Here is a 72089-nt window from a genome sequence, read left to right on the forward strand (position 1 = left end):
CAGGGAATGCGCAACTCATTTTTAAAACAGTTCCGAACCTTGACATCATTTGTTTCTTGTAGCCCCCAAATCCAGGCATATATTTCCACCTTTTCCAAACATTCCTTGTTCTATTTTCCTTGACAGGTCTATGCCCAACTTCAGTGTGGAACTTCCAGAATAAATATTCTTTCTTAAATCATTTTCACACATAACACAACCATGCTAATTAACTTTCTTGAGTATGAAATCAGCTCTTCACATAACCTGAACTTGTCCAGTTTCGACAAGGTTCAGAAATACCAATCATGCGCGCCTCTTTCTTCCATCCTTATCCACAATTCCTTGGACACAAAATATTCTTCATGCTGGCGACTCCTAGAAGAGTAAGTTTTAGGGCGCCCAGGCAGACACTTGTTTTCACGAAGTGAAGAGGGGGCGTTTTGTGAGACTTGGCTTTCCCACTTTATTTCTATTTTTGGATGAAGGAGGAATTGAGTGGAAGAAAAGATTATTAACAAACAAGCAAATCTCACCCCCTCTGTGAGCAACCGCGGGGGACCGATCTGCTCGCGCCCGCGCCCGCGCCCGCGCCCGCGCCCGCGCCCGCGCCCGCCCCCGCGCCCGCCCCCGCCCCCGCCCCCGCCCCCGCCCCGCGCGCCCCCGGCCGGAAGGGGGCGTGGGACGCCGGCGAGGGAGGGGCGCGCAGACGCGCAGCGGCCGGCCAGGCCGGGGGCGCGTCAGGCGGGGCCGGGAGAAGGCAGGCGGCGGCCGGGGGCGGGGAGCGGGGGCCGGACTGGCAGTCCAGTGCAGCCGCGCTCGCTCAGGCCACTGCGCTCCCGCGCCGCGCCCGGCCGGCTTCATGTGAAGCGCCGGGTCTCCTCCCCCTCCCTCCCCTTCCTTCCCTCCCTCCCTCCCTGTCCCCTCCTTCTCCTCCTCCTGCTCCCGCTCCCCGGGGCCCCCAGCCCGGCTGGGCGCTGACAGCAGGGGCGGGGGTCCCCGCTGCCGCCGCCGCCGCCTTGTCTCGCGCAGGCTTCGGCTGGAGCCGCGGAGCCCCAGGCGCAGCCATGGACCGGCCCCTGGCGGCGTCGACGGAGGCGGAGGAGGAACTGGAGTGGCAAGTGGCGAGTCGGAGGAGGAAGGCCTGGGCCAAGTGCCGCGGCTCCTGGCAGGCGTCGGAGACGGAGGATCTGTCCACAGAAGCGACGACGCAGGACGAGGAGGACGACGACGAGGAGGACCTCCCCGGCGCGAAGCTGCCGGCGGCTGCGGGGAGAGGTCGGTGCGCCCGGCCGGCCTGCGGCTGCGGGGCAGGCGGGAAAGTACGGGCTGGCGGGCAGGGGGAGCCGTGGTGAGCCGTGGGGCGACTGCTCTGAGTCCTGGAAGGGCCTCTGTGATTGAAAGCCGGGGGAGAAGGGGACACTTCCGACATTTAGACGCGCGCTGTTGATAAGGCGTCTCCAGCGTCAACTCGGACACCCTAGGTGTCACCTGATTTCCCTTCAGATGGAGACTAGGACATGGTGCTTAGGCTGCATTTTCCCCCTTTAGAGTGTCCAGGTTGGCCCCGCAGTCAGAGTTACTCTGGGGTCGGTAACGAGCTGTCCCCTGCTCTGCCCAGCAGGAAACGTGCCCAACGAGAAGATCGCGATATGGCTCAAGGACTGCCGGTGAGTCCTCGCTCGCAGCCCGCTCCCCGGAGGGAGACCCGCGCAGATGGGACACCCGAACTGGGCGGCTCGGGCCGCGCTCCTTGTGGGTCCCATGGCCGTTGTAAGCTAGTAACCGGAAAGTGAGCCGGCGGATAGCTTCCTCCTTTAAGCGGTTAGAAATGGGAGTACTGTGACCGCTGATTCTTTGGACTGTGTTGCTTTACAGTTGTTAGGACTTCAGCTGCCCGTGCGTGATGTTAACATCAGAGATCAGAAACCTCTAGCAGTTAATATAATGCCATGTTGTTATGTGTGCCCTATTTCTATCTGAAAGAACTGTTACATTTCACAGGATATTTTATTTTGCTCTTCTTTTGGCATTTGTACTTAACGGTATCCAATCGTTTGCCTTTCATATGTGTTGCAGATAAGCTTGGTTTATGTAACTACACTAACTGGGCTTTAATTTTTTTTCTGTGCTTTAATTCTGTTTGGGGAACTGTTATAACTAGCAGACATTGTTCTTGTGGTTTACTTTTTGACCATGAATTTATCAGGTGGCAGTAGAATTCACAGAAGGGAAATAGAGCTTTGAAGGCATTCAGACTGTATAAATCTGTTTAATTACATGCTTTGGCAGCTGTTACAAAAATGTTTGATACAGTACAGAGGAGATGAATCATTGCAAGTAAATATGACTACAGTAAAGTGTGCTTATTTCATATTTTAATTGTTTTCTCCAATTTACTTGCTAGTTGTAAAATCCTGTATAGATTGTTGCTTTTTAACTTTTGTTGGTGTTTGCTTCTGAGTGTATTTTGCCTTCTCCATTTAGGCTCTTAATGTCTTGTTCAAGTAGCAGAATTAGGGAGTCTTTTTTTTTTTTTAAGGGGATTTTCATATAAGCCAGTTTTTTTCTCCCCTAAAGACGGGTTAAATATTGGCCACTACTATATTGATATCCTGTTTTGATGAATTTACAAGAGCCTTAGTGAATGTCCTTCACTACGAACTCTTTGTCACGGGTGCTCCTGAGATGTAATGAAGTACAGGGACCTTCCCTGGTGGCACAGTGGTTAAAGCTCTGGGCTGCTAACCAAAAGGTTGGGTGCATCTTGGGAGAAAGATGTGGCAATCTGTTTCCGTAAAGATTTACAGCCTTGAAACCTCACGGGACAGTTTTATTCTGTCCTGTAGGGTCGCCATGAGTAGGAATCCACTCGACGGCAATGGGTTGGTTTTTTCTGATTCTCTCTAAAATGCAGAGACTACACACACTGCTCGAAGTCCTCGAACCCCAGGTTAACAATCAAGTGCTAATCAAGTCCTCTCCTTTTTTAAATTAGGGAAATATGGCCTAGTAGTTCCACTCAGAACATGGGTCAAGAAATTCTAATAGTGTTCCAGTGCTTTATTTGTTAAATATCAAAGCGAATGGAAAATTTAAAAGGTTGACACTTTAAATAATCATATTCAGGACCCTTTAGGAGAGATTCTGTGAAACCAGTCTCTTTTAAGTTTCCTCCTAGAAGTGTGTCTGAAAAAAATGTTTTGTTACTTTCACTTAGGTCTTTCAAAACCTTCAATCTTAGTCTTGATTGAAATACAGTACTAAGCACAGTATCAGCTTACTCTTGGTAGCTTAAAATAGGTTTAGAATTCAAAATAAGTTTGTTGTATTTTATTGTTGAAATTCAAGTATGCATTCAGAAGAATTAAAAAAAAATGAAGAGCAAGAGAAGAATCACATTCTGTATAGGAATTAAGATTTTGTAAGAGATCATGGTAGATAGACATGAAGTAAGTCAATTTTTAAAGTGTATCTTTTAAGATAAATACAACACGTAAATGTTGGCCATCACCAGCACTCAATTTTTCTTGAAAATTTTTGTTGTTAATCTTGATTTACATAGACAGATTTTGGAGTCTGCTGCCACTTCCTCAAAGTGTCCTTCTCGTTGCCTACCGTTGTACCTATTCTACACAAAGGTGGCATTCATTTGTACTCAGGACAGCTAGAACAAGTAGTCTTTTAAAGTTGGCTGTATTACCACAGATTTGACTACTGGTATGTACGCTGCATCCTTTTTTTTTTTTTTTTTAAGGTAGCAATTGAGGTTTTCTCCAAGAGTTGCACATCCCTGTATTTTGTACATTATGAGCCAAATGGCCTGAAGAGACTATTGTTCCACCTTGATAAATTCTCAGCTATTCTTCGTTTTCTTGTTTTTCATATCCTGAATAAAGATACCAAGTGTTTTCTTTCCTTAAAGGGAGTCTTTATTTTCATAAACTTTTTTTTGACTGAGTGGAAACAAATGGCTTGAATTAGCCTCTAAGAGCTAATAGAATTTTTGATACAATTTGGGAGGGAGTAACTATGTGAGTGAGAGACTTGTTGTTGAAGTAGAATGCCAGTCATATTCTGTTTATTTGCCATTTTCTGTTAGCGCTCAGACCAGCACAAGGCATCCGGAAAAGGAGAATGCAGTGTTTTGTCTTAAGAAAGTAGCCATCAGGGAGGAAGAGCAGCTTTTTAAAGGCATGAATTAGGGTTATATAAAATACATGTAAAAACTTATGTCAGAGGTTTTATTAATATCTTTATGGTAATTGTGATTCTTTCTACATTTTAAAGACATTGATCTTCAAAGAAAGACCATTGCTTGTATATGCTGCTAGCACAAATATTTAACATTTAATTGGCATTTCAATAATATTCCTTTGAAACTCATATTTTTATGATTAAGCTCATGTCTAATATGAATTTGTAATAGGTACAAATTTTTACTGAAGAAAAGTTTGTATACCAAAATAGAACTATCAACATAAAACAATGTGTTTCTTACTCTTAGTTTTGAAAAAAATGAAAATATTTTTATCCTTAAAAAAGGAGAAATTTCTAAATGATCTGTGTTTGAACTATAAGAATGTGAAAGAATTTTAGCAGCGGCTAATTGTTCTTAATGTTGATTCTCAAGCTGACTTTTTAGAGTTAAATGAAGACTATACGCATTTTTAGTTTAAATGCATCAAGTGAATCTCAAGCTTCTGCATTTATATCAAGAAGGTACTGCTCTAAAATGCCTGTGATAAACAGATGAGGTTTGAGGAAAGTGATTTCTAACTAGGCGCTGACTTTTCCATTTGATTAAGGTTAGGTTACCTACTACTGAAGATTGTCTTGTTTTAGTTCTGTTTCCTGTTTCTTGGGAAGGGATTGAGGGGAGCCTGTTGTCTTAATTTTTCCTAATGCCTGCTGTCGTTCTCTTTTTCTCTTTTTTAAATAAAATGTTAATCCCTCTCATTTATAATTGCCATTTTTGCTCTTAATTGCTGGCAGATCAGACATGTGATTAAATCATTCCTTGGTGAACTGAATTAGCAATAGGCATTTGCTTAGTTCGTAGGATATCGCTTACGTAATCCACTTGCATTCCTTGTGTGTTTTGGCAGGAGAGTTAAACAGTGATTAGAAGCCTGCTTAGCTATAACCCTCTAAGTAAGGCTGTACAATGACAAATCTCCAGATAGTTTTTCAAGACTAATGCATATATGTTTATGTGGTTTCAGTACACCTTTGGGAGCCTCACTGGATGAGCAAAGCAGTAGTACACTCAAGGGTAAGAGAAAGTTGCCTTTCTAAATATGTCCTTTATGAGGACCCTACTTCCATTTTTCCTTTGGGCAAAAGTATGTATATGAATTACTAAAGCGATGTTTATGTTTACTAAAAAAAAAAATAGTTTTTGGAGCTAGAAGCCGAAAGAGGGAAACTTTGTCATGACCATAAAACAGTGATGAGTTCAAAAAAATTACCAAACCTTTCTACAAGGTGAACCTTTAAGTACTTCTTGTCTAGTTAGATATCATAAAGATTACCTAAGTATAGAAATTGGTAAATATAATGGAAATACATATTGAGTCCATTAGGTCAGCTTTAGTGAAACATTACTTATGTTAGCTCAGACTGCCACACCTGAAATTTTACCACCTGGGCAAGACAGAATTCTAAAGTTCAAAGTACAACAAGAATGTGCAGGTAGTGGCAAGGCATGTAAAAAACATTTACAGAATCAGGAAAATCTAGCTTGCGCTCCCTTGACTTAATAGGAAGGGGGTAAAAGGAATGATCGCTCCGGGGTCTGGTTTCCCATGAAACTCTTAGGTAAGATATGTTATCTAATTGAACATCTTCAAAGGAATAAGAAGGGTAAACTAGCCTGTTGACCAGCTTCCGAGAACTTTACCTGGCTGGGAATCAATGGCTTCTTGAAATTGTATAATCAGAATAATTTCTGAGAACGTTAAGGCACTGTATCTTATAAAATGTTTTGCTTGGTCAATTTGTTTTAACTAAAACAAAGATTTTATATGGGGATGGGAAAGAATAGAATGCCAAGATAAATTTTCTGAGTTTTCAAATGTTCCTTTCAGGTGCGCTTGTGAGAAATGGAGGAAGTTTTGAAGATGATTTGTCCTTGGGAGCTGAAGGTTTGTTTCCTTGGAAGAATTGTATTTTCATGTAGTTCAATTAAAATGTAAAAAAAATGAGAAAGTGAAGTGCTTTCAGGTTTAGTATCTTCAGAGGTAAATTTAAATGTTTTGAAAATGCCTCAGGCACATTTTATAGTACCCACCTTTTATATGTTGACAATCTAGCCTGTAGGATACCTGTAGGGATGACTCTGAAAACCAGTGTAAAGTGTCCATATGTCTTCCTTGGACTTAAATACTTAAAGGAGCTGTTTGGGGCAAACAGTGGTGATATAACTAAGGGAAGAACTGTGCCGCAGAAGGAAGGAAGTATAAATATTTATACATGAGAAAACCAAATTGAAGCTTGTTTTTAGTGTGAGGTAGTCTTATGTCATACTTAAAGCTGCAGCTGGTCTTTTTCTTTGCATGTAAGTGTCTCCAGTCTTTTCCCCCTGATTGTGGAGGATTGAAGGACAAAGACAAAATAGCAGAGTTAGTAGAATTTAATTAGGTATCGTAATGCTGGTGTCTATCCCAGACTCCATTAGCATTTTAAAAGTGTATTATTGTGTTTAAATTTTCACAGATTATATAATCTTTCCCTGCAGATTTATAATAAAGCTTTCCAGCAATATAAATTAAGATTTTTTTTTTAGTATTACTTGTTTTACTGGTATTTTAAAAGCTATTTTTGAAGCTCTTTGAACATGTTTTCTTTCATTAGGTTGAGTAGATTATTGGCAGCTGGGTTATTTCTGTGTGCTTTTAAAAAAAAATCAAGGATTTTATTAAACCTTTTTAAATAGTAAGTTGTTAAATAGTGAATTTATCACTGAATTTGCTAAATAGTGACTTTGTCATTGAATTTAACATCCCTGCTTTTTTGCTATTTTAAATTAACCTGTAAGATACATTATTTGTTTAGAACCTTCCTAACATTGAAAACTCATACCGACCCTATAGGACTGAGTAGAACTGCCCCGTAGGGTTTACAAGGCTGTAATCTGTCCTATAGAGTCTCTATGAGTTGGAATCGACTCGACGGTAGTGGGTTTGTTTGTTTGTTTGTTTGTTTAAATCTTAAAAGAAGCAGACTGCTACATCTTTCTCCAGGTGAGTGCAGCTGGTGGGTTCCAATGCTGACCTTTCAGTTAGTAGCCAAGCGTTTAACTGCTGCACCACCAGGGCTCTGAGTCAGAATCCAATTGATGGCAGTGCATTTGGTTTGTTTCAGTTTAACATTGAAAACTCTAGGCTTTCTGAATATATTAGTTTTTATTATTTTTGTTAAGACTTTTAAAGGACTAAAACTCTGTAAAGACTTTAAACTTACTGTTTCCCAATCAGAACAGTTGAAAATGTTGTCAGCCCCTTGTTAAAATGCATTTCAGTATTGCTCTAAATGGAGTTGTTGATACTTGGCTTGGTAGTTTCATAGTATTGATTGATTTCATTGTAAACTAGGACCTAAGAGGGAGTGAGTCCCATGCTGTTTAATAAAAATTGTTTCAAGGCTGTTTTCATTCATTAAGTATGTATTGAGTGTTATGTGTTAGACACCTTTCTGGGTGCTGGATATACAAAGAAACATAAGGAATTGCCATGACTTTACAGGTCAGAATTGAAAAAAACACATATGAAGTACAATGAAATAGATACATTTGTAATTCATTCTTTATATTTGTCTATAAAGGTTAAATACAGTAAATATAACTTATTCTAAAATTAACATTAATAACATTGATTAGTTTAGAAGTCGTTAATCTAGGATAAAATTAGAAGATAATTTTTAAAAGGAAACATTGTAATAAGTAGAACTTTTTAAATTGCGTATAAGAAGACTTGGTTATGACTGGAGTGACTTTTCAGCCTTAAAAAAAAAAATTATAAATTGATGTATATTATTGCTACTTTAATGCTAAATTATGTTTTGCTCTCAAGGTATTATTAGAAGCTTTTAAATTTAATAATTAGTAGCACATATGCTCTCTGTATCCTGCATATCTTATTACTTATTTCTAAACTGTTAAACCCAGAAATTTAATTGGGCATCTAAAACCAAAACCAGAAACCAGTTGCTGTCAAGTCAATTCTGACTCATAGCGACCCTATAGGACAGAGTAGAACTGCTTCTTAGGGTTTTGAAGGAGTGGCTGGTGAATTTGAACTACTGACCTTTTGGTTAGCAGCTGAGTTCTTAACCATTACACTATCAGGGTCCCAATTGGGTATCTATGAACCAGAAACCAAACCCATTGCCGTCAAGTTGATTCCAACTCATAGTGACCCTATAGGACAGAGTAGAACCGCCCCATAGGGTTTCCAAGGAGCGCCTGGTGGATTTGAACTGCCAACCTGTTGGTTAACAGGCAAACTCTTAACCACTAAGCCACCAGGATTTCTTGAGTATCTATAGTTCTTTTTTATTTTAAGTATTCAAGCAGAAGTAGTTTTAGAATGATGCAAAACAAAAACACTCTCCAGAAATTACCTTATCAAGCTGTGTGTTTCTGTTAATGGTACAGATTTAATGAGCCAAGACAAGAACTGGGCATATTAAACATTTTGCCATAATATTGGGGCTTGCATTCTTGATGATTGTATCGTAGTAGTTACCGTCCTACTGCCAATTGTTATATGCTTTTATTCTTTTTAATTATAGCCAACCACCTCCATGAAAGTGATGCTCAGATTGAAAACTGGTAAGTAGCTATGTGTGTTCTCTTTCTTTGTAAAAATGGAGAGCATTTGTGAAAATAAAGTTTTGTATAATCTGATTGTGTTTGTAGCAATAATATCTTGGCCAAAGAAAGAAGACTACAGTTTCATCAAAAAGGGAGAAGTATGAATTCCACCGGATCTGGGAAAAGTAGTGGGACAGTCTCAAGGTAATTTACAGAATTACGGTAGAATAACATTGCGTTACAGATTATCTCCTCTTAGCATTTTGAAATCAAAAGGAATCTAAAGTGTTTCCTGCACCAGCATAACTGACAGGAGCAACTTTTTTAAAAAAATGAGATTAAGTAAAAAGCAACAAGCAATCTCTGATGCTGCTGGAACCCAGTAATGAGTATTTTGAGCCCTAACAATAGTCTGAAAGAGGGACTACATAGTGGAGTAAATTTACTTGTAGGTTGCCAAAGTTTTCCATGTCTTAGGATTTGAGTCAACTCTAACTTAAAAATCAGAATAAAAATTTCTAAATTAAAGCTTGATATTTAAGCACTTATTTTCAGCATATTAAGCCAAAAAAAAGCCAAAGCTCCTTAAAATATATGTTAAAATGAGGCAATAAATATGCCTGTGGAAACAGTTTTAATTGTTATCAAGATTATTGTATTGGAATATGAGCATTTTCCCTGAAATAAATTGAAATTTCTTTATTTTATTTATTTACTGTGCTTTACGTGAAAGTTTACAAATCAAGTCAGTCTCTCGTACAAAAAGTTATGCACACCTTGCTGTGTACTCCTGGCTGCTCTCCTCTTCATGAGATAGCACACTCCTCTTCTCCACCCTGTATTCCCCGTGTCCATTCAACCTAAATTAAAATTTCTTCCTGTTACAGTTCCATGTCTGACTTTCCAGTTTTCCTCAGTGACTCTCAGAAAGCTTGGATTAGCATTGATAGGAGAGGAAGGAATAACAGTTATATAATTCCCCATAGAATTGGGGCAAGCAGCTACCTTTGCGTATCCACTACTTGCTTTACCTTACTCCTTCTACTTCCTCAGTGGAAGTGGTAAGAGGAAAATTCAAAATAAGCTCCTCCCTCACTTTCCTGAGATCAGGTTGTTCCCTGTGTTTCTCTTCTAGAATAGCCGAAGATAGCACAAGAGCCTCAAGTACTGTAGAATGTGCCTTTCCACCAAAGTTCTACCTATATCCTAGAGTATTTTCTCATTTAATCTGTTCTTTGATCTGTTTATTCCTTGTTCTTCCTCTGTCCTCTAATTGTATTAGCTGCTTAACTGGGAATCTACTAAAATGACAAAAAAAAATAAGGTGAAGATACGTGTACATTTCTCTTTGTTTAGTGTGTCCTTAGCGATTACTTCTCTTTCTCATCACAAACAGCTTGAGAGGATGGACTCTTTTTAAGGGTTATACATTCCATTTAGTATACAATGTATAAAGATGATGAAATAAATAATTGTTTACAGAGCTGAAGCTGTAGAAAAAGATTTTACCAGAGAAAAGCAAGAATATATATTCATTTATAATGTGATATGGACTATAAAGTTATTTTCTATTTTTATGTTTCTTTTTATGTGTTTTGTAGTGTTTCAGAACTGTTGGAACTTTATGAGGAAGATCCTGAAGAAATTCTTTATAACCTTGGATTTGGACGAGATGAGCCGGATATTGCTTCTAAAATTCCATCAAGATTTTTTAATTCATCGTCATTTGCCAGAGGGATAGATATTAAAGTATTTTTGAGTGCTCAAATGCAACGGATGGAAGTAGAAAACCCAAATTATGCTTTAACAAGTAAGGTTTTTAAGTGTGAACAGATTATCTTTTCAATTATAGCTCCACAGGAAGATAGTTTAAGGTCTTAATGATTTTCAGAAATAGCACTGGAAAGTTAGCTAAAGCAATCTAAAATAATCACATAAAAGGATGTGAATAACTGTTTCACTTAAAAAATTGTTTTTTCAACTCACAGTGTTTGACTTAATCTGACTTTTTATTATCCCCTTTACAGGTTAAGTACCTGTTTTTCCCCACCCCCGTCAATTCATCTCATTTAAGTGTTACCATAACTTACTTGCAGAACCTAATCCGTATACATATACTTATTTCCAGATGGTTTTTCCTCAAGAAAGAAAAAAGAAGGGCCTTATGAACATTAAATGAAGTCAGCTTATCTCATGTGCTTTTCTGTAAATATAACTTAGCATGGCTAATTGATTATTTTTACTCATATCTTTGCCTATTTTTTTCCTTGTGGACCAGAGTTTCCAAAAATGAGATCCCTGGGGACCAATGGATTAACTTTTAAGAGATCTATGACTCCCCTCCCCCGCAAATTAGTTATCAAATAGGAATTTATGTGCATTTTCTTGGGACAGCATTTAGAAGAGTTTTAATGGAGGTGAGAACTAAATAAAAAAAACAGAATCACAGCCGTAGATCGACAGCTAGTCCTTTTTTTTTTTTTTTTTCCAGTGTTGCCCTCATGCTTTGTGCTTATTTCTGATATTTTAAAATGTAAATTTTAAGCTTAGAGAAAAATGCCTCTGTCTTCCCACTCAGTAAATGTAGAGAGGGTGTGAGTGATCTAAGTTCACATATTGGAATTTTAAACTATAGTAAAAATTATATATTTTTTTCTTTTTTTAGGCCGTTTTCGCCAAATTGAGGTGCTTACCACAGTGGCCAATGCGTTTTCCTCCTTATATTCCCAAGTCTCTGGGACTCCCCTGCAGAGAATTGGAAGTATGTCCTCGGTGACCTCAAACAAGGAGACAGACTCACCGCCGCCTTTAACTCGAAGTAACACTGCAAATCGTTTAATGAAAACACTATCAAAACTAAATTTATGTGTTGATAAAACAGAGAAAGGAGAAGGTAGCAGTCTTTCCCCAGCCATTGAAAAAGGGAAGGTTCTAAGTGTTGCAGCAATTGAAGAAAGTGTTAATAAAAATGATCAAAAATCTCAAAAAATTATAAAGAAGAAAGACTCATCTTTCTTGCTGGCTACAGTTAAAGAGGAGGCATCAGGTAGTTCAGCAGCTGTTTTGGAGAATGTTGACATTGATAAACTTTCGGATGAAGCAAGTAGTAGCTTGAACCGAGAAACTGAAGGGGAACAAAGTGAAGCATCTCAAAGTCGTGAGAATAGACTGGGTGAGGAATCTGGTATTACAGAATCTGAGTTAAGCAGTGATTTCAACATGTCCAGCCACAGTGAGCTAGAAGATAGCAGTGAGCTCAAAAATATCCATATGTTCATACCTGAAAAAGAGCCAAGTGCACCCCTGACGAACCCATCCATAAGAAATATAATGGCACAGCAGAAGGACTCCTTTGAAATGGAAGAGGTTGGTAAAAAATTACTGGGACTTTCAAGTAGTGAATTAACAAACAACATGTTTATAAAGTGACAAAAAATGTTTATAAAATAAGAAGTGACTACTAAATTTATACTCGAAAAAATTCATCCTTCTAATTTTGACTTTGCAAGTTTTTCGTTTTGTGTTTCATAACCAAGGATTAGGACTGTGTGATGTCAGGGTACTGGGATAGTTCATCAGTTTCCCTAGAACTTCAGTTATCCACTAGCTGATATTTCAACTTTAACCCCCGTTTTCTCTCTCAGTTTAAGATTTTGATACCAAGAAAACCCTGAAAGAGTGTATTCAAACTCAAATCAATATTATGTAATAGTTAAAAACAGACTTTGAGATCAAACGGGAAACCCTGGTGGCGTAGTGGTTAAGAGCTATGGCTGCTAACCAGAAGTTTGGCGGTTGGAAGCCATCAGGCACTCCTTGGAAACCCTATGGGTTAGTTCTGCTCTGTCCTTTAGGGCTGCTATGAGTCAGAATCAACGGCAATGGTTTTTTTTGGTTTTGAGATCAAATAGGGGTTTGAGCTCTGTCTCTGCCACTGAGTTGCTATGTGATTTGGGGCAAGTTTTTCTTAACATATCTCAGTGGTAAGGTTAAATGTGAAGAAGGCTTTGAGGGGATAGATTTCGGTAAAGGACTGCAGACAATATGAAGATACGTACCTACCGGGGAGGATAGGAAACCTTGAAGGTTTGAAGAGCCACTAAATAGGATTTCTGAAAGCCCAGAAGACCAATTTTTGTTTCTTTACATTTTTACTCCTGCTAGTTTACATCAGTTTTGAATGGGACAAGAGAAAAATACTCATCCTGGTAAGGCTCAGCCAAAAACTGTTTTTGAACAATAGGAACTGATACTTAGCAAATTATAACTATAAAGATTGAGGCAGGAAACTGAAGTTTACCATGCATCTACCTTGTAGCAGGCACTGCACTAGGCCCATGAAGTACTTTATCTCTCCGGTCTATGAGGCCAGCAGGCATGGTCTTCGTTTTTGCACGAGGAAAGTGATATATATGTGTACTGGTGAAGTTTGGCTATAAGTTACATAATGTGTGGTTTTTCTTTATTAACTTTATTATAGAAAGATGAGTTTTAATACTACTTTGCATGAAGTACTTTATCTCTCCGGTCTATGAGGCCAGCGGGCATGGTCTTAGTTTTTGCATGAGGAAAGTGGTGTATATGTGTACTGGTGAAGTTTGGCTATAAGTTACATAATGTATGGTTTTTCTTTATTAACTTTATTATAGAAAGATGAGTTTTAATACTACTTTACAGTAGTATTAAAATCACACATCATAGTTTTAGGGAATTGGAAAATGGGATAATTGATTTTGCCCATAAGCATCCTCTTAGGTGAGTATGTGTCTGTTCCATTAGTGAAGATTTTTCATTTATTGGAAATTTTCATTCGCTGATACAGTTATTTACCTTTTTCCATACTCTGAATGTGTCTTAATAATTTCATTGTAACTAAAAAGGGAACATGAGTAGCTCTTTAGAATATTTGTATCGTTTCTTATAAGCTTTTTTCACTTTTTTCTTTATATATTTTTATATTTCTTTAATTCCTAACATAATTTATTTTTCATTATAATATTGAGTACAAGAGAAGTCATCATTAAAACCTCTCTTTTTTTCCATTTTGCTGTTTGATCCCGTTTTGACTTTGTTTTTGTCTAAACTTATCCTAGCACTCATAGTAAAAGGGCAGGTTCCTGCCTTTCAGCACAGATCTGCTTCTATGATAATCAGTTTCCTTGTTTTACTACAATAGCAGAATATAAAAATCTAAGCAGATCGTGTTATGTACTTGAGCAAATCTGATATTGTTGACTCATGCGTATTTTCAAATAAGTCAAAGAGATTTGTAGAATTCCTAAATTCTAGGCTGTTGTTTTTAAATTATTAAGATACAGTACACAAAAGTTCTTTTAAACGTTTATAAAATGCTAGCTGTACTTGGGTGGCAAATTAACATTTGGTCGTGATAAACTGCTTTTTTTGCTCCCTCTGCTGGCAAGAGTAATTAATAAAGAAAGCAACGTGACATTGAAGTGAATGTTTTTTGAAGTGCAAAATGACGTGCTTTGGTGGTTGAAGAACACTGAAATGTTTTTTGTTTTTAGAAAAGAATATATGGTCACCATGGCTACATTGTAAATATGCAGAATTTTGAGAGTAGTGAATCCTGTTCTTTAGATATACTTCAAATATGGATAAAAACCTTCTAGAATTGTTTCTGTCCCTTTGGGAACTTTAAAGAGTTTATAGAACAATGCATAAAGAAGGGAAATAGTGTGTTATTTTAATGTCCTTCTCCAAGCGTGATTTGAATCATACTGACAAATGAAGAGAACAATCTTATTGAAGCAAACTTTTAGATCCCATTCAAAGTGGGTTGTTAACTTTTTTTTTTTTAAACCCCTTTCCGTTGAGGTTTCATTCCTATTGGGAATTTCTTCCTGTAAAAACAACAGTAAATATAAGTGTGAGCTGTCTGTCTCTCAGTCTCAGTAAACCAGTTCTTAACAGATTAACGACAGTCAGATCCTTTGGGGTAGCTAGGTAGGAGAAAGTGTTGCAGACCTGGCTTTGTGCGTGGAGCTGCGTAGTCCCTATGAGGCAGGAGGTAAGAATTGTTAGTAGCAAAAAGTTGCCAGGCTCATTTGCCAACCACCAGGAGTCAAGGGGGGAAATATTTAAATGTAAAGAGCTAGATAGTTGACAAGACTGATCCAGGCCTATGAAAATGAAAGTGGTTATTTCTTGCGTTTATTAAAAAAAAAAAAAAGCCAGAGACTTTCTCAATTAAATGTCAGTTTGCTTTATTGTTTTATAAAAAAAAAATATGTAGACTATTTAATGCATCTCAGTATGTCTAAAACGTGTAGCTTTCTTGAGTTTTGTGATTCTTAGTAACTTGCCTGGGTAGTTCTCGTGTTCTTCCTGAATGGCTTGTTTTGAATACATCGTGGTAACTTTGGAGCCATAGATGAGTAGTGTGAAGATTCACAGTTAAACCAAAATGATCCTACTCAGTGAGCAGTTGTTCTTTTAGGTATGAAGGAAAATTTTCTTACACTTAAGTATACCAGGAAAGAGAACTTTTATCTGTGTTTATCAGCACACAGTTTGTTCTGTGCCTTCTCTCTCTAAATTTATATTTGAATACAGCTATTATTGCCTATATATAGTTTTTTAAAAGTATTGAAATCTTAGTAACTGTGCCTAGTCGTGTCTTCACACTGATTGTTGATTTAACTCATGCACCTCATTACTTATTTTAAGCTGTTAAGATTCAGCATTCTTTTCTGTTATATTTACTGGTCTGAGTTAAAATAATTCCATGTCAATCAGATATTTGATTGATAGTTAAATTTTCCCTTTGGCCTTCCAAATTGAGCTGTATGTTTTTTGAAGGGAGGAATCATGTCTGCAATGTGAGCAATAGAATATGACCTCTAACTCATGACATATATACGAACCTCAGGTACCTCAAAGCCCAGTTAACCACTAAGTTTTGTTATTTGATCTTTACCTAAAAGACCGAAGTTAATTAAGAAAAAAAAAAAAAAGTATTCAAGTGATAGCCTGACAGTAAAAATAAGCCATGTGTGTATCTATGGGTATGTATAAAATGAGTTTTTTTTTTTTTTTTTTAAGATAAAAATTTGCAAGAAATTACAGAATGATAAACTTGGTACATTGAATTCAATTTAGTTTTCTCACTTTACGGATGAGGAAGCATTTCTGCTTTGTTTTCTAATATTTGGTATTATTTGACAGTGGCAGTTCTTCACATCAGTCCCTCACTGGGAGGGGGTGCATAGGGAGTCCAGCAGGATAGCAGGAGAGGCATCTTCTAGTGTAAATCCTTATTGCTTCACTATATACAGAGTACTGTTACTTACAGTTTCATTTGATCATTGTAGGGACCTATGAGGTAGGCGTTTTAATCTTTATTTTACAGTTGAGAAAACTGAGATGGTTATCTTAGATAATTAGCTATTTAGTTAATAAATGGCATGAACAAGACTTTAATTCAGGTCTTTCTTAAATCCTGTTACTTTTGACTATATCATATAACTTGCTAAAGGTCAGTTTGGTTGTTAGGGTCAGACATTGGACAAGCACTCACGTCATCTTGGCCATAGACACAGCCTCATACTACTTCTTTAGATAAATAATGTTTTCTTTTGAACTTTTTTGAGATGCCATCAGACAGAAGTGTAATTTCTAAAGCTCTAGTTCTGATTTTAAAAAGAAGCTTCTATGCAGTGTCTTTTAGAACTTTTGATTAAGGGCCAGCTGAAATAAAAGCCACATATTAACTTTTTATAGACTACAATGCAGTAATACTGTGCCTAGAAGATTCATCTTAGTCAAGATAAATATGATGACAGATGCTAACAAAACAAAGGTACACGCTAGGTTAACAGGGCATTGAATCAGAAAGGTACATCCTTTGTTTTATGAAAGCATGTTTAAAATGAAGTAACCCAAATGTGTGGGTTACTTTAAAGCTGTTTTTATACCGCTTTAATCCGAAAACAATGAGACCAAGTGATTTTGTAATTTTTAGTGTTTTTGTTTTTCATCTTTATTATGACAAATTTTAAACCTACTCAGATGTTAGAGAAAATAGTATAATAAACACCATTACCAATACTCAGTTCAGCAGTTCTGTAGGGTCGCTGTGAGTTGGAACTGACTACTGCAACAGGTTTGGTTTTTGGTGTTTGCTAATTTAATGAAAGGCAACCTGTAGCAAATGTCCAGACTTCTGCTGAGGATTTGAAACTATTGAATAGGAGAAAATTGGCCATATAAGCCTAAATTCTATATTTGATTCATAATTCTCTGTGGTATATCCCATCTCGAATTTGACTGCTTGCTTTGCACAACTGTGACCAATAATAAAACATAGTAAGCAAAGAAATTCAGCCATATCCTTAGCATGTCTGTTTTTCTCTTCAACAAGTGCTAGTATGATTTTGCCTAATAGGAGAGAAGAATGATTCTGACTTTAGTAGTTTTGTCAGTAAAATATAACACTTTCAGCTTTTTGTTTTTATTCAATTAAGTGTGGAGTTTGTGGTGAAAAGAGAGAGTAGATTTTTTTCCACTATAGAGTAGCATCTCAGAGGGTAATATATTGGGACATACTTTGATTAAAGTCACATTATTTTTTCATGACTAATTTTATAAGTCTAAAGAAATAGAAAATGTGATAATTCTACATTTAAAAGGGAGAGATTATAATTTGGTTGTGTCATAACGCTGTGCCTAAACAGATTTCTGGTATATAATTGAAGAGGCATTTGGGTTTCTGTTATACTGTTTTTGGTCTGCTTGATATTTCCTTTACAGAAAACTCTCTGAAGTAGGCTAGGCCTGAATGGAGACTAATAATAGACCTTTTGTTGAATATAAAAAGAAAATGCATTTTGTTCCCTGTACAAAAAACAATGGTTTTCCTGTTGAACTTCTGTCTACTGCTTTGAAGAATGTAATTTTTTAAATAACTAGAAAAATAAAATCTATTTTATATATCTGATTTAGCGATGGAGGCCTGGTGGTACAGTGGTTAAGAGCTATGGCTGCTAACCAAAAGGCTGGTAGTTTGAATCCATCAGCTGCTGCTGGGAAACCCTATGGCATAGTTCAATTCTGTCTTATAGGGTCACTATGAGTCAGAATCAACTTGACGGCAATAGGTTTTTTTTTTTTTTCTTTTTAAATTTAGATGTGATGGTTTAAATGTGCTTTTGGTTTTCAAAGAGTCATGAACTTGGATTCATCTAACTGTGTGAAACAAAGAGATCACAAACCAGAGTAATTTTTAATTGGGAAATATTTTTAACCTTTGTACTTGTTTTATGTTGGTCCTTTTGCCATTATTCTTATGGAATGTTTCTTGAATAGATTCATAGTACCACCAGAGTTCTACCTAAAACCTGTTTGCTCAAAAATTTGTATGTTTGACTGGTTTGGCCACATTAAAACGAAAAAAAAAAAACCTGTTGCCGTTGAGTCAGTTCCGACTCATAGCGATCCTATAGGACAGAGTAGAACTGCCCTATAGGGTTTTCTAGGCTATAATCTTTACAGAAGCCGCCTGCCATATTTGTCTTGCATGGCAGCTGATGGGTTTGAATTACGAATGGTTAGCAGCCAAGTGCTTAACCACCATGCCACCAAGGCTCCTTTTGCCCACATTAGTAAGATATTTACTATCTTAAGTACTAATCATTACAGGCTAAAGTGATGAGAATTAGTACATTTCATCCCCAAATGTTTAATTTTACTATACAGTTAGCTATATTAGACCAAACAGTATTTGGAGGGTGAAGGTGGAGAAGAAAGAATCTGAAAATTCCTAAATTATGTAGTTACGCAGATAGGACAAAAAGAAAAAAACATTGCACAAATGAACAACTTGTGTGGGTTTGATACATTCTTTGAGCATAGCTTCATGGAGAATATGGTTAAGGTCTTTTGACATTTTAGTTCTGGAAGGAAACCTGCTTTTCTGCTTATAACGCCCAGTTTATGTAGGGACCAAGCAGTCTTACGCACGAGTAGTTAGCGAGACCTGAAAATTCGTAAAATTTTAGAAAATTTTGCAATGGGAGCATGATAGTCCATTACAGAGACGCAAGACTTCTGATTTTCTCAGATGTGTGTCTGTCAGTCATGCTGCCTTGCCATGAGTGTATCTGCGTTTCTTCTGGGATTGACCCCACACCTTGAGAGTTTAAAGAACTTTTGCATGTGGATCTATTTCTCATCTGATAGCAACCTTTTTTTTTTTTTTTCAGTGAAGTAGTTTATACGTTCAGTCGTTTTTCTTTGCTGGTTACACTGGCAGTGCTGCTGTTCACTAGAAAATAGATCAGAAAATTGAGTTGTGGAACATTCTAACAATTTCGAGTATATCTTGCGTTCATTTAAATATAGAATGCTTTGGTGCTCTGTGTTCGTTAGGCTGATTTGTTTAATAAATTGGTATCATGAGTTTACTGTCCTTTGACATAGATTCTTTTAGGTTTGACTAAAAAAAAAAAATTTTTTTTTTACCTGAATCTCTTCCCTAGGTTCAAAGTACAGAGGGAGAGGCTCCTCATGTGCCAGCCACGTACCAGCTAGGTCTGACCAAATCCAAAAGAGGTAAGGAGAATGATGACCCACTAGTTCCCGGGAGAAATACCAAAGCGTTGCCAGTTGATTTGGGAAAGGGACTTTATCTATCAGTATTTGAAGTACCTTTAAATGTAAGAAGAGTAAGAACTCAAGCATGCATGTTTCATTGTTCTGTTACAGAACTTTTCTGTATTTTCTTGACTTTTGTGCTCATAAACTAATATTAGTTTGCTTATCCTAGATGACCTCTTCACACAATTCTGTGTACTCTGAGTATTTTTCAGCTCTGCATAAGGGCTAGCTGAGAAGAGAGAGGAAAACAACAGATTCAGGCCACTTTTTACATTGTTACAATTGAAAATACCCGTGTGTTATCAGTCTTTGGGTTTTCATTATTTAAATATGGCTCCTAGGTATATAAAAAAAAAAAAAGTATAGGCCATGAATTTTCCTCTGGCAAAAACACCAATCTCTCAGCAACAGTTAAAAACTAGTTAAATTAAATGCAAACTGTGGAGATCGAAGGTAGATACCGGTCTTCTTGTGAATTATTAATTATTGACCAAAGAACCTTTGAATCCATTCCTTTCACTTTTAAAACTTGCATGAAGAAAAAAATTGTCTGATCGTCTTTAAATTCACAAAGCTTTAGAGATTTTAGAGAAAGGGAGAGAGGAAGTGAAGAAGTTAAAATGACCACCAAAGGTAGGACTGTTTATTTTTTTTTTTAATTACACATGCTGAACCACCTTGTTTTGTTTTTAAAACAAAGGTTCATATGTATGTTCCTGGAATAGGAAATTACATGTTTGTTCTCTCCTGATTGCTGAAATTACGTCATAAAAGATAATTTGCATACAATATTGCTTTTACTGCAGTACGACACTAACAAACAAGAGCTACACTCTCACTGTGTCACTACAGTTCTGGCCAGACACAAAACGAACTTTCCTATTTAATTTTCTTCCCCCTTTAAGTCCATAAAACTGCATGTATGTATATGTTTCTGGACTTCCTTCATCAAAACTTCTGAAATAAAATCTCTGCAATGTTCAGAGCTGTAAGTTACAAGGCAAGGCTCATGGCTGGCAAGGAGTCTATGCTTTAGGTGGATAGACAGGGAAAAGCAGCTTGCCATGTGTCGAAAGGCAGATAAACAACAGTAAAATCTAGGATCTTTTTAAGACAAAGCTCAGTGAGCTTGGAAAGAGGCAATGTGTTTTGTATTTACATCATGGCTTCTTCCTCGTTTAAATACTGGATCTCTTATTTCTGGGGGCACATAGTTTGTTATAAATTAAAAGTGAAATTGTTTTGTGTGTGCAAGCATGAGAGAGAGGGAGAGAATACAATATAGTATTTTGTAATTTTGGAAAGTAGCCTATCAAACTTTAATAACGCAGTAAGTATTTTAGATTAATCTTAATCATAGCATTAGAATCACTAGTTATCTATTCATTTCACAAGTTTGGTAAAAATGCACATAGTGGATGCCCAAGGACTTTTGAAGTTAACTGACTTTAATTTCAGATCCAGTCCTGAGATGTATGTACTGAGGCCCAGAGAGGTTTGGTGACTCAACTCATGTCACAAGCTAACATTCAGTGGCTATGTTGAGAGTAGGCCCATGTTTTTCTTATTAAAGAAGACATGCAGTTATTTTCTTTAATTTATCAAATTATATGCATATATTCTATTTTGTTTCTTTATGACCCTAGACAAAATTTCCAGATTTTGTTTTGTTCTCCTTTTAATGTTTCTTCTAACTTCCTAGTTTTTGATTAGAAATACTGTCTTATATCTTTAGTTAGGAGAGAGGTGTAATCCTTTTTAATTGCACCTTTTACTGTAGAGAATTTGTGTGTGTGTGTGTGTGTGTAAGAAACTGAAATATCTGACTAAAGGACCTAGATTGTGATTTACAGTTTAGCTTTAACTTACATTCTACTTAGTTCTCTCAGTAGCCATGTGGGATAGATAGAAGACTTATTTAGCACATTTCGTACAGGAGAAACGTTATTGCTATGGTGATCAAGCAAACCGGGAACTTTGCGCCCAGGCCCCCTTGTTCTTTCTGCTACCCTATACCTGCTCTGAAGCCTAGGCAGTCTACTTACACTAAACTGTGTGAACTCAGGCTAGCTGGGAAATAACTGTGAGGTGAACTTGACATAGATTGTGCTCTGCTGCAGTTAAAACAAATCTTAGAACGTGAGGCCAACCTGGCACTCTGGGCTCTGTGGCAACTGTCCTTCCCCAACCAGATAAGCAGTTTCAGTTCTAAATACTTTAAGCCACTGCCTACTTCTGTCGTTGCTTTAAAGAAATAGTTATTGATTCATTCATCAAACATTTTTTTCACAATGTAGTATAAAAAGAAAAAAAGACATGCAAACACATAATTATAGGGATGAGATGTTAATCATTTTTGCAATTAATAAAATGTCTAATTAGTACCTATAAAAGTGTAACAGCTTATTGCAATTCAGTTTCACAACTACTTCATTTTACCTAGGATATGTCAAAGACATGGATTAATTCCTTATATGTCATTATACATTTTGTTAATTTCAAAATAATATTACAGAATTATTCTAAGTTTTTAACGAGAAAAACATTTTTTTCCATTTCTCATTGCTTCAGGTTGAACCTGAAGCTACAGTGGGATTTTTTTTCCCCAAAGTCAGGGTAACTTTAATTGATTTTGGATTTTATTCAAACATATTCTCTGTTTCTACCTGTATATAATTCAGATTTTAAATGAATACAGATTTGGTAAACATGCTTTATGTAGCCTGCTGCTTTTGAAGTTCTGAGGGACTTGCCTATGCTCTGAAGTGTCTCCCTCATTAAATGTAATGATTGTGAAGTCTTTCCTACTGTGGTAGTATAGATGCCAGTGTGATCATGCTTGCTATGCTTAGGTGGTCTTCTTATTTATTGTTTTAATTTCTTTAGGTTATAATAACCAGAAATTTAGAGTTTTGAGGCATGGAAAATAAACAGAGCTTTTATGTTCTCTGCAATTAACAATACTGTGTTACAGTTGAATTTTTTAACTGCTTAACATACCTGTTATGAAAGAATTATTTCATAATTTACAAATGCGTTTGGATTATTTGAAACATAAGAGACATTTAAGCATGCTTGAATACAAATTATTTAATGAATTGGCCTTAATTGTATTCTTATCTCTAATTAAGAAAATAATAGAACTTTTGCACACTATACATTTAAACTTTTAATATCTTTACATAATGGAAATGGTTTACTTTGGGACTTCTGTTTTTATTGGAGCCATTTTTTATTTCAGCCGATTGTCCTCCAAGAATAAGACACATTAATTGCATTTGCCAAAATGTATTGTAATCATAGCTCAATTAGCAACTGAACACTGAGAATTTCTGATAGAAGATCTGATTCAGTTTTGAATGTGGGTGACCTCCTCTGCTTTGATGCCACAGTGTTACTTAAGCAACACATACTTTCCTAAGGAGAAGGCATCTATGTTGTGTGTGATGTGTCATTGAGAATCATATATCTATAACAGTATTGCTCTCACTGAAGTCTTGTATAATTACTTTTTTTTTTTCATAGATCATCTATTTCGTACTGCAAGTCAGCATTCTGATAGCAGTGGTTTTGCTGAAGATTCAACAGATTGTCTGTCCCTTAATCATCTTCAGGTAAACTTCTTATTTGTAATAGGCACTATGATTATCTTCATTTTAAGGTGATTTTTCAATAGCTATATCTTTCAAGACTGATTGCTCTAATCTTTATTTTTCAAATGACAGTAAGAAAAAAATCTTCTGGGATGCAGATGTTGTCTGAGCATTTTACTACAAATGTTAGGCTTCATTAATTCTTCATTTCTTTCTGACAGAATATTTTTTTTAAAAGTAGGGGAGAAAAAGCTCCCCCCCTTTTTTCTGTATCATCATTAAACAGATTATTTCAATCATTAACCTGTTCAGTCTGGGCTTTTTTCTTTATTTTTTTTTCCTTTAATCATCATTGAGTTTTAGTATTTAACTTGCTTAATAACTAACGTTATGTGTAGATCCAGAGTTTGCTCAGTATTACATGGACCTTTATGCTAAAAAAAAAAAGTGTGTTAAATAACCCTGAAAACAGGCACGTCTTTAGCCTCAAGCAGTTTATGGTTTAGGTGAGGAGTATGTAGAATACACATGAAAAGTATTTAAAACACATAATTTTTAGAGAAAATTGGAGCAAGAGAGTAAGAGAATCCAGAAAAAGAGTCATTAAGTACATAGCACTGCAGGGGTAGACAGATAAGAGACGTGTTTAAGGAGACTCAGAAAGGCAGGTGGGCAGAAAGATATAGAGGTGGAGGAGAGACTTTCAAAGGAAACCCATGGCTGTCAGAGTGAAAAAATGAGAACTTGGCTGCCAGGAGATTGAATTTAGAAAAAGTAGTTCCGATGAAGTAGATGGTGCAAAAGTGTGATTGCGCTGGTTTAGAAAGTAAATTGATAAGGAAGAAGAGAAGCTATGAACTTAAACTTTTTTCAAAGAGGGATGAAATAGCAGGGTGATATGTCTTTTTGCCTTGTTCATTAGGGAAGTTGTTCAGCTAAGAGAAGAGACTACAAGAGAAGGAGAATTTGATCCTGAAAAGTTTGGGGCTAAATTGTAGAGAAATACTCTAGGCTTGAAGAGGACCTGATCAAAGGGATAGGTTGGAGGAATTAGCTTTGAAAAGAAAGGATGCAGTTCACAGTTTCCTTTCAGAAGGAAATGATGGAGAGGGTACAGGAAAGTTTGTAGATGCTGGGGAAGAACATTAAGAAATTTTGTCCGCTTGTTTCCATTTTCTCTGTGAGTCACTGTCATTTGTTCAAAGAAGAGCTGATGGGTATTGGAAAAGGGATTTAAGGAAAGTAGTGAAGATTTGGAATAATCTTAGTGAGAAGGAGCTTCTCCTTTTTTTTTTTTATGGCCAGTAGACATATTTTGATAATTAACCTATTTGATCTAGTTTTGTTTGTTTTCTTCTATTATTTATTTTTGCCATCATTGTGTTTCAGTATTTAACTTATTTGATAACTGGCATTATGTACCAATCTACAGCTTGCAGAAGCAGTTTTGAGCAGCACCAGGGCCATGGCCAGGATGGAGACCGTAAGCGTATAGAGAAGCATCACATCAGTGTGCAGTTTTGTTAGCGATATTTCTTACTTGTATTCTTCCTTCTTCCACCTGTTTTCCATTCACAGGTTCAGGAGTCCTTGCAAGCCATGGGGAGTAGTGCTGACAGCTGTGACAGTGAAACAACGGTCACATCATTTGGCGACGGCTTTGTCACACCAAAAGCACAAGACCAGCCTTACTTTAATGAATCTGAGGAGGAGTCTCTTATCCCTTTTCAGGAGGGAAGAGAGAAGGCAGCAACAGGTACTGACAAAGGGAAGTCAGATAGCCAGAATCTCTCCAGATATGAGACTGTTGAGGATGATGGAAATGAACAGTCCATCGATCATCAAGAGGATTGCATGACTGAAATCACTGAAACTCAAGAGGATTCGTCTCCAGCCCAGAGAGTTGAGCTAACAAGGGAAGAAAGTGCTGAAAGTGATATGGATAAAAGCAGTGAATGTGAATTTGCACAGTATACCACACACCATATTCTTAAGTCATTGGCTTCTATTGAAGCTCAGTGCAATGATAAGGGCTCCGAAGATACAGTTGTGCCTCCTCCCTCTTCTGTGGACAGAGTTAATACAGCTTTGCAAAGAGCTCAAATGAAGGTTTGTAGTCAGAGAGTAGGGCGTAGCCTGATAAAATCGAAAGATCTATTAAAACAGAGGTACTTATTTGCAAAAGCTGGCTATCCCTTAAGACGGTCTCAATCTTTACCAACCACGTTATTGAGCCCAGTAAGGGTTGTGTCTGCTGTCAACGTTCGCTTGTCTCCAGGAAAAGAGACCAGATGCAGTCCGCCTTCCTTCACCTACAAGTACACACCTGAAGAGAAGCAGGAATTGGAAAAAGAGGCAACTGAGCATGATGGCCAGTCTCTGGTTAAATCCACTATTTTCATCTCTCCATCATCTGTGAAGAAAGAAGAAGCCTCCCAGAGTGAAGTGAATCAGGCGGAGGAAGGCCATCATCGAAGGACTCCCACCTGCTCATTCTATTCTCCAGCACCTATATCACAGTCCACCTGCTCCCTTCACTCTGTCCATTCTGAGTGGCAGGAGAGGCCCCTGTGTGAGCACATGAGAACTCTGAGCACTCACAGTGTTCCCAACATATCTGGCGCCACCTGCAGTGCCTTCTCTTCTCCTTTTGGGTGTCCTTACACACACAGACATGCTGCCTACCCTTACCGCGCATGCTCCGTGAACCCTCCTTCTGCCATCGAAATGCAGCTGAGGAGAGTGTTGCATGATATTAGAAACTCTCTGCAGAATCTTTCACAGGTATGAGAAGAAGTGTATCTATAATAACTTTTCACTTTTATTGATATGACCACTTCTTAACTCACTGAGAAGCTAACAGCCATCAGGCATGAGCTGCCTCAACTTCATTTTCTTACATGCCTAAACTTGTCTGTACCTGCCCTCTTCCTGTATGCTTCCCTCCTGTTTAAAGGGAAAAGCTGTAACTAGTCATAATTTTCTCCTCCTAATTCCCTACCTTTCTAGAGAGATTTTACTCATTAAATATCCTCCCTTCTTCAGCCTCTCCTCTGTTGTCTTCCTTTTAGTCTAGAAATTTTATCAGGTATTCTATTATTAAAAAATCTGTCCTCTCAGAGTGCTTTCTCTCTTTCCCCTGCCATTTGACAGTGTTTACCACTTCTCTCTTTTTTAAGTGTTCTTCCCCTTGGCTTCTGTGGCAACATACTCTCCTGGTTCTACTCGCACTTCTCTGACTAAGCTTTTTCCTTCACCTACTGACTCCTGATGCTGGTTCCCTGGTGTGGAAATTAGTCCAGTTCCACTGATTCATAGACTGGAATTATCCCAGAAGAGAAGAAAATCAGGTAAAGTGTGAATATGAATAAAAATGGTCTGTGTATCTTGTCATTTTTAAAGTTACCACTCTTAGTAGACTGGAAATAATTTTCAAAAAAGCCTTGAAAATTAATAAGTTGTCTTCCATTTGGCTTTAACATTTCAAATTTTCTTTCTGGAAATCTAGAAAGATTCTAATTTATATTTAGACAATTGAGGAAATGAAGAAAACGACAGTGTGTGTAATGGTTAGTGTTCACCTAGGCATCAGGGGGCCTAGAATGTATAAATGACTATTTTACGTTGATAAAATGGTTGCTGGAAAGCCACTTTGAAAGTAAATACTAAAGTTGTAACTTTTCAAGTTGTAGTAAAATACACCTTCTTAAAATATTGCTTTTATTCTTATGACAGTTGTTTCCCAATGGTTTGCTATAACCAGAACAGGGGTTTCTCTTTTTTTCTCCTTGCAAAATGTAGTTCTTTCTGAGTGAGGTGTTTCACCTTTCAGCTGTACTTGTGTGAAGCTGGGGATTCCCAGGGCCCTGTGCACTCGTATCTTTCTGGTGTACCTTTCTTTCCAGGCCAGCTTGTTGTGCTCTAGATGCGGTCTCCTGTTGGATAGACCATTAATACCTCCGCTGATATTTTTTTTTTGTACCCAACCCCCCTTGGGCAAATAGGCAGGTGCTCTGCGTGACCTGGCCTCTACCTGTCTCCCCAGTCTCATTCATTACCTGTGCTCCAGCCACATTGGACTGCATGCTGATTTCTAAATAGTTGTGTGTTCTTATGGATCTGTGTGGTTTTTTTTTTGCACATGTCATTTTCTTTGTCTGGAATGCCCCAGTCTTGCCTTCCTTTGCCTGACCAAATCCTATTTACTGTTAAGGCTCAGCTCAAGTGTCACCACTGTTGGAAACGCCTCTCTGACTCACCTGATCTAGACTTTGTTCATTTCCATTTTAGCACACCTCCTCGCATTATTATAATTGTTTATTTCTCTTTCTCCTTTCTTAGATTGTGAGAGCCCCTCTTAGGCAAGGAATGACTTTTTTTGTCTTCACTGCCTAAAGTAGTAGCACCTAGTAGATACTCAAAACTTCCAAGAATGAGCATGATGACCACTTGCTGCTCGCCACAGCCAGTAGTCACTGTAATCTCCGAATGACATTTCCTGTTACTTCCACATTTTTGAGTTTTTGTTTGTTGTTTTTCTACTTTCTCAAAGCAAAAAGGAAGCCCTGTAAGACATCTATATGAACTATACCCATTTCTTTGCCCCTTCCTACTCACAAATAGGTTTGCTTCCAGCTGGAACAGCTAGGAGTAGTAGGTAGCATTGAGAACTGATTTCTCTGGTTCCTGCTTGCCACAGGAAGTTTTTTGGCCCCGAAAGGAAAATGGTAGGCCCAAAGTACTGCCTTTTTAACATGTTAGAGAATTTGGAAGTAGAGAGTGTAACATCGATTTTTAATTCTGTTTTCCCTCTTTTTGAAGTACCCCATGATGAGAGGACCTGATCTTGCTGCTGCTCCATACAATACTCAGAAATCATCTGTTCTACCTCTTTATGAAGTAAGTTCTTACTTAAGTATTTGTGTTACAAAACAATGTGCATGATTTAGAAGCATAATTTTGTTTTATTGCATTTTAGAATACTTTTCAGGAGCTCCAAGTAATGAGGCGCAACCTGAATTTGTTTAGAACACAAATGATGGATTTAGAACTGGCAATGCTACGTCAGCAAACCATGGTTTACCATCATATGACTGAAGAGGAGAGGTAGAAGTTTATTTCGTCTTAATGTAACTCAAAGTATTTTGCATTCTAAGAAGCATTGTCAACTTTATCTTTTAGCTAGGCTTTATTTCTTCTGCTGTGTACCCTATATCTGTTTTGTGAACCAGTATAAATAAAATTCAGCATAGTTTTTTACTCAGTAAACTTCTCTGCCCTCCATGTGTTGAGGAAGATAGTGGTTGTAATCTGTTTTTTAGTGCTGGGGACCTTTGTGAGAGAGGGTAGTGGAAGAAAGGTTGATTGCCCTGGTGGTTGTATCTACTACAGTTGCTAATGTGCTAATTTATAGAACTTGGAATTGCAGTACACTCAGTTAGCCTGTATTAGTTGACTAGAGAGTTATGAATAGGAATTCCCAAACTGCTCCTTTCAAGCTTTGTGCCTTTCACCTTACTGGTAGATATGAAGTTGATCAGCTCCAGAGTTTGAGAAATTCAGTCCGGATGGAGCTTCAGGACCTGGAGCTGCAGCTGGAGGAGCGCCTGCTGGGCCTGGAGGAGCAGCTTCGCGCTGTGCGGATGCCCTCTCCCTTCCGCTCCTCAGCACTGGTGGTAGGTACTCTGGGGGTTGTCAGCCGTTTTCACTAGGCAGATGCCTTAATTTAAAAACTTATTTTAATGGCAAGAGAAGCATGCAGAATGTTTACATTTTCCCACAAATCAGTTGAATATACAAGTTTTCAACTTTCTGTTTTTTTAAATAGTATATTTGGAGGTATGTTGCATAAATTTTATCATAATCTCTAATAATAGAGAAGAAAGGTCAGCACCAGACTTTAGGGTTTTTAAAGGAAAAATGTTATTGAATCAGTGTACGACTAACTTAGATTTTAATCATTGCATGTAACTACAAGGAAGTAAAGTATATATTTTATGCACTTTTTTTTTTCCTTGCTTTTGAATAATTAACTATTCCCTTTTAAATTTTTCTTTATTTTGGTTTATTTTCCGTTCATTATGTATTTTTAAGGAATCAGATCCTTAAGTCAAAAATATGTACAAGAATCTGCAACCAAGAGAATAAAAAGAAACACTGTTTCTCTTAGTTTTGTATGATTTTGCATACATCTAATGATCCTTTCCATGAAATTTGAACTCGACAGTTGTATTTTTGCAAATAGCCCTCGAAGTAGTAGAATACATTGTTTTGAGGCACTGAAATAATGAATTTTTCTCTTTGTTACTTGAACATCAAATTTAATTTTGCTAAAAATAAATGGAGGAATAAACACACATAAATAGGATAGAATAAATAGAATAAAAAATGTGTGTTGTAATAGTAGTAGAATAAGAATATTCTCTATCACTTATGAATATATTTTTCCATAAAATGGTTTTGACCCACCATTCTGAGAAGCGTGTTGGTGAACACCAGAGAATCAGAACATTTACGCTTTCAGTATCAGCCGTTCAGTCACAATAACAAATTTTATAGAATTCCATCACAGTTGAGTGTGACTTACATGACATAAAGGTATCCTACAGGGCAATGTTTAGGCAATTAATTTTATTTTAAAACACTTGGACTTGAAAAAAAATATATGTGTATATTGTTCTTACTTTTTCAGGGAATGTGTGGCAGTAGAAGCGCTGATAACTTGTCATGCCCTTCTCCATTGAATGTAATGGAACCAGTAAGACGCTTTCCTTTTAAATCACTGGGGAAGGGAATGATATAAGATAACATTTCATAAACACCTAAGTTTCCTAGTGTAGATGAAATGTATTTTTTTAACAGAGAATTTTGATAAATTATTGATTAGAGGTGAGTTTGGCACTTCTGAAAGTTCATTGCCACTAGAAAGCCAGCTTTATTGTAATAGTGATTTATCTTCATGGCCTTAAGGAGATAATATACCATAAAAAGCTTTCCATTTATACTCCAGGGGAAATTACACTTTCACGATCTGACCCCAGCCAAGTCCTTTAGGTATAGTGAGATCTGTAAAACTACTACTTGTTGAACAAAAGTCTGACTTTTATTGAGTAGCTTTTAAGCAAATTGGATTCATTTGGGGACAAAAGCATTATGAGCAGCTATTTTGGTTACTACTAGAAAACCAACTTCATTGCAGGTAATTTGGATGTGTGTGATAACACGTGAAGGAGCCCAAGTGGCATAGTCGTTAAATACTCGGCTGCCAACCAAAAGCTCGGTGGTTCAAACCCACCAGCTACTCTGGTGATCTGCTTCTTAAAGATTACAGCCTTGGAAACCCTGTGGGCATAGTTCTACTCTGTCCAATAGGGTCGCCGGGAGTGGAAATTGACTCCATGGCAACAGGTTTATATACTCTAGTTGCACATGTTGATGCTTGGTCTCACTGTGAATTTGAATTTTACTTGATGTTTTTGCAAATGAATAGTAACTGAGTTAGTGAATTAGAATTAACGTCTTTACAAGCTATGTGTTTTTTGGCAGTAATCTCAGTAAGATTTTAATCTTCCTTTCAACTACCCGTCATAACTTCAAGACAAAAGAATAATGACTTTTCTGATCTCCAGGTCACTGAACTCATGCGGGAACAGTCATATCTGAAGTCTGAACTGGGCCTGACGCTTGGGGAAATGGGGTTTGAAATTCCTCCTGGAGAAAGCTCAGAATCTGTTTTCTCCCAGGCAACATCAGAGTCATCTTCTGTGTGTTCTGGTCCCTCTCGTGCTAATAAAAGAACTGGAGTACCTTCTAGTGATTCTGTGGGCAAACCCAAAACCCAGTTAGTGTCAAGCAGGAAGGTCTTCCGTGCGTCGGTAGCCCTCACGCCGACAGCTCCTTCTAGAGCAGGTTCTGTGCAAACACCTCCAGATCTGGAAAGTTCTGAGGAAGTTGGAGCAGCTGAAGAAGGCGCAGAGCCAGTAGGACCTAGACCTGAAGTGGAAGAAGGGCCTGGAAATATCCCATTAAGGCCAGCTGCTGAGGAAATACATAAAAATGTGGAGCAAGATGAGCTGCAGCAGGTCATACGGGAGGTGAGTAATATCTATGCTTAATTTATTTGGCGCTATGTATTAGAGGAGTTTTTATTTCAACATTAATCATTTACAAGGTATTTCTTTGATTCACTTTGTATTTATTAATTTTTAGAAAGCTTTTAAATTAATTTTCTTATTGATGCAGTTGGTATCTATTAAGGTACGTTTGTCTTGGAATACATTTCTGCAGATTTCATATTCCACTGTAAAATAATTGCAGTTCTCTGCTCATTCTGTTGAAGAAGGTATCTGTAGGGTTTGAAATAGATAAATGTATTACAAACTCTTTGGACCTCAGATTCCAATCTGTAAAATGAAGGATTATAATTTAAATCTCTTCCAAGATGAGAACCTGTCATTGAATAGATTGAATTGACATTAAAAATAGTGTGTTTTTTTTTTTTTTTGGTGTTGTGATTTTAATAAGTACAAAGAATTTGGTTTGGTTGGTAGGTGGAGAACTGTGAAAGTTACATGAGATGCTCAAAGATAGAAAAACAGAATGAAAAGTAGAGTTTACCCTGGATGATAGCAGTGTGAGAATCTGAAGCATTCACTATAGTTCTTGGTTACCAAGGGGACTGCAAAAAATTAGCAAGATGAGTAGTCAACAGTGGAAGATTAATTGATAAAATTAGTAAAATAACTGTTTTGGGCATCAAAATCAGGTAATAAGCAGGAATAGTATAGGTCATTTAAAAAGGGAAGCCTCTTTTCCTTTTCTTAAATCACACTGTCTTTTTGGGTGCAAAATCCAGGAGAGCAGTGCACAGGATAAAAATTATACATGTTAAATATATATATATATATATATTTTTTCCCCATTCTATTCCCATGTCTTAAGACAGACTCTAAGGAAAGAACCATATTTATTCATCGTTCTTTCCAGTTGAGATACGTAAACTCATGATGATGAGGGAGCTTTCCTCCTTCCCATTAGTTAGAATAAGAATATCCTGTGCATTAAAAAAAAAAAAAATCGCTCTTTATAAGTGTCTAATAAGTATTTTTTTTTTTTGCTTTGTGAATAATTAAAGAAAAATACATATAAGACATGAAAACCTTTAAGCTTAAAGTCTAGTAGGAAGGTGAACAAGACTAATTCTGGAAACAAATGAAAAATTGCACAGAAAAGCATTTATTATAAAGCATTCCAGAACTAAGAATTTAGAAATGGGAAGGGTCAAAATTCATCAGTGTGAACCTGGTGTATTTTTAGAATTAATTTGTGAGCAGCCATCGAACACATCTCTAGTGGTTATAGGTCCGTAATGGTGGCAACAGACCAGACTCTTTCCTCAGACAGGCCATTGACCCTCTGGGTCCAGAGATTAGCTCATGTGCTTCCCCCCTGCCCCCCCCAAAAGAAAAACCCCAAAACCTGCCATCAAGTTGATTGCAACTCATCGTGACCCTATAGGGCTTTTAGGGAAAATGGGGTTGGGAACATAAACTCAAAACTTTATCAGTGACATATTAAAAAAAAAAAAAAAAGAACCTAATAAAAACAGCACCATCTTACACCTGTTAAATGGTTAAGAAATACATAAATACTACAATAGATATGGCACTTTACCTTGAAAAAGACCTGGAGTTTGCTTGAAGAATAGGCCTTTACAAGGGTTGCAGCTTATGTTATTGAGAATTAGTGAAAGGAGGGTTACCTGAAATCCTATGAAAAATTTTAACACCAGAAGTGAATGGATTGTGGCTCATAACTTGCAGTGCACTGAGGTAGCTGGTAGATGTTGAAGGTGTGTGTGTGTGTACGTACTATGATTCTAGGTGCAACTGAGTCTAATTTTCTGCTTTTACCTAGTGTTTCTTGTGGATAGAATCACATTAAGCCAAAGGGGAGTTTGCATTTTGCTCATATTGTTTCCTAGTATTTCAGTTATATTGAGACAAGTTCACATTTTTAAAACAAGCAGTACAGCAGAAGAGACTAAACCGAAAACCAAACCAATTATCATTAAGTCAATCCTGATTCATGGCAGCCTAATGTATGTCAGAGTAGAACTGGACTCCATAGGGTTTTCAATGGCTGTGACCTTTTGGAAGTAGATGGCCAGGCCTTTCTTCTGAGGCACCTGAAGGTGGACTCAAACTGCCAAACTTCCGTTTAGTAACCACCTAACCATTTTTTTTTTTTTTTTACCACCTAGGGACTCCATACATGTGTACAATTTCTTTTCATGACATGACTTTACCAATTTAAAAAAAAAGTTTAAGAGGTCTTAATTTTATAAATGTATTTGTTCTACAAATGTAACTGTTTTTAAGTTAGTTGGAGCTCGTTAAGGTTTAGCCCATTATGCTGCCTTGAGCCATGGAAACTATATACTCACAAGTGTTTACATTAAATATGAAAGATGTTATGACTTTCAGACATTTAAACTAATATATAAGGCAAATACTTGAAGAATTTTTCAGAAATTGTTACTAACCCGTTAATTGGAAACTCCCTAATTCAGAATTTGGCGTAGTTTGGAGGAAGTTGGGTTTAACATTTGCCCTTTTACTGTCTGAAAGAAGAGCTTACCAAACGGAATAAATAGGTCAAACCAGGCGTAAGAAGAATATTGATGTATTTAAAAGGACAAACTATTTTGAAACACTTTAAAAGCATGTATTAACGGACGTATTTGTCCAAAGCCAATTATAATTTTACAAAATAATTTGTGTTAGTATCATATTAGCTCAGTTACAGTGGTTTTCTATTAAACTTTTGTTTACAGAATATTTGAAATTCAGATTAGTCTTCATTTTGTTCATTTCACATCAGTAATCTCTTTACTCAAGTACACATGGTACTGAATTCCTGTTTTTTTTTAAACCTTGGTGTGTCAGCTACAAAGAAATTAAATGAGATTTTGTTGACAGCACTAGGTTTTTGGGTATTTTTTTAGTAAATTCTGGGTCCCTAACCCCATTAACGGAAACCCTGGTGGCGTAGTGGTTAAGTGCTATGGCTGCTAACCAAGAGGTCGTTAGTTCGAATCCACCAGGCGCTCCTTGGAAACTCTATGGTTCTACTCTGTCCTATAGGGTCGCTATGAGTCGGAATCGACTCAATGGCAGTGGGTTTTGGTTTTAACCCCATTAACAAAGCCACTATTCAGAAAAAAAAAAAAAAAAAGGCAAGCTTTAATCTTGGCTGGAACAGCTCTGCAGGTGAGGATTAAGCATGTTTGGCAGGCACTTTGAGGGAAGTTTTCTTACCTCGCTGCTGGACTCATGGAAACAATGCTGTCTGTCAGGCCTTTGTTTCCATCATTTCACCATATGTGAGGTTTTTTAAAAAGAGTGCATTCGTTGTTTATAATGTGTTAATACAGTGGAATTCTTTTGCAGGAAAGCGTTGAAGGAGAATATTGACGGGAAGTCTTTTTGTACAAATATTTAACATGCTCACTCAGTGATTAAACTTTCATCAGACTAAAGATACCCCTTTCTGCTTAGATGTGTGTGCTGTAGTGGGAAAAAGTATACTGTCTTAGAATTTGCTTGGGTGGTCTGTGATGTAGGTGATCAGTGGCCTGTAACTGTTTACAGTTACTTTAAAAAATAAATACAGGAGATTACTTAATAGAATGACTGAACATGGGCCCACAGAAACAAATTCAACAGAATTGAATGCGCAAGAGTACCCATGTTGTTGTGTGCCATCAAGCTGATTCCCACTCACAGTGACCCCACATGACAGAGTAGGGTTTTCTTGGCAGTATATGAAATTGCCAGGTCTTTCTCCCACAGAGCTGCTGGATGAGTTCAAATCACCAAACCTTTGGTTAACATCCAAGATCCTAACCGTTGCACCACCGGGGCTCCTTAAGAATAACCATACATCACTTTATATTTAGAGAGTTTATTGAGGTTCTTAGGCTTGGTTGGTGCCTTTCAGTATCTTTACTGCAGTACATCTGGATATACCTTAAAAATGTATTTTGGTACATACACACTTTGCTGGTGTTCTTACTGTGACTTCTTTTAGTGATCACCTGATCAGTGTTCCACATGCAGCGGGCACTCAGTAGACGTATATTGAATGGATGTGTTGCCTCACATTTCAGACTGGGAATCGGTCTGTTTGTACTGCCAATAAATACTCCCTTCTTAACCTTAGGGAAACCCTGGCGGCATAGTGGTTAAGTGCTAGGGCTGCTAACCAAAAGGTCAGCAGTTCAAAACCACCAGACACTCCTTGGAAACTCTAGGGGCAGTCCTACTCTGCCTTGTAGGGTCGCTACAAGTCGGAATCAACGGCAACGGATTTTTGGTTTTAACCTCAAGAGTTCTGGGTGACGCAGACATTTAAGTGCTCGATTACTAACTGAAAGGTTGATGTTCAAACTCACCCAGAGGGGGAGAGTCCTGGTGAACTGCTTCCCAAAGGTCACAGACGTTGAAAACTCTACGGAGCACAGCTCTGTTACGCACATGGGGTTGCCATGAGTCAGAATCCAGCCCATGGCAACTGGTTTGGGTTTTGTGGTTTTTCTTAACCTCAAGTAGTTGGTCTGCAGCCTGTGCCACTTTTTGGAAATTATGTTCATAAAGCTATCCCAGTAGTTTTCTCACTTCTAATCTTTTTATTAAGGAGCCCTGGTGGCACAGTGGTTAAGTGCTCAGTTACTAACCGAAAGGTCAGCAGTATGAACCCACAAGCCACCCTGATCCACAGTTTTCTATCCCCAATATCATCTGAAATTGTCCTTACTTTTTGTGACCTACTATCTGAAGTCTGTCATTCTCTAAGAATTTTCTCTTTTCTTCTTCTAGCTAGTATTAATCTCTCCTTCTCCAAATTTTATTCTTTTCTTATTCATTGATGAATGAATTTTTCAACTAACTTTTTAATGAAACATTATTCATCTTATCTCCACTAAAATTATAAAGTTTTTGATGGTTTACTCCAACAATACTCCACTCCCAAAATATGTTGGCACAGTTTTGCTTTGTAAAGACTACTTTTTGGTTGGTTCGTTATTTGGATGATGAGATGTAATAAAATTGCCATGTTACATTGACAGTAGGACTAGAAAGACCATATTATTGTCTTTTGTAAACATAGATTTGCAGGGGTTCTCATTCAACACAATTGTAATGTGGCAAAGAGAACTTTGTTTTCATAATACTGTATCCCACACACATTCAATATAAAACATGGGTCTGAAGTGCTGTGAACTTCAAAAGCTTTTGATGCTGTTTAGAATTATTGGTAGAAGGTAAAATGAAAAGGTTATATTTATTTAAATATATCCCAGTACAGATGGTCGGTAGCTAAGGGGTGTTTTGTTTCTGCAGGTGACTATGTGTAAGCCTATGTATTGTGTACCAGGTTCACATGACAGATTAATACAGAGCCACTTTTGGAAAGACTTCAATTGAGAGGTGTTCAGGATGTACTTAGGAACATTTTAGGAAATAGATCAGGCTGACAGGAAACTGTGGAAATGGAGAAATTTTAAAAGCTGGTTGAGAGTGTCTCAAGTGCTAATTTGGGAAGGCATTATCAGGTTATTTCAGGAAATACACATCTAAAGCCTTCACAGAGGGCAGGGCTGGGTTTGGAAATGATGCTGTATCCTTAGAGACAAAGGAGTGGAGAGGCATGTACAGTATTTGGGCACCTGGAGAGGAAAATCTTGCCAGAGTTGCCTTTAGGCCCATTTGACTTTTCCAGCCATAAAATGAGATGTTTATCTTTACCTGAAGCAGTAGCTTCAAGCAGGTGACAAACTCACCATACAACTGAAGAAAAGTGTATTTCTTTAGAAGTAGGGTTGTTTACGGGATGTTTTCAAATACATTGTACTAAACGATAATTTCTCCTTTCCATTTAAAATATACATACTAGGTGAGAATGACATATAACTTCTGTAGATACATTGTTGGTAAACACAGAATACACCTGTATATTAGTTTGCACTAATGGGTTTTCTTAGCAGTGAGAACACTTGACTATCCTGCTAATTGCCTTCCAAAGGTGCACATTAATAAAAAACATAAAAGTGAACCTCACTCTTTAATCAGACCTTTCAGGTTACTTTGTGTCATGAAATAAATTACCGAATTTACTGAAAGCTTTTTAATCTGTAACATATTTTCTAATGTTCTCAATTTAAGAATTATGATATTTTCTTAATGTAGTTGGCTGAGTTTCACAAGGCCAGACCTTAGATGCTGATCTGGGTTTGAGGACAGATGGACACAATTTCCCACTGCCTGTATAAAAATTGCATGAAACTTCACATGAATTGTGTAGTTATCTCTGCAGTTGAGCTGAGTGAAGCAAATGCTGTTTGTTTTTCTGAGAACATAAAAAAATGAATTACAATAATAATTGTTAAATTCTTTTCTAGATTAAAGAGTCTATTGTTGGGGAAATCAGACGGGAAATTGTAAGTGGACTTTTGGCAGCAGTATCTTCAAGTAAAGCATCTAGTTCTAAGCAAGACAAATAGTCATTCAATAGAATTTATAGGTAAGTTTTTCTGAATTTCTTTATTTAGCTTAGTGTAAATTAGTACCTGGTTTTTAATGCTTTGTTTTCTTAGTAGACAGGCCTGTTTCTTTAGCTAAATTTTGATTTTTAGAATATATGTGATACGATATCCTATCTGTGAAAACCTCATACAGTCCCATTTGAAGTGTAAGCAAGTCAAATCCTATACTGTTAACCTCCAGGAGATTTTCTGTATTGTGTTGTTTTGCTGAAATTTTATTGCAGTAAATAATTACTGGAATTGGCCCTCAAGCCTGAATCTGATTTTAGTAGCATTGATTGTAATGCCATTTCAGATGTACAGTTTATAGAACATGATTTTGAGAATTACTCACAAATTCTTAGCATCTTATTATTTCTGTCTTCTAAAAGAAACATCTACCCATATGTCCATCCATATATAATTGTCATAATGTATAAAGATATGTTTTATGTTTTGTTTATTAAAATTAATTAAAACAATTTTATCTCATAATTCTAATTACATTTCATAAAATATATGCTCAGAGTAATACTTGGTGAATGCAAAAAAAGAATAATAAACTGTTTAGTAGAATTGTAAGTTTAATAGGAGTAAACATGTTTGATGAAATGTGGAAACAAAAATGTAAGTTGAAATATATATAATTTCATCTGTAGATACTAGGAAAATATTTGATAAGTTAGGTTATAAATAAACTAATGGGATTTTTTTTTTTTTAAGCTGGGCATAAAAAATTGGCTGTCAGTAAGATGTATAGAGATCATAGAGGAATCATGTTTAGATAGATAGCTAAAATTCTCATACCTTTTTTGAAGAACCTTTTAATAATAATATCTAAAAGATGTTTAATGTTGTCTTCTCTTTCTTTTTAAAGGATGACATGGATCGTATTAGCTGTATAATATTGGGGTTATCAATGGTATACACTGGTGGAGGTGTTATTTGTGCTTCAGAAGAGACTTGCTGCTGAGCTGGGCTACTGTATAAATATACAATGTTTATTTCTTCTATGCATATCTTTTAGACGTACGTAGAAACCTAGCCACTTTGCTGACCATTCTTCTCTACGCTATCAAAACTGTAGCAGTTTGAAAACCTAATATTTATTTGTATGTCAATATTTTCTAATTGATTCCCTATGTAGAATTAATTTTAAAACTTGAAGACTCCAAGACTTAACCAACTTTTAAATAACATATTTCTTCAGAATAGCTTCTTAAAACACTGACCTCTATGAGGTATTTACTGTGCAATAACTGATTCATTTTTTGAGAGCTTGAAGCAACCAATGATTTTCCCTCCACTGCTGTTAATTAGTGTCACTTCCAAGAAGAAGAACTGTTCTGTTGTAAAAATTGCTATTAAATTCTTGAGGAGGCTACTAATAGCAGTATGATAGAATTAGATGAGGCTACCTACAGCTACTTAATGTTCTTACACTGTAAGCCTTGTTACCTTACCCAGGACAAATGTCATTTTATTATCGCTTACGTAGTATTTTTCTTTTGGAAATGTGCCTTATGTTAAACACTATGTACCTTTTGCCTTGTCCAGGCTTCTTTATTTTAAGGAGGGGTTTCTTCCTCTGTCTTCTAGACAAAATAGTAAAGTATTGCCAAAATAACAAGGCCTATGACTTGAATGGATAGAAATGATTAAGCTGGTTTTTGTCTTTTCAAAGTGGAAGTAATTTAGATTTGTTCCCCTCATCCATAAATGGTTTTAATTCAGTTTTGACCAGTGAAAAATGTTCATTTTTACAAAAAAAAGGAAAATGATTTCCTATTTGGTTTTATATGTGTTAAATAGACGTGTAAAGTAAACCAAATGTTATTGGAATTATTATTTTAGCATTTATAGTTTTTAACTCATTATGTTTCTTTGTGTGTAAAATTTTAATCAAAAGTGGTTGAGATGTTAACAGTATTCTTTGAAAGAATATCTAAAAGGTCTATAAATGTCAAATTATCACACAAAGGCTGATTTCTAAAAAAAAAATTATTAAAACAATAAAGTATTTATTTTGCCTAACATGCTATCAGTGGTTTCTTTTCTGGAGTTGCGACATGAAGAATTTGGATTAGATTTGATCAGTAACAACATCTAAAAGAATTGCAGCACATAACAAAATAGGTTTTTATTCTCTTTTCTTGAAAGAGGCTTCAGTGATGCTTAAAAAGTGCTGTTGAGACTAGACCACCCTGGAGAGAGAGCACATACTGCTGTCTGTTGGCCTCATCCAGTTCTGAGGTCCTGATGATTACCATCTGCTACCACAGAAAACTGGCTTAAACTGCACTGTTAAGACTACAAAAAAACAGACATTAAAATATTCTTTTATTCTTTGGTTAAATTATTCAGCAATTTAACTAGTTGACTCTAATAGCAGTAATGATAAGTATAGACCAAACAACCCCATCTTAATGTTAATAACAGGAATCATTGATTTTAACTGTTCAGTTTTGTACCCAATTTTAGTTCATTTCTGACAATACGTGATACCCAAAATTTGATCTTCAAAGTTAGGGATATAACAGTTGCAACAACTTATAAGGTGAACAACGGACAGATCAGTTACACAGCATACAGATGAAATAAAAGGAACCTCAATGCTACTAGAGCTTCATCTTCCCTTATTTTAAACCTTTGTTATGTAATAAATATCTGAAAGCTATTATGTTCAAGCCACCATGCTAGCTGCTATATAGAAATGAAGAATGAGAGAGGGCCTAAAAAGTAGATGGGGAAGCAGGCATCTTTTTGTTAATGGCTAAGTTTAGAAATGCAAAATAGAATAATTAAAAAGAAATCGAGAGTATAATCTGGGGTAGTCGGAGAAGTCTTACCAAAGAGATGTGGTTTGAGTAAAAACTCAAAAAATGGGAAGCCGAAGGGGCAGGGTTCAAATAGTCAAGAATATTAGCAAAGGTTGTCCAGAATGCATAAATTGAGCTACCGTGTGTTTTCATAATTTGATTAGAGAGAAGAAGTTTTCAAGGGGAATAGTGAGAAAGTTGGAAAGGTAGCTGGTGGCTGATTTGTGGTAGTCTAGAATGCTAGATTAGAGGTTTGTCCCTGGGCGGTGCAAATGACTTGCTCGTCTACTAACAGAAATGTTGGCAGTTTGAATCCACCCAGTGGCCCTGCAGAGGAAAGGCCTGGCAGTCTGCTTCTGTTAAGATTGCAGCCAAGAAAACCCTATGGAGCTCAGTTCTAATCTGTAACACAAGGGGTCACCACGAATCAACTCGATGGCAACAGTTTTTTTTTTTTTTATGCTCATTAAGGAATGTATTGACCGTGTTACATATAGGTTATAAACAAACACAAAAAAAAACCATTGCCATTGAGTCATTTCTGACTCATACCTACCTTATAGGACAGAGTTGAACTGCCCCATAAAGTTTCCAAGGGGTGCCTGGTGGATTCAAACTGCCCACCTTTTGGTTAGCAGCCATAGTACTTAGCCATTATGCCACCAGGGTTTCCATATAGGTAATAGAGAAGGTAATTTTTGTGCAGAGAACTGGCATGATGAATGCAATGTTTTTATGAATGCAAGTTATCCATTGTTGCTGGTAGGTGCCATTGAGTGGGCTCTGACTCATAGTGACCCTATGTACAACAGAACGAAACTCTGCCCGGTCCTGCATCACCCACACAATTGTTATGCTTGAGCCGATTGTTGCAGCCACTGTGTGAGTCCATCTTGTTTAGGGTCTTCCTCTCTTTTATTGACCCTGTACTTTACCAAGCATGATGTCCCTCTCAAAACCAAAACCAAACCCGTTGCTGTTGAGTTGATTCTGACTCATAATGACCCTATACAGAGTAGAACTGCCCCAAAGAGTTTCCAAGGAGTGTCTGATGGATTCGAACTGCTGACCTTTTGGTTAGCAGCCGGAGCACTTAACCAGGGTATCCATAGTTTATGCATATTGTGCTAAGAGCTTGAACTAAGAAATCATAGAAGAAATACAATCTTGAAATTTTGAAGTTTGAAGCCTCTATGAGTGAAATTCTACTGACAAAAACAGGCAGTTTCTCAAGCTTGAAGTACATACTGTTTCTCTAAGTATTCAGTTGAATTTCAGTAACATTGAAAATATGCATTACATCATTTAGGAATATTTGCTCAGCTGACCATCTTCAGCCTTATAAGAGGAAAACAAGAATGCAGTAAAAACTGCATGTAAAAGAATGTAGAGAAAGTTATGCACAGCCTGTGTTTCTCACTTGTACAGAGGGGAGTGTGGAGCTAGTGGAAGAATAAAGCAGAACTGAGGCATAGATTCTCCTTTTTTTCCCCCCCTCCTGGAAAGGAGGAATTGACAGCACTTTTAAGAAGTGGGGAGAGGAAACAGTCCACCATCTTAGAGTTACAGCTGAAGATCTAAGTTTTTGTAGTATGTCAGGTATGCCTGATTATTATAATCATTATGAATATTGGAAACATGTAATTAGCACTTAATTCTTTTTTAATTTTTATTGTGCTTTAAGTGAAAGTTTACAAATCAAGTCAGTCTCTCACACAAAAACTTATATACTCCTTGCTACATACTCCCAATTGCTTGCCCCCTAATGAGACAGCCCGCTCCCTCCCTCCACTCTCTCCTTTCGTATCCATTTTGCCAGCTTCTAACCCCTTCTATCCTCTCATCTTCCCTCCAGGGAGGAGGTGCCAACAGTCTCAAGTGTCCACCTGATCCAAGAAGCTCACTTCTCACCAGCATCCCTCTCCAACCCATTGTCCTGTCCAATCCATGTCTGAAGAGTTTCGTTTGCGAATGGTTCCTGTCAGGGGCCAACACAAGGTCTGGGGGCCGTGACCACCAGGCTCCTTCTAGACTCAGACCATTAAGTCTGGTCTTTTTACGAGAATTTGGGGTCTGCATCCCACTGCTTTTCTGCTCCCTTAGGGGTTCTCTGTTGTGTTCCCTATCAAGGCAGTCATCGGTTGTAACTGGGCACTGTCTAGCTCTTCTGGTCTCAGGCTGATGTAGTCTCTGGTTCATGCGGCCCCCTTTCTGTCTCCTGGGCTCGTAATTACCTTGTGGCCTTGGTGTTCTTCATTCTCCTTTGATCCAGGTGGGTTGAGACCAGTCAATGCATCTTAGATGGCTGCTTGCTAGCGTTTAAGACCCCAGACGCCACTCTCCAAAGTTGGATGCAGAATATTTTCTTATTAGATTTTATTATGCCAATTGACTTAAATGTCCCCTGAAACCATGGTCCTCAAGCCCCCGCTCCTGCTATACTGGCCTTGGAAGCATTCAGTTTATTCAGGAAACTTCTCTGCTTTTGTTTAGTCCAGTTGTGCTGACCTCCCCTGTATTGTGTGTTGTCTTTCCCATCACCTAAAGTAGTTCTTACCTACTATCTATTTAGTGAATACCCTTCTCCCACCCTCCCTCCCTTCCCCCTCTCATAACCATCAAAGAGTATTTTCTTCTCTGTCTAAACTATTTCTCGAATTCTTATAATAATGGTCTTATACGATATTTGTCCTTTTGCAACTGACTAATTTCACTCAGCATGATGCCTTCCAGATTCCTCCATGTTATGAAATGTTTCACAGATTCATCACTGTCCTTTATCAATGCGTAGTATCCCATTGTGTGAATATACCATAATTTATTTATCCATTCATCCGCCGATGGGCACCTTGGTTGCTTCCATCTTTTTCCTATTGTAAACAGTGCTTCAGTGAATATGGGTGTGCATATATCTGTTCATGTAAAGGCTCTTATTTCTCTAGGATATATTTTGAGGAATGGGATTGCTGGATTGTATGGTAGTTCTATTTCTAGCTTTTTAAGGAAGTGCCCAATTGATTTCCAAAGTGGTTGTACCATTTGACATTCTCACCAGCAGTGTATAAGTGTTCCAATCTCTCCACAGCCTCTTCAGCATTTATTGTTTTGTATTTTTGGATTAATGCCAGCCTTGTTGGAGTGAGATGGAACCTCATTGTAGTTTTGATTTGCATTTCTCTAATGGCTAATGATTGTGAGCATTTCTTCATGTATCTGTTAGCTACCTGAATGTCTTCTTTAGTGAAGTGTCTGTTCATATCTTTGTCCATTTTTTAATTGAGTTATTTGTCTTTTTATAGTTGCGTTTTTGCAGCATCATGTAGATTTTAGAGATCAGGCTCTGATCAGAAATGTCATAGCTAAAAATTTTTCCCAGTTTCTGGGTAATCTTTTTACTCTTTTGGTGAAGTCTTGGGATGAGCATAGGTGTTTGATTTTTAGGAGCTCCCAGTTATCTAGTTTTTCTTCTGCATTGTTAGTAATATTTTGTAATGCACTTGATTCTAATTGCATTCAAAATGTATAAAGTTAAGATGCCATATCTAATTAATAGTTCCTCTCCTATACAGTTTTTTTTTCTTTTATCTTATAAAGTTCTGAACCTTTACCTTGTTTTCCTTGTTCTCATTTTCACAACTGATGCTCTGTTACTCATATTGAATGAACAATAGCTTGCCTACAGAATGCCAGTGTCTCAGTAGTAAATCAGAAATGTACTTAAACATTTCACATCAAACATATTAGGGCTCATATTCCCATGATGTTCATTTTGGATACCCCAAACCAAAACAAACAAAAAAATCCCTTTGCCATCAAGTCAATTGTGACTCATAGTGACTCTATAGGACAGAGTAGAACTGCCTCATAGTTCCAAGGAGTGGCTAGTGGATTCAAACTGCCAACCTTTTGGTTAGCAGCTGGACTCTTAACCACTACACCACCAGGGTTCCCACTCCACTTGCTCATTTAGTTAAAGTTTGCCGAATATCTACCTTTTATAAGGCTCTGAGCTTAGGAAGATGGATATATAAATAATGAATAAGCATGTTTATAAAGTACACTGTTTAGATCTTTGGCTGGAAGACTATATCTAGGCATTAGATTATGACTCTTTTTGTCCATTTTTTAAAAAATATAAAGCATTCTTTAATGAGTAGAAAAATGACTTAGTTGCTTTATATTTTAGAAATAAAAATGAGGTAATGGTAAAATATTTTAAAGTAACTGGTACATTTACAAGCTAAGGAGAAAAAGAAAAGTTGAAGACATCTTGAGTTACTTTGAGCATAGTACAACTATAGAGAAAGAATGCATTTTGTAAATGTTTGTATGTTCTTATTGTGATTTTAGAAAACAACCTTCATTCTATTGTTGTGATGCCCATACTGATTTGGGTTTACAAAAATGTCCCTTGAATCCACCTTAATGTCATAAATATATATAAAATCAATAAAAGTATTATTGAATGACAGGTGTACTCATTTTAGACTTTTAGTATCAGTAGCAAAAATAAAAATTTAACATTAGAAATTAATGTTTTATTTTTAAATTATTTTGTGTTCTTAATTCATAAATGTGCATAAACTTTCCTAACAGTGCAGGTGGGAAATGTGTCAGCGTAACTTATTTTATGAAGTAGGCTTCTTTATATTTTTATGCTTTTAAAAAAATGTTTTGAGTGTCATATATCTGGCTTCATGAAATATAAAAATATAGAAATGTAAATGCTACAATTTGTTCAAAAGGTGCAAATGGTTAGGTGCTTGGCAGCTAACTGAAACATTGGTTGTTGGAATCCACCCAGTGGATCCATGGGAGGAAGACCTGGTGATCTACTTCTGTAAAGATTACAGCTAAGAAAATCGTATGGGACAGTTCCACTCTGTCACATGGGGTTGCTATGAGTTGGAATCAGCTCAATGCCACCTAACAACAACAGCACTCTTTGTTCACAAATGTCCATTTTAATTGAATACCTATTTTTACAATGTAATTAGGCATAACACTAATCATAAGGAGTACTTTTGTAAATAGAGTGGTTAAACCACTGTATTTCTATGGGCAGTTTCTCGGAAAACAAGGCAGCAGGTCACTAGAAAAGGTAATAAAAAGTTTTAAATAAGAGGGCTTGTATATTTCAGATTCAAGCAATTGCTACCTCAGCAAGGATGTACACATTTTTCCATCAGAAAGTGGAAAATGGCAGAGACCACGTGAGTGATAATACGGGTTAGTGATTAAGGCTGAAACTGGTTTCAAATCTCAGCAATGTAGAATTGCGATGATGATAATAGTACTCACTTTATAGCATTGCTGTGAGGATTAGGCATGAGTATAAATGCATTTAACACAGTGCTTGGCACAGCTCAGTAAGTGTTAGCTGTTTGTATGATGGTGGTGGTGGTGGTGGGGATAGTGATGGGTAGAAATAGGATGACAAGTAAATGAGGTTTGGCAAATTAAATGTTATATGCAAGAGGCAGAATATGAATTTATAGATACAGTCCCGAATTTTTGATCTTCATTGTGTTCTTTCAAGCAATAATACCAGGGCCTGGCAATGGTTTCCTGACTCTCCTACATGAAGGATGAACATCGGTGAGTTTCAAGTTTTCAATAAAGAACTCAGTGATTATGGATTGTGCATGGAAGACCACTTAGAACAGTGCTTCGCAAACATTAACATGGGTACAAATCACCTGATAATTTGTTGAAATGAAGATTCTGATTCAGCAGGTCTGGCTTGGGGTCTGTATTTTCTGCATTTCTAGAAGCTCCCAGGCGATGCTGATTCTGCTGGTCTATGAACTGTACTTTGAGTAGCAGGGATTTAAATTAGTAGGTCTTATGACCTGTCTGGAACCCTGGTGGCACAGTGGTTAAGATCTTGGCTGCTAACCAGAAGATAAGCAGTTTGAATCCACCAGCCGCTCCTTGGGAGCCCTATGGGGCATTTTGACTCTTCCTATAGGCTTGCTATGAGTCAAAATTGACTCAACAGTAAGTGGTTTGGGTTTGGTTATGACCTGTTTAGGAGCTCTAGTGGTACAATGGTTAAGCGAACAGCTGCTAACTGAACGGTCAGCTGTTTGAACCCACCAGACTCTGAGGGAGAAAAGACCTGTCGATCTGCTCCTGTAAAGACTACAGCCTTGAAAACCCTATGAAGTATTTCTACTCTGTCCTATAGGGTCACTATGAATTGGCATCGACTTGATGGCACACACCAACAGCAACAACATGAGCTGTCTGCAAAATGTCTCAAAGGGAGAAAGTTATTAAGCAGAAAAAGGGCTCTTACCCCAAGGGGATCTCAGACTAGAGGCCTTCTTCATTACAGCCTAAAGTTCAAAATTGAAAGCAAATCTAAGCATAGCAAGCAGTAGGGGAATCACATGGGCATTATGGAGATGTACAACTGTCAAGGGGTGGGGGTGGGGGGCTACGTGGCAGCAACGATAACAGCAACAGCAGAGCTATATTGCTGTTAATGGTTGTCGTTAGTTGCCTTTGAGGCAATTCCGACTCACGGCGACCTCATGTGTGCAGAATAGAACTGCTCCTTAGGGTTTTCAAGGCTATGATCTTTCGGAAGCAAATCACCAGGCTTGTCTTCTAGGCACTTCTGGGTAGGTTTGAACAGCCAACCTTTACAACCAGGAGTCGATGCTTAACCGTTTGTGCTACTCAGGAACTCTTGAGGTTAATGATAGCAGGTAGCAAGCAGGGCTTTGAATGGGTTCATTCTGGTTCAAATTCCTGCTGAGAATTTGCATTGCCACCCGGGATACACTGAATCAGAATCTACCTTTTAACAAGATACCCAAGTGATTGTTAACTATAATGAATTTAGAGAACCACTGCTCTACTAGTGGTTCTCAGAATAGACCCCTAACCCTCGGTATCAGCATGGCCTGGGAACTTGTTAGACATGCCAATTCTCATCAGGGATTCAAACTGGAACAAACCAATTCAAAGTCCTTGGTAGCAAGTCCTTAAACTGTGTTGATTGGACATTGAGAAAATGCAAAGACAATGTGAGTACTCCTAGAGTCTACCATGGAAAATCAGAGTGAGACCCCCAAAAAGGAAGAATTAGCTCTAGAGATGCTGCAGAAGGAAGACATCAGCTCTAGGATTTGCAACTCCTTTACAGTCATTGGTGTTTGGAGGAGTTCGCCGTTCCTTCCGAGAAAGGATTAGTGGTTAAAAACAATAACACCTGTGTAGAACACACAATTTGTTATTTGTGTTCCGGGGTTAATTGTTTAGTAAATCCTGGTACAGATGATTCATGGGTTGTTTAGGTACAACTCAAATAATTCCTTTTATTATTTCTGCAGTCCTGAGTTAAAACATTCCTTCCGGTATGGTAAAGCAAATATTATCTGATGAGTTGATTCATAAACATCTATCAGAATCTTGGGTAGAGACTGCTCTTGATTGAGTCAGGCAGGCCATCAGTTAAATTTCAGTAGTGAATTAGATTCATTCAGTGAATATTTAATGAATACCTGTTAAGTACAAGGTGCTAATGACAAAGCTAATTTTTTCATGACATTTTGCTCTTTTGATAATTTTACTTTTTTTTCTGTCAAGTGTTCCCAGACTTACAAAAGTGAAGTTTTATTTTGGTACAATTGGTTGCTGTTGTTGCTGTTATTTACTCACAGGGTATGAATTTATGCCCACTCCTTTGCCAGGTAAATTAACTTTTTTTTTTCCCGCCCTAGAAATCCCAGTGACAGAATGCTTGGCTTTTTATGAAAAAAACAACCTGGAACTCAACATGGAACATCTATGAAACTGAGGAAGAGTACAAGTACTCTTTGTTTTTGAATTGGTTGAATTGTAGCAAAACTGCCTACAAAGCAAGTTACTTTAAAATGTTGTTGTTGTGGTTTTTAGGTGACGTCAAGTTGGTTCAAACTCATAGTGATCCTGTGTACAACAGAATGAAACGCTGCCTGGTCCTGTGCCATCCTCACAGTCTTTGCTATGTTTGAGCCCATTGTTGCAGCCACTGTGCCCATCCATCATGTCCAAAGTTTTCCTCATTTTCCCTGACCCTCTCTACTTTACCAAGCATGATGTCCTTCTCCAGGGACTGATCCTCCTTGATAACATATCCAAAGTACATGAGATGAAATCTTGCCATCCTTGCTTCTAAGGAGCATTCTGGCTGTACTTCTTCCAAGACAGATTTGTTCACTTTTTCTGGCTGTTCATGGTATATTCAGTATTCTCCACCAACGCCATAATTAAAACGTATCAATTCTTCTTCCGTCTGCCGTATTCATTACCCAGCTTTCACATGCGTATGAAACCAAACCAATTGCCTTCGAGTGAATTCTGACTCACAGCAACTCTATGGTTTGGGGCGATTGAAAATACCGCAACTGGGATCAGGTGCACTTTTAGTCCTCAAAGCGACATCTTTGGTTTTCAACACTTTACAAAGGTCTTTTGCAGCAGATTTGCCCAATGCCGTACTCCTTTGATTTCTTGGCTGCTGCTTCCATGGGTATTGATTGTGAATCCAGGTAAAGTGAAATCCTTGACAACTTCAGTATTTTCGCTATTTACCATGATGTTGCTTATTGGTCCAGTTGTGAGAATTTTTGTTCTCTTTATATTAAGATGTAATCCATACTGAAGGTTGTCGTTTTTTGATCTTCCTCATTTAGTGCTTCAAGTCCTCTTCGCTTTCAGCAAGCAAGGTTGTGTCATCTGCATATCACAGGTTGTTAAGCAGCCTTCCTCCAATCCTGATGCCACGTTCTTTATCATATAGTACAGCTTCTCGGATTACTTGCTCAACATACAGATTGAATGGAATGCAGAGGGTTGCAGTTAGGGGAATCGGTATTAGCCTAAATTTAAACCTTTTGGTGAGGAAATATTGGTGTGATGGAAAAATCCTAACCACAGGTACTCATAAAGCAATACTTGTTTCTTTTATGGTGTGTCTTCGATTTCAGCATTCTAGTTTTCCTCATTTCCTCTTTTCTTATCTCCTTTCCTTCATGTCCTAGAAATTATCTTCTTATTTGAGGGATTTCTGGAACTTCATTTTTCTTCTCTGGTAACATTATTTTCTTCCTCAGCTCTATGTATAATATGGCATCTGATTGATCTGTTTTAAAATATCACACTTTGCCAACAAACGCTGGTTTCAATGTCGTTCCACTGAGCACTGTTTGAGTTTAAGATTCCAAGTGCATAAAACAAGTGAGTTTTTTATGTGATGTGTCCCGAATGTTTGAGTCTTGTGTATAGTTTGCTAAAAACCAAAGACATCTATTTTCACAAGAGAATTTTGCTAAAATTATACGTAACAAAAGGGAGCAGAAGAGTATAAGCATTAAGACGTCCAACCTGGAGGCAAGGGACTTTGTTTCCAGACCTAGCTTTGTCACTTTTTTACTCCTCCAAGTCTCTCTTGCCTGTAAAATGGGAAATAACAAAATTACCTACCTCATTGGTTCATTAGGGAGATTAATAAGGTGTAACAGCATAAGAATATTTAGCATATTGCCTGACATATGGTAAGTTCTCAATAAATATTTGCAACTAGCAAAAAGAAATAATTGGATAAAAATATAAAAGAAAGCAAAAATATATAGCAGTGTATGAAATATTAAAATGATATATTATCTGAGTCAAATATGAGTGAAAATACAGTTGATGCTATTACAACTTTATGTTAAATAAACTGCCAAAGTACCAAAATTGTGTGATTTGTCATGCCTAAGCTTTGTTTAAGGAAAAGTTCAATGCCAGATACATCTGTCAGCTGTTTATCTTTTGCATTATTTTTTAAGAATATACTTAACCCTTTCAAGGCTTAATTATTTTCCCCTTTGAATTTTTTGTTGCTATCATGTGTTTTCACTAACAGAAGACATGCTGATTAAAGGGCAAATTGAGAATTTTGGTTTTTATGGATTTTGATATGGATAATCTGGGATGACATATGTCCCAGGGGTTCCTGAATATCACAAATCCTACCAATATGAGTCAATGATTTTTTAAAAATTTTATCTCTTTAAAATTTGCAAAGCATGAGGTAAAACATGAAGGCACCTGGCAATGACTTCACATGCATTTTATTCTAGTTTCCTTCTTCTTAGGCTTTTTATTATTTTTCATGGAACTATTCAAAACATAGCACAAGGCATTCGTCCTTATGAAAAAAGCAGTACTTACAGCCCAAATAAATAAAACCAAGGTTTTTTTTTTTTTTTTATCTCAGAAAAATTAGCACTACAATGCATTCTTCATTACTGCAAACACAGTGCTGACAGGCCAAATAGATTAAACTAAGGGAATTCGTCTCTCAGAGACATTACCACTGCTGTGTGTTCTTCATTATAACAAAACCAGCACTAACAGCTGTGAAACAGAAGCAGGTGCCCTGGAATACGCAGGACTGCTCACAGCAGTGCATTCCACCTGCTACACATGGAAGCGATGAATGAGGTTTAAGACTGAATGCTACATAAGAATAACTTACAGACATTTGAGCCTCTCGAAAAGCATCTCTGGAACACACTACTTATTGCAAAGGCATTATTTACTGTTCAGAAGCTGGAAAAGCAAGGAGCCAATAACACCTAGAAACAATGGTGTCAGGGAGAAAACGGCCACTATGACTGAAGGAAGACTGGAAATAGCTTATTCTCACGATAAGTATATTCTCACGAGAATATAGTGACTGTGAACCATGATGAGTAGGCTTATCTCACAGAAATAAAGGCAAACTTGTCAAAAGTTAAGAAAATTCACACATCCAGGAGGCATCACCTAAGACAAAGCCCAATCAACACAGCAGATGAAGCTCCAACTCAGAGATCTTGAGTTTCACACACATCAAGAGGCTCCCACTTTCAGGCTAAAAGAGTTAAAATCTGGCTACCTCTTTGCCAAAGAACTCCAGAGGCAAAAAATTGGTGGGGATACTGTATGTTCCATGAGTCACAAAATTAATTGTCACCACAGTAAATAATAATTAGAATAATTGCCAATGATGAGATGCATTACCCTGGATCATTTATTTAAAAGATTTTGGACTTCAGAAAATTTGCATCCTTAGTGTTATATATTTATAGTTTTTTTTTTTAATAAGAATTCTTTTGATACTGAAATTTTCTTAGCATTATCTTCCTATTTCTCTTCTCCGTTTCTCATTAAAAAAAAATAAATTAATAAATAACTGAGTTGAGCTTTAAAAAACTCTCTAGCATAGTGATTCTCAATGGGGCAAGGGCAATTATCAGAATATATGTGTTCTGTGTGTGTGTATTTATGCACATATTCATGGGCATGTAATTTTTATTCAGTTTTATAATTTTTTATTTAGAAAAATTATTCTTTTGTGATACAAACCACAGAAAACACAGCTTTAAAATCTTCTAAGCTGGTGGGGTATGCGTCAAAAAAGTTGGGGAAAACGGTCTAAGAAATTAGGCCAATCCCAATTTATACTTATTATTACTGTGCATCAGAATTAAATAATTTAGCCTATTAGCAACATAGAAACATTACAAATAAAATGCATTATATTCAGAGTGTATTACAACTATTTATTTTTGAGAGCTTCTGCTATTTAGAATATTAAAGTTCTAATTTACGTGATAGCCAAGTGATTTTCAAGTTCATATAGCTCTGAAAGAAATACAATCTAAAGTTGAAATAATGTTCAAGTGGCAAATAATTTAGACAACAAATTTTTAAAGCTCTACCATGCAATAGGCAGCATCTTCTCTGTAGAGGGAGAATGCACAGCTTGGGTCCTGAGGATTGCTAAGAGAGTAACACTTACTTAACCATGACTTGTGTATCTTAGAGATTAAAAATCAGGAAGTGTGGACGTCCGTATTTCATGAGCTCGACATCTCATTACATGAAAAAAAAAAAAAAGAAGAGACAATTTTGAGAAGTGATGGGCACTGCCTGTGTGGTGCAGTGAATTACTTAATATCGCCCTTAGTCTGGAAGCCTGGTGGCGTAGTGGTTAAGGGCTACGGCTTTTAACCAAAAGGTAAGCAGTTTGAATCCACCAGGCACTCCTTGGAAACTCTTCGGAGGGCAGTTCTCCTCTGTCCAGTAGGGTTGCTATGAGTCGGAATTGACTTGATGGCAATGTTTTTATTTTTTATTTTTTTTTAGCTATAGTCTTTATAACTCCCACCAAATGACTGGGAGGGACTATGCAAATAAGGTGTATGGAACACTAAAGAGAGGATTGGTCAGTTTTGCCATCTGGCTAGGCTTAAAGGGTGACCCTGAGAGAGACAGAAGAGCTGTAACATGGAAGACAGAGAGGGAGAGCTGTTCCACTGAGGACTGCAAGAAGCAGCGGCAGAGAAAAGGCAGCAGCAGAACCAGGAGACTGGCAGGAGACAGCACCGTGGCTTCCAGGCCCTTGGAGAAAGAAAGCTGAGTGCCTTTGGGCAGGAGGCTTGGTGGCAGAGTAGGGTGCCTCAGGGCACTTGGTGGAGCTAGGTTTGCCTACCCATGGAGCTACAGCTGAGTGTCCTCAGGCCAAGGCTTACTGGCAGAGTGGGGTGCTTGTAGGCACTTATCAGCAGTGCTAAAAGAGCTTTGTAGCACTTGCCCAAGGATGGCAGAGGCCAGGCGGAAGGGCTGAGGGGCCAAAGGCCAGGGAGAGACCTGCCTGTGGGCAGAGCTGAGAGGAGGCTGTCCTGATCAAAGAACGGCTTCCTGAGCATTCCTGAACCTGAATTGTAACCTGTTACTTTCCTAATAAACCCCATAATCACGAATATTATCTGTGAGTTCTGTGTGGCCATTGCAAAGAATTATTGAGCTCAGCAGAGAGGTACAGTGTGGTGTGGGAGGGATAGATGGTGCCAGAATTGGTAAAAAGGGCTGATGAGAAGAGATATGTCTGACTGCCTCCTCACAGGAATCAACCTTGAGATATTGATCTTGATTCTCCTTCTCCCTCGTGAAATTTGAGAAGGTAATGCCCCTCTGCCATGCCATTTTTACAGTCAGCTTCCTCATTTCTATTTCAAATAAGGGACATTAAGGTATCTCAAAAATATTCTGTATAATGTGATTTAAAAAATCCCATATACAATAAGCGCTTCTTCCTAGCCCATTTATTTTTGCAATCGCTGGTACAAAGCGTCATAGTTATTTCTCTAAAAACTAAAGTGCTTCTAACTACAAAAATAACCATAACCATAAGAATAACTTCATGATACACATAATGAGCCTCTGGTTTGGTGGTTATTATTATAGTGAAATTAATTTCACTTACCATACAATTCATCCATTTAATGTGTACATTTCAGTGGTTTTTAGTATATTCACATAGTTGTGCAATCAGTTAATTTTAGAACCTTTATATCAACCCCTAAAAACACAGTACCCGTTAGCAGTCACTCCCCATTCCTCCCCAGCCCAATTCCTTAGCCCTAAATGATGCTAATCTACTTTCTCTTTATAGATTTCTCTATTATGAATATTTCATATAAATGGAATCATACAGTATGTGGTCCTTTGTGACTGGCTTCTTTTACTCAGAATAGTGTTTTCGGGGTTCATCCATGATGGTATATATCAGTACTTTATTTCTTTTTATTGCCAAATGATATTACATTCCATGGATAAACCACATTTTGTTTATCCATTCATCAGTTGAGGGACATTTGGTTTGATCCCACATTTTGGCTTCTATGAATAATGCTGGTATGAAATTTCGTGTACAAGTTTTCATATGAATATGTTTTCATTTTTCTTAGGTTATGTACCTAGGAGTACAATTGTTGAGCCATGTGGCAACTCTATGTTTAACATTTTGAGGAATTGCCAGACTGTTTGTCAAAGCATCTGAACCGTTTTACATCCTTACCAGCAAAGTATGAGGGTTTCACTTTCTCCATAACCTTGCCAAACTTGTCATTGTCTGTCTTTATCATTACAGCCATTCAAGAGGGTGTGAAATGGCATCTCATTGTGGTTCTGACTTGCATTTCCCTGATGGTTAATTATTATGAGCATCTTTTCATGTGCTTATTGGCCACTTGTCTTAGTTAGTACTGCTGTAAAAGACAACGACCACAACAGCAAAACAAGTGGGTAGTTTAAAGAACAGGAATTTATTGTCTCACAGTTTGGGAGTCTAGGAGTCTGAATTCAGGGCATTGTCAGGGATAGGCTCTCCTTCTCTAGATGGGCTCTAAAGGAAGATGTTTGTCTCCTTCAGCATCTACCCTCCAAGCGTTTCTTTGCAGTCCTTGGCTTGTTGATGATCCTCACATGCTTTCTTCCCCTTTATGTGTGTCTCTCCATGTCTATTTTCCTTTTTATAAGACACCACTTATAAGGGGTTAGGTTAAGCACCCACCCTACTCCAGCATGACATCATTAACATAACAAAAGAAAACACCTATGTCGCAGTTATCTAGTGCTGATGTAACAAAACTGCCAATACCAAAACTGCCAATAGACGGCACCAAATTGTCAACGATGTGGCTGAGTTATCTTGAAGGTAGATTCTCCAGATGCTGGTTGAACCACTTCAGCTGATACCATGATGTAGAGTCGAGACAAATTGTTCCTGATAAACCCTACCCAAATTGCAGATTTATGAGAAGAATAGTGTATTGTTGCTTTAATCCACTACGTTTTGGTGGCTGTTTATGTATCAATAGATAGCTATTACAAATGTTGATACCTACAAGTGGGATAAGGAGCTCTGATTGTACAACTGTTAAACACCCAGCTGCTAACTGAAAGGTTGATAGTTTGAACCCACTCAGCAGCTCTGCAGGAGAAAGACCTGGAAATATGCTCCCTTAAAGATTACAGCCTAGAAAACCCTATGGTGCAAATCTACTGTGTCACATGATGTCACTATGAGTTGAAAATTGACTCAACAGTACCCAACAACAACAACATTGATAAAATGTGAGAGAAAAGAGATGAGCTAAAGAATAAACTGTTAAATGGAAAAGATCTAAGACTTGCCAGGTTTGAAATAAAACTTTTTCTCATTCCTAGCCTGTCTAAAAACAAATTCAGGGACAGCCTGTAAGATCATTTGTTAGCCCTTCAGAAAGATTTTAGACAATGAGTCATAAAACCTTTCAGACAAAGGAAAAGCCATTTAAAGATCCTAGAGCCCTGGTGGCACAGTGGTTAAGAGCTTGGCTGCTAACCAAAAGGTTGGCAGTTAGAATCCACCAGCTGCTACTTGGAAACTCTATTGGGAAGTTCTACTCTGTCCTATAGGTCACTATGAGTCAGAATTGACTTGAAGACAATGGATTTGGTTTGGGTTTTGGAATGACTGCCTCACCACAGCCTTTCTGTTAAATAACAGGGCTTCTGAAACTCTTAACAGTGTTCACCCGCAGTAGTCTCAAAGGAAACACAAGAAGACAAGAGCTTATCTTGAAAAACTTTGTGGATCAGGCTTTTTTGTCTAATTGAGCTGATTATAAATTGATACATAAGAAACTCACCACCATTTTTAAAGAATTTTATCAGCTTAAATTGAAAGCAAAAGAGACAACATAAAATGAAGAGGTCTTTTGGTCCTCAAACTTTGAGTAGCAGGAAACAGTACCTTTATAACTCACACTACCTTTATAATAAGCAATAAGGAAGACGAAAGAAGAATTGACACCTTTGAATTATGGAGTTGGTGAAGAATATTGAATATACGACAGACTGCCAAAAGAACAAACAAATCTGTCTTGAAAGAAGTACAGATAGAATGCTTCTTAAAAGCAGGAATGGTGAGAGTTTGTCTCATGTACTTTGGACATGTTATATCAGGTGGGAGCAGTCCCTGGAGAAGGACATCATGCTTGGTAAATTAGAGGGTAATGAAAAAGAGGAAGGCCTTCAACGAGATGGATTGACACAGTGGCTGCAACAAGGGGCTCAAACATAGCTATGATTGTGAAGATGGCACAGGACTGGACAGTGTTTTGTTCTGTTGTACATAGGGTTGATATGAGTCGGAATCAACTTGACGGCACCTAATAGCAACTTTTATGCTACATGAGCTTATTTATTGCCTTGCTTGTCTTCTATGTGCCTTAGTTTTTATGTGTCAGTGTTCATAGTCCTTTAACTTATTTCTAGTATTACTGAAATTTAAAGAAGAAAATGTTATCCCTAATCCATTAGGTCAGTAGTTTTAAATGCTTCAAATAAACTGTCACTCAGACTTTCAGATTGAAAAACACCAGACTTTTTGGTTGTCTCCCGTAATGTAGTTGCCTCCTACCCATTACTTACAAGTCCACATTCCTCCAATAATTTATGTTTCCCCTTTCTCTGTTTTCTGGCTTTATTCTTTTTAAAGTTTTATTGACCAAAGCTACACCTAATATTCAGGGCAGATGTATGTTGCTTTTATCAAAGGTCAGAATAATTTGTACCTCTTTTTAAGTCACAATATTCTTCTTGATGATCATGGAAATTACATTTGTCCTACTAAATGGTTTGATAATTACTCAAATATCTTCAGTCATAAATCTCAGAACAAGGAGCTTACAGTGTTAACTACCTCTATTAGAAACAGTTCACAGATCAGGGGAAATGAGGTAGGAAGCAAATATCTTGCCAAATGTGGTCAATAGGAACAGTAATTGTGAGACTCCTGTTTGAATAGTTATGGGAGATTATTGCATGCCTTTCATTTAATTTACTTTGAAGATGTTAAATTTGAGAAGGTGATTGATCATTATACTCTAAATACACCTGAAACACTTTCCTTTGCATTTGGCATTTTAGCATGGCATGGCATTTGGTACATATTTGGGATTGTATCAGGCCCTGGATGAATAATTTCTTTCCATGTGCAGCATATATTTGTAGTGTCAACAGTACTAAGTAAGCCAGTTGAACTGCATTCCTTGCAAAACAATCTTATGATTGTGAGCCCAAAGACCTAAGCCCTGTGATAATATCCAGAGTGTAGTGTTCACAGGATGAAATGGAAAAATATCAGCAGCTCATCCTTTTCTCTGTCATCCTTGGTTATGGAAACCTAAAAATGTGAGTGAGCTTCCCTTGTTTGTGTTTCCCAAGTTTCGTAGGGGCATATACAAAATTTGGCCAAATGAGTTAGCATTTCTACACAAGTTCTGTACAAGTTGCTTTCTACTGTTTGAACAACTGGTTACTCTTGCTGGACTCAAAGTCATTTACTTACAAAAAACAAACCCAGTTTGATCAAGTCACTAGTTCAAGACCTGATAATGAATGATGGTAGAGCCTCACTCTTTAGTTGCTTGTTATTTGTTTCATTTAGTTTTGCACGGTTTAATAGAGTGTTAGATCTTTTTTCCTGAGTGTTATGAATTGAATTTTGTCTCCCCAAAATGTGTGTCAACTTGGCTAAGCCATGATTCCCAGTACTGTGTGATTGCCCACCGTTTTGTGATCTGATGTGGTTATCCTATGTGTTGTAAATCCTAGCTTTTATGATGTTAATGAGGCAGGATTAGAGGCAGTTGGGTTAATAAGGCAGGACCCAATCTACAGGATCAAGTTGTATCTTGAGTCAATCCCTTTTAAAAGATATGAAAGTGAGGATCAAGGAGAGAGGAGAGGCCTCCTATCACCAAGAATGAAGAGCCAGGAACGGAGCATGTCCTTTGGACCCAGGGTCCCTGCCCTGAGAAACCCCTAGATCCAGGAGAAGATTGATGACAAGAATCTTCCCCCAGAGCCTACAAAGAGAAAGTCTTCCCCTAGAGCCAGTGCTCTAAATTCAGACTTCTAGCCTCCTAGACTGCAAGAGAATAAATTCCTCTTTGTTAAACTGTCCACTTATGGTGTTTCTGTTATAGCAGCACTAGATAATTAAGACACTGAGATGCTATGGCAGGATAATTTTTCATATTAATTTATCTTTATTTGTCTAGTATTTTTTTCACTCCAATTAGAGAAAAATAGCAAGCCTTATAATCCCTTGCTTTACGATTGTGACCCAGGCTAATTCTTTAGCATGACAGATAAGAGGCCCTATTCTATACCCTGTACTCTAAAGGGCTCCACTTTGGCCTCCATACACCCTTTGTTCAACTGATTACTTTTATAGAACATAGGCTAAGAAGAAGGACTTCCTGAAGAAAGAAGATCACGTTTCTTTGTTTAAGATAATTTTTAGGAAGGAGGAGTGATAACTTTTGTAAACTTCATAGTTTGCATGAAGACAAAGAATTTAATAGCATTTTCTGTCACCGTGTCAGAAGGAACTTAGGAATTCTAGATGAAGGACAGTGGCCTCAAGAATTTGGGGGAATTTAAGTTAATTTGTTCAAATTTATGCAACAACCACTAAGCCCAAAGATGAAGAAACTGAAGTTTTTACCAACTTGTAGAGTCTGAAGTTGATCCAACATGCAATCAAGATGCATTGATAATTACCAGAGATTGGAATGTGAAAACCAGAAACAAAGAAGGATCGGTAGTTGGAAAACATGGCCTTGGTGATAGAAACAATGCCGGAGATTGCATGATAGAATTTTGCGAGACCGATGGCTTCTTCATTGCAAATGCCTTTTTTCGTCAACATAAATGGCGATGATACACATGGACCTTGCCCGATGGAATACACAGGAATCAAATAGACTACATCTGGGGGAGAAGACGATGGAAAAGCTCAATACCATCAATCAGAACAAGGCTGGAGGCCGACTTCAAAACAGACCATCAATTGCTCATATGCCAGTTCAAGATGAAACTGAAAAAAATTAGAACAAGTTTACAAAAGCCAAAGTGTGACCTTGAGTATATCCCACCTGAATTTAGAGACCACCTCAAGAATAGATTTGACTCGTTGAACAGTAATGACTAAAGACCAGACTAGTTGCAGAATGACATCAAGGACGTCATACATGATGAAAGCAAGAGGTCATTAAAAAGACAGGAAAGAAAGAAAAGTCCAAAATGCGTGTCAGAAGAGACTCTGAAACTTGCTCTTGAATGTTGAGTAGCTAAAGCAAAAGGAAGAAATGATGAGGTAAAAGAGTTGAACAGAAGATTTCAAAGGGTGGCTCAAGAAGACAAAGTAAAGTATTATAATGGCATGTGCAAAGACCTGGAGGTAGAGAACCAAAAGGGAAGAATATGCTCTGCATTTCTCAAGCTGAAAGAACTGAAGAGAAAATTCAAGCCTTGAGTTGAAATATTGAAGGATTCTATGGGGAAGAAAGACTCAGGAAGCATCAGCAGAAGCTGGAAGGAATACGCAGAGTCACCTTACCAAAAAGAATTGGTTGACATTCAACCATTTCAGTAGGTACCATGTGAATAGGAACCAATGGTACCGAAAGAAGAAGTCCAGGCTGCACTGAAGCCATTGGCGAAAAACAAGACTCCAGAAATTGATGGAGTACCAACTGAGATGTTTCAACAAATGGAGGCAGTGCTCGAAGTACTCACTCGTCTATGCTGAGAAATTTGGAAGACAGCTACCTGGCCATTTGACTGGAATAGATCTATATTTATACCTATTCCCAAGAAAAGAGATTCCACCTAATGTGGAAATTCCTGAACAGTATTATTAATATCACATGCAAGTGAAACTTTACTGAGCATCATTCAAAAGCCATTGCAGCAGTGTATCAACAGGGAACTGCCAGAAATTCAAGCCAGATTCAGAAGAGAACACAGCACCAGGGATATCATTGCTGATGTCAGGTGGAAGCTGGCTGAAAGCAGAGAATACCAGAGAGATGTTTACCTGTGTTTTACTGACTATTCAAAGGCATTCAACTGTGTGGATCATAACAAATTATGAATAACATTGTGAAGAATGGGAATTCCAGAACACTTAATTGTGCTCACGAGGAACTGGACGTAGATCAAGAGGCAGTCATTCGCACAGAACAAGGGGATACTGAATGGTTTAAAGTTAGGATAGGAGTAAGTCGGGGTTGTATCCTTTCACCATAACTATTCAATCTGTATGCTGAGCAAATAACCCAAGAAGTTGGATTATAAGAAGATGAATGGGGCATCAGGATTGGAGGAAGACTTATTATCAGTGTGTGTTATACAGATGACACTACCTTGTTTGCTGAAAGTGAAGAGGACTTAAAGCACTTACTGACAAAGATAAAAGGTGACAGCCTTCAGTATGGGTTACCCCTCAACATAAAGAAACAAAAATCCTCACAACTGGGCCAATCAGCAACATCATGATAAATGGGGAAAAGATTTAACACCCATGGAAGCAGCAGTCAAGACATCAAAAGACGCATTGCATTGGGCAAATCGGCTGCAAAACACCTCTTTAAAGTGTTGAAGAGCAAAGATGTCACCTTGAAGACTAAGGTGCACCTGACCCAAATCATGGTGTTTTTAATCACCTCCTATGAATGTGAAAGCTGGACGATGAATAAAGAAGACCAAAGAAGAATTGATGCCTTTGAATTGTGGTGTTGGAGAAGAATATTAAATATACCATGGACTGCCAGAAGAACAAACAAATCTGTCTTGAAAGAAGTACAACCAGAATGCTCCTTAGAGGCAAGGATGGTGAGACTACATCTCACATACATTGGACATGTTGTCAGGAGGTATCAGTCCCTGGAGAAGGACATCAAGCTTGGTAAAGTGAGAGTCAGTGAAAAGGAAGTCCCTCAACAAGATGGATTGACAATGATTCCAACAGTGGGCTTAAGCATAACGACGCTTGTGAGGATGGCAAAGGACCCGGCAGTGTTTCGTTCTGCTGTACATAGGGTCACTATGAGTTGGAACTGACTTGATGGCACCTAACAACAATAACAAGTTTGCAGGTTTTTCATGTTTGTTTTCCAAGTCCTTCTGTTTCCCTAAACTGGACAGGATCGAAACACATAAATTGAAAAGGGTTTGTGTACTGGACTTAGAGATCAGCTAGTGAGATTATGACATTCTTGTGGGAGAAGCCAAATGGAACCTGTATCATGTTATCTTGAAAACAGAAATTCCTGTGCAGGTTTACTGATCTTATGACACAAATGAGGTGCGTTTTTAAGTCATTCGTTGTGACTTAAATGTACGGAAACACAGATTTATATCTCTCTAAAACTGAACTTAATTTGCATGCTATCTCCACTTGCATTCGATACTTGGCAAAGTACTACTTTAAAAAAGATAAAATATGAACCTGTATCTTAGTTATTTTGTGCTGCTATAACAGAAATATTGCAAGTGGACAGCTTTAACAAAGTGAAATTTATTCTCTCGCAGTCTAGGAGGCTAGAAGTTCAGATTCAGGGTGCCAGCTCCTGGGGAAGGCTTTCTCTCTCTGTCAGCTCTGGGGGAAGATCCTTGTCATCAATCTTCCCGAGTCTAGGAGTTTCTCAGGGCAGAGACCCCCGGTCCAAAGGAAACACTCTGCACCTGCCCCTTCATTCTTGGTGGTAGGAGGTCCCTCTTCTCTCTGTTTGATTCTCTCTTTTATATCTTTTAAAAGAGGTTGACTGAAGATACAACTTAATCCTGTGGATTGAGTCCTGCCTCATTAACCTAACTGCCTGTAGTCCTACCTCATTAACATCAATGAGGTTAGGATTTACAACACATAGGATAATCACATCAGATCACAAAATGGTGCACAACCACACAATACTGGGGATCATGGCCTAGCCAAGTCAACACACATTTTTGCTGGACAGTTCAATCCATAACACCTTCCTACAAATATAAAATTGGCAAATGTCAAAGATTGTTTTAATTACTGAGGGGGCAAGAAGGCAGTAAAACTAATTAAAAAATGTATAGGAGAGGGAGAAATAATTGAAAAAAAAAAGAATACTAGTATAAGATTGTTAAATTAACTTTTAAAATCTTGGGTTTTAATTTCTTCTACCAGACAGAAACGATTTATATCTCTACAGGACAAAATTCATTTGCAATGCGATTGGAAAAGAATCATTTGGGTTGCTACCAGTATTCTACAAGTTAACATTTACCTTTTCAAAGATGTAAAATACTCTAATTAATAGGAAACCGCTATACGCCCTAGGGAACCAACATTTTGCACATTTCAAACTTTGAGAGTTTTTTCTTTAGTTTACTGATGTAATTAATTACATTTTCTCTCAAAATGTGAAATTTGTGTGATTCCTCCTGAGTTGTAATTACAATAAGGGAGTGAAATTTTAAGTACCAACATTTTAATATTTATTTCATGTAAAACTGAAAAGCAGCGTTGATCTTTTTCAAATTTTAAAAAAGGGTGTTATGAGCATATACTTTCATCAAAATTGGAAATTTTCAGTGATACTTCTTTAGATATTTTTTCTGTCCTCCCACCTCTCTTCTCCTTCTTGGACTCCAATTACATGTGTGTTAAAATTTTGCATTGTTTTCCAGCTAACCAAGTTTCTGATCTTTTTCTTTATTTTTTCTTTTCCTCTCCCTGTGCTTCATTTTGAAAATTTATTTTCTATACGTTCAAGTTCATGGATTTTTTTTCCCTATAGTATTAATCTGCTGTTAACATCGTTCGTTTAAATTCTCATTTCCAAATTGTATCTTTTATCTCTAAAATTTCCATTTGGTCCTTTTTATATCTTCCATTTCTTTCATGATGTTCTTGTTTTCCTTTCAATCTTTGAACATATTTATATTATTTATAATAGTTGTTCTAAAGTCCTTGTCTGCTAAGTCCATTGTGTCTGTCATTTTGGGTCTGTTTCTAGTAACTAATTCATCTCCTGCTTATGGAGCTTACTTCCCTGCTTCTTCACACAACCAGCAATTTTTTATCAGATGCTAGACATTGTGATCTTCATGCCATCGAGTGCTGGATTTTGTGGTATTCCGTTAAAGAGCACTGAACTTCATTGTGGTGGGGAATGAAGTTATTTGCAGATCTGCTTGGTACCTTCAAGACTTAATTTTCAATTTTTTTAGTGTGAGTTTAGCGTAGCTTTTACTCTCAAGCTGGCTTAACCTCAATACTAGTCTTTGCACTTCTGGATTCCCTACAGAATGCCCTGCACATTCAACAACATTTATCTAATATAACTGGTGAACACTCAAATTAATTCTCAGGTATTAGTGAGTTCTGGGAGTAGTTTGGTTTACAGCTCCCTAGTAACTATCCTTTCTTTAATAGTTGTTCTTTGTCTGGCCTTGCTGAATTTCACCCTTTTCACCACAGATTGGTATTTTACCCAAGACTCAATGGGACCTCTAGAAATCTAGATTTCTAGAGCTCGTTTTCTGCACAGTTCCTTCCTCTTTGGGAATCTGCTCTGCAAATTCTAGCTGCCTCAGCTCCTCTGATCTCTGATCTCTGTCTCAATTCAGTGTGACTGCCAGGATCTGTGTGGGTTCTCCTTCCCTGTGTTGCAGTACAGAAATTGCCAGATAAATCACAGGGTTTACCTTGTTTAGTTCTCTCTTTTCAGAAAACACAGTCCTATCTTCTTGTCCAACACGTATAAACAGTTGTTTCATAAGTTTTGTTGCATTTTATAGTTGTTTATAGTGAGAGGATAAGTTCTGTATGCGGTTATGCCTTCATACGAGATGCATCATTAAAACACACACACACACACACAGGAAATGACAATTCTGTGTCAACAAACACACCATTTTCTCTTACTTCAAAATAGCATACTATATTGGAATAGTAGAATGCCAAAACTGATATAGCAGGTGGCACAGTCATTAAGCACTTGGCTGCTAATTGAAAGGTTGTTGGTTCAAATCTACCAGCCACTCAGCAGGAGAAAGCTGTAGCAGTCTGCTTCTATAAAGATTGGCAGCCTGTCCTAGAAGATTGCTATGAGTCAGAATCAGTTCAATGGCAATGGGTTTGGTATGGTTTTTTTGTGTCTGGGGGAAGTAGACCAATTTTCATTGTTGACTAGAGTCCACTGCAGTTCTTGCTAGTGCTTCAGATCCTATGAAATTTTCTGTGATTCCCATTCAGTGTCTGACTTGGGTGACTCCTTCTTATAGGCTACTTTTAAGGGTTGCAACAACTCCAACTTGGCCATATGGAAAGTTCTGCAGATGAGGGTGAAGGGACTGCATACAGGGTGTTATCTTAGGACTTCTCAGCCTAAATGTGCCCTATAGTCTTTTTTACTTTATGCCAACAAGCCCAATTTGGCATAGAGCACTCTTTTCTTTTTTTCAATATAGCATAATTTATTTTAATAGATATTAGTAATCATTTAGTTTTTCTCTCTTTTTTTAATTTTTATTGTGTTTGAAGTGAAAGTTTGCAAATCAAGTCAGTCTCTCATACAAAAATTTATATACACCTTGCTAAATATTCCTAGTTGCTCTCACCCTAATGAGACAGCACACTCTTACTCTCCACTGTCTATTTTCATGTCCATTTGGCCAGCTTCTGACCCCCTCTGCCCTCTCATCTCCCCTCCAGACAGGGGCTGCCAACATAGTCTCATGTGTCTATTTGATTCACGAAGCTCGCTCCTCACCAGTATCATTTTCTATCCCATACTCCAGCCCAATCTGTCTGAAGGATTGACTTTGGGAATGGTTCCTGTCTTGGGCTAACAGAAGGCCTGGGGACCATGACCTCCAGGGACCTTCTAGTTTCAGTCAGACCATTAAGTCTGGTCTTTTTACGAAAATATGGGGTCTGCACCCCACTGTTCTCCTGCTCCCTCAGGAGTTCTCTGTCAGGGCAGTAATCGGTTGTAGCTGGGCACCATCTAGTCCTCTGGTCTCAGGCTGATGTATTCTCTAATTTATGTGGTCCCTTCTGTCTCTTGCGCTCGTAATTACCTTGTGTCTTTGGTGTTCTTCATTCTCCTTTGCTCCAGGTGGGTTGAGACCAATCATAGAACACTCTTTGAGGTAGTTTTCGATTAGAATTTCAGGCTCAAAACATGTGAAAGTCCTTTCTACCCATAGATCTGAGATACTTGGGAATTTTCTGTCATTCGTCTAGCTGCCCAACACCTCCCTTTCCTGCTGTGACCCTCGCCACCTGGGGAGGAGGCAGGGCAGAGACCTCTCTGGAACTCACCTCTTACTCATTCTCTTGCTCTCTTCACCCTCTTACTTTGGGATCCTTCCCACACCTAAGGGAAGTTTTATTTTCTTTCTTTGGCCTGGAGAATTGTTCTCATGTCATCTCCTGCATTCTTCACATTTAAATGTTTTTAGTAAAAATTCTTTTCTTAATCTTCCAGGCTTTGTTTCTTGATATTTAAACTGAAGATTATGGAATTAGAAAAATAAAACAAAAAAAGGCTCTTTTTCTGTTGCCTGGATCTTGAAATCAAAAATTAAATTTAAGACTGGGCTTCCTGCAATTGATTTTAGAAACCTATTTTGGAAATCTAAAGCCTAACTTTAACTACTGATTCTTTCTTTTTCTGTTCTAACTATAACAATCTTAATCCTCCCACAGACAATGAATATCTCTGGCTGAATAGCAGTAAGATTTAAAACAAACAAACAAACAAACAAGGAAGTGTCAAAAAGAAAAGCATAGTAATGTATTTCAAAATATTATTTTGCTACACAAATATAATGCATGATTTTCTACCCATGCACAGAAAAATAATCAAGAAGTAGATGACAACAAACAACAGCTTAAAAAAAGTAATATTCAGTTCAAAGGTACCATCCCCCCACCTTCCACTCCCCTTACCTCTCCCCATCATGCCCCAGTCCCATAGCACTGCTAGAACTTAGATGCTAAAGTCCTTCTCTTCTGTGGCAGGCTCTCTGGTGGTTTCTGCCTTAGTGATCTGGTATGGAGCCCTTATGATCAGTATATGCTTGGCTCCCACAAGTTTCGTAACTGCTGTTTGACTGCCATCTTCAATGGTTTACCTGGGGTATACCTCTGGGGTTTGCTGTGTTCTCCCCATTTTTCTTGGTCCTAGGTCCTGATGTACACGGGCACCTCTAGCAAAGGTGATTAGACAGTCTACTCCCCAGCAGCATTATTATTTCATGTGGTTCTATGTAGAATAGTCTTTTTTTCCCTCAAATCCCGTTGGTATCTCCAGGTATTATAAGTGTTTTTTTTTTTTTTAAGTCTCCTTGTCAATTTCTTGAGAGATTTAGAATAATATCCTACATGGTCTGTATCAGAGTACAACATATATGACATCGCATGCTGTTACCTCAAAGTATCATCTCTTATTACAAAATCAGCCATTTTCCCAAGACTGAACTCAAGCATCTTGGCACTCCTTTTCCTGAATTTTCTACCTATCTCCTGTATTCCCTGAGAGCTTTTAAGACCACCCTATTATCTTCTTTTTGAAGAGTTTTAATTCTTGATTCCTTCTTTCTAGAGTCTTTTTACTACTTCCCTCAGGGACCATCAGAATCTTTAGCAAATAAACTCTTTGAGAGTTTGTTCTGACATGTTAGAATTTCTGGTGAATATGAAAATTAGGTCTTCTGGAATCCAACTAAAGCTGGTTAGAATGACAAGGGTGATTTATTAGCTCGTATAACTGGAAATTGACTTGTAAGTTCGCTTCAGGGTTGGTTTGAGTCAGCTGCTCAACTATGTGTTCAAGGATCCAGTTTCCTTTTATATCCTTTCTGTGTCCTGCAGGGTCAGTTTGTTCTTAAGCCTGATTCTACTTTGTGTTCATGAGATGGTTATGTCAACTCTCATGGCAATATGCTTCTTTATGAACATCTAGAGAGAAAGCTTGGAAACCCTGGTGGCGTAGTGGTTAAGTGCTGTGGCTGCTAACCAGAGGGCCGACAGTTTGAATCTGCCAGGTGCTCCTTGGAAACTGTGGGCAGTTCTACTTTGTCCTATAGGGTCGCTATGAGTCAGAATCGACTTGACGGCACTGGGTTTTTGGTTTAGAGAGAAAGCATCATTTCCAAATATGTTCTCAGAAGGGGGGGAACTTTTTTTCTCCAGAAATCACTAAAAAAACCTCTCCTTTGATCTCATCAGCCTGAGATCAGTCATCCTAGAACAAACAACTATGACCAGAGAGAGGGATTATGCTCATTAGTTTAGGCTTCATTCACTTGCCCCACTGCTAGTGTGGGATGTCCAGGGGAGGTGAAGATATCTGAACGAAAATTTGGGCAGTGACTAAGAAATGGTGGAGTAAATGTTGTAGACGTTGTCCAGTATGTCTAATTACTTGGAAGAGAATAAATGTCTTGAGAGGTAAAAAAAAAGAAAAAAAAACATACTAGGTATTTACTTATTCTAGACCTTGTGCCAGGCACCAGCATGTGTGTAATGCTTTTACACATGCATTTTTGACACCGTTGGGGTGTCTGCCCACCCTATTACTTTTTTTTTTTTTTTTTAGAGAATTTCCCTGCCCACAGGGGTGGGCTTTGAGAATTATGTTTGTCAGATAAAGTTGATTGGATCAGGGATAGGCATCTGTTCCAGCTTAGGCTAATTGTCTTCTTTCTCTAGGAATTTTGAAGTGGGATTTAGCCTAGTTAGTCTCTGTTGATCTGTGGAGAAAACATAGCACTGGAAACTGTGGGGTGGTCATTTTTTGTATGTGCAAAGAGAAACAAAGAACGCTGGTGTGGGAAGAGAGAGGAAAACAAAGTAGATTATGAGCAGAGAGAAGCAGAGTTAAGGTAATGCTTGGCCCCAGAGAAACACAGAGAAAAACTTTCTTGGTTTATGATGACTTTCATATTCATGGTTCAGCTGCTCCTTAGACACTTTATCTGTATAATGTTAAAATAGCCTCCAAATGCAAAGAACAATGTAATAGATTCCAAGGGATAACCCACCCCAGATATTAAAGAAAGGTGCTAGACCACTTATGCATATATGCGGGGGGATAATGAGATGGTTCTGACAGCATGATAACTGTACCACAGTCGGTATAAGAGGAAAAAGTTGGAGTGTAGAGAGATTTCTTTTTGTGAGCTTCGGGTAGCATTCTATGGCCCTTTCTTATGGGAATAGAAGAATGGTTTACCTTTATATCAAGTCAATGAGTGAGGCTTCATGGAGGCTCTGTGGGAATTTTGATATCTGTGTCCTAGAGATTGAGGGACACAGACATTGATGTTTGACTTAATTTTGAAAAGTCTAAAGTCAAGAGGCCTAGAGAGGATCCCCTGGGGGTAGGGTGAATTTCCATTCAAATTGGCCCCTGGGGACAAAATGAAAACCCAGAAAAATGAGTTGACCTGGGGTCATCTTAAAAGAATATCATCCTAAAATACAGCCTGAGTTGGTTAAGATAAATGAAGAAATGGTAGGTTGCTGGATGCTCAACATGGAGCTAGCCAGGGAGGGGCATCGCCAAAGCAAGGGAGCTGCATTGGAGATCTTCAGTGAGAAAATTTCTGAAGAAACAGCAAAAGCATCTGTGTGGGAACAACATGATTAATGTGATTGATATCACTAAATTATATATGTGAAAAACATTGAATTGGCAAGTGTTGTGTTATATATATCTTTACAACATTAAAACAAAAATCTGTGTAGGAAAGGATTAATTTTGAAGTGCTCAACTTTGCACATTACCAGGGCCTTCACTTCTGGACCATGGACCTAGCTCCTGGGAGATGACCTCTGAGCCCTTGTTGTGTCCTGCCCAATAAGAGTTTCTTTGTATGTATGAAGCCTTGGTCCATGCAGATAGTTTACGCTAACAATGTGATTTATGGTAAATGCCAGTTTTTCCAAGGCTGAGGCTTTGGGCCATGCTGTATCAGTTTGACTTCTTGAGGGGGGTTGGAGAAGGAATGTCTAAGGTCAACCACATGTGTGATGTGTGCCCATGTGACTGATCCCAATAAAAACCTTGAACAACAAGACTTGCGTGAGCTTCCCTGGTTGGTAATAGTTCTCATGGGTTGTCACACATCTTTGCTGATGACTGGGAAAGGACAACTGGAAGCTTGTACATGGTTTCTCCTGGACTTTGCTCTATGCATCTTTTTTTCTTTGCTTAATCTGTATCCCTTTGCTGCAACAAACCATAACCATGAGTACAACAGCTTTTCTGGTTCTGTGAGTCTTAGTGCATCACTGAAGCTGACGGTGATCTTGGAGACCACTGACAAGGCATCCAACAGAGGAAAAGTCAGCAATGCATCTGCAGTCCTATGAGCACTGAGGCCACATTATGCCAGCCATGTAAATCTCAGCCTTGTTCCTCTAGTCTCTTCTCTCCCTAAGTCTGACTTTGAGATGCCAGAAACTGTGGCTTAAACATCAGAGTGAGGGATGAGACAGAGTAGGGGATGCTTAAAAAGCCAACCATGTACCCCTCCCCTAGGCCTCAATGCTGGAAGAGGAAAAACTTGACATCGAATAAGAATTTAGATTTTATTTCTTTACTGGACTGGACTCCAGTGTTACAATTATTAGGCTGAAAATTGAAATGTTTAATGCTAAAACATTATCTAAGAGTGAACACAAGAGCTCTGGCCCTACCTTAAGTTTTATCTTTAACAGGAGGTGGTGAGAAATAATATATTTGCTTTCTTTTTACATTTTATCACTGACTGAGGTGATATCGTTTGATCATTTTAACAACTTTGCAAAGTAGATACTATCATCTCAATAATGATTCCTCTTTTTACTCTGCAGTTGAGGAAACCAGGCTGAAAGTGATTAAGTTTTCCAAGGTCCTATAACCAATAATCAGAAAGCAAGGCTATATGAAAAGTATATTTCTCACTCAAATGTTTATGCCCTTCTGGTATTCTGCACTGTGCCTCAAGGACCAACAAAGAATCAAGAGTTTGGAGGTGGGAGAGATTTTATCTAATTTGGGAGAATAGGAAGTTTTTGTGGAAGGGAAGTGGCTCAAGAAATGGACTATAAAGGTTTTCAGTAAGTAGAGATGAGAGAAAGGGCATTTTGGAAAGAGAGAATAGACTGAACCGAGAAACTGAGGCTGGATAACCCTATGTATTACAGGAACTGTGGTAAACTCATTGGGTACAATATAAGGTTTGGGCAGGGTTAGTATAAGTCTGGAAACCTTTTGGGGCAATATGATAGAGATTCTTTAACATCTGTTTTTTCTTTCATCCCACTTCTACAACTGCCTCTTTCTTATTCTCCATGAAAAAATAAAGGTACTCTTTCTATTTGTTGTCCCTGAATATGTACAATTTGGAAATCAGAGATGATGTGTTAAAATCCTACATTATACAGGTGAAAATTGCAAGAACTTTTGAGGTAGGTAGATGTAATTTTGAATCCAATACTACTGTGTGAGTATACTGTTTCTGAAACTCAATGCCCTTGTCTGTAGAGTGAGAGAAGTATCCCATAGTACTTACTACTGTAAAGGATAAATAAAATAAGATGAAATGAGGCAGGTATATTAAGCAAATCACTAATCTTTTACATCTCTGTCCCTCAGTTTGCCCACCCTATTTTGCCATCAATGACACTTCATGTTGATGTCTGAAGTATTTCACAATTAGGCAAAGCAAGAGATTGTTTTTCTTTCAAATGCTCAGGAAATGTCAAACTTCTTATGTCTCCAATATTAAACTTCTCTTTTAGTTACATAAGAAAGGTTCTTTTGAGGAGGGTAAGAAGGACATTTACACTGAAAGTTATATATACATTAGGCCTGAAAAAAAAATTAATGGTCTTATTTTAAATGAATAGAAAGGTACTTAAGGAAGGTAACATTTGGAGGCTTTCTTTTCTGAGGAAATCAATACTCATAAAACTCAAGGCTGAAATTGAGAATTAAAAACCACAGTGAACTTATTTTAAAACATGTAGTCTGCCATCATTACATATTTTCCCTTTGGATATCATAGAGTTTATACCCTGAAGTCTATTTATGCTGCTGCAACTCTTTTGCTGACTTTGAAGTGAACTTTGTATGGTGCTAGAATCAGAACGTTAGGGCTTAGAGATCACGTAGTCCAACCTCTTCATTGTAAAAGAGTAAATTGAGGTTCAGAGAGGTAAGTGAATCTCTTTGACACCTCCTCCATTTTCTCCGAGATGTAAGATGTAAACTTAACCACAAGGTTAAGCTCTGTGAGGGTGTTGACCTTTCCTTGCTCATCCCCTACCACGGACCTTGATCTACTAAACCTATAGAGCTCCCGGCACTTAACAAGCACTCAAGCTATAGTTCTTAAAAAAGGAATTGTATTTAACTTTGAGCAGAGTATTTTGCTCTTCTCAGAGCCTTATTAAAAACTCTCTGACATTCCTAGTGTGGTTAGGAGAATCACTCATTATTGTTAAAAAATGCCTGCTGCTCTTCTCCCAAATACATACTTTATAGAGTTGCTAAGCCAGCTCCATAGCAAATCAATGCTGGCAACTTAGATCATCTACTCATGTAACTTTTCATCTGGCGATTCATTTAAAACCAGGAATTCCTCTGTCCAGAGCATCTTAATATGTTTGGTATCTCTCATCCATCTGGCAAGCACACAAATTTGTTGTTGAAGGTCAGTGTCAGACTGCTGGGGGACTGCCTTTTTCTTTAGGGTACTCCTTCAGGGTCCCAGAAAGCATTTCATTTATGCTTGTATTTTAAGACTGTCCAAAACAAACCTTCAGAATTAAAAAAAAAAAAAAAAACTGCTCGTTTCCTTTTATGTGATTCAGATTCAAATTAATTTTGTTTATATATTTATCTTTAAGGCTATGTGGATATGGAGAATAATTCATAGACCACTGATGAAAAAGTGTAAAAAGTTGACAAGTAGAACAAACCAGTTAGAGGCTTCATAATTTT

At 37.7% G+C, this 72089-nt stretch overlaps 1 protein-coding gene across 6 annotated transcripts; it reads left to right on the forward strand.

Moving 5' to 3' along the window:
• The first annotated feature begins 733 nt into the window (after positions 1-733).
• ITPRID2 (ITPR interacting domain containing 2) lies at positions 734-39583 on the forward strand. Of its 6 annotated transcripts, none has more exons than XM_049887588.1 (18): positions 734-1257; positions 1601-1649; positions 5205-5254; positions 6069-6125; positions 8773-8812; positions 8900-8998; positions 10396-10604; positions 11460-12160; positions 19294-19366; positions 22937-23025; positions 24583-25788; positions 27826-27903; positions 27983-28110; positions 28529-28679; positions 29696-29749; positions 30633-31097; positions 37466-37587; positions 38466-39583. In XM_049887588.1, the coding sequence occupies exons 1-17, from the start codon at positions 1047-1049 to the stop codon at positions 37565-37567; spliced, it is 3762 nt and encodes a 1253-aa protein (XP_049743545.1). In that variant the 5' UTR covers positions 734-1046; the 3' UTR covers positions 37568-37587; positions 38466-39583. The 6 variants fall into 6 exon arrangements, with proteins under 6 accessions (XP_049743545.1, XP_049743542.1, XP_049743546.1 ...); XM_049887585.1 differs by having other exon boundaries at positions 29696-29761; positions 38466-39582; XM_049887587.1 differs by having other exon boundaries at positions 735-1257; positions 1604-1649; positions 29696-29761; positions 38466-39581.
• Positions 39584-72089: the final 32506 nt, after the last annotated feature.

This window comes from Elephas maximus, chromosome 6 (genome assembly GCF_024166365.1).
Source record: "Elephas maximus indicus isolate mEleMax1 chromosome 6, mEleMax1 primary haplotype, whole genome shotgun sequence".
In the NCBI taxonomy this organism is placed as follows: Eukaryota; Metazoa; Chordata; class Mammalia; order Proboscidea; family Elephantidae; genus Elephas; species Elephas maximus.

Coding starts and splice junctions, on each gene's coding strand:
- ITPRID2 (XM_049887585.1), top strand. CDS start 1,047: ATGGACCGGCCCCTGGCGGCGTCGACGGAGGCGGAGGAGGAACTGGAG. Junction 1,258..1,600: donor GCCGGCGGCTGCGGGGAGAG/GTCGGTGCGCCC, acceptor TGCTCTGCCCAG/CAGGAAACGTGCCCAACGAG. Junction 23,026..24,582: donor TGTCCCTTAATCATCTTCAG/GTAAACTTCTTA, acceptor TTCCATTCACAG/GTTCAGGAGTCCTTGCAAGC.